Genomic DNA, 72,089 nt, shown 5'->3' with positions numbered 1-72,089 from the left:
AATAAAGTCACATTCATAATTCAATAAAAAGTAACAAGAATTTCTTGGGTCCATATTTTTCCTTGACCCCTTCACAGCCGCCACAGAGACTCGTTAATATCATCAATTACATCATGAGCTCAATTTACTGAAGCACTGATTCAAACCAGGAGCTGCTTTTTAACTACACATAATACTGGGCTTCCTCGAGGAGAGGCTTGGAAATGGTTAAACACACTGACATCCAGAAAATCACTATTATATATATATATATATATAAAACATAATAATCTATCTGTAGGGTTATAAATGGAGTACATAAAAAAGTGCAGACACTTTAGCACAGTAACCCAGCATCACCTAAACCTTCCACTGCTTTCCAAGTACAGTAGATGTTTCATCAAGTATTTCGAATTGTTTCATATCAATACGTTCATTTATCAAAAGGGGGGGAAAAGGCAAAGAAACAGTGTTTTTGTCTTCGCTGCCAGCGAAACTAGCCAAAAGGTAGAGATGGGCGATCTGACTATGAAGGAATCAAAATCAGAAAGCTGTGTTTAGCATCTTGTTCTCTTTCCTCGTTGTCAGAAGAAGCCTGCCAAAAATAAAAAAAGCATCCCACATCACACGCTAACGAGCCCTGTACCTGTAAATGAAGGCAGCGATGAGCGACTGCGGCGCAGCCCTGCTGTACTATGACTAATCAAATATAGTGTGATGCAGAGGAAGCCTCGTAGCACTGGAGAGCAGAAGAGGAAAAAGGCCTGACCGGTAAAGCGGCCGCAGAGAGGCTCCGAAAGGAAGCTGACGGGGCAATTCCTCAACAGTCACGACCCCGCTGCTTCCTGACGCTGCAAAGGCCACGAATGGCTCTGGACTACAGGTGGGAGGGGTTGGGGGGGGGGGGTACTTCCTGCTTCAACAGGAAGCAGAACTGAAAGCAGCCGTTTGGCTCATGGTACTGAAATAGCTTAGCTGGTGGCACAATATTCCAGCTGTTCATTTGATCTTCGGCCTCTAAAAATACCGCAAGAAAACACTGAGCTAAAACCGTGACAAGGCCGCCGAACGGAGCAAAGCAGGGAAAAGTTTGCTGAGGTTTTGTAGAATCCGGTCTTGCGGGATCATCAGAGCCGAAAACGAAGGCATCTGTTTGTGAACGACTGGGATTAAAAGCTTGGTAAAAGGTACCAGCCAACTGCACATCAGCCTCATCCTACAGGCTACGCATAGACACAAAGGGTGCATTTATTTCTTGCGCCAAAAAAGCCAGAACTCCTTCCTTCCAAGACATGACAGCTCAGCCTGTAATCCAGCGAAACAGCTCACATTTATTCTGCTGATGGCTGATTAGAGACTCAGGCCAAAGGGACAAAGAGAAATGTACACGGCGTGATGCTGTGACCCAAACACAGACACAGCTCAGAGATACACATTATAATCTAGACGGGCCCAAAGTGTATCACGCAGGGGGCTATTTCATATCACATGAATCCCAGTTAAAAAAAAGTAGGAACCGTCCAGTAAGACTGTCCTTCACCTCTGCTCTTAATCTCCAGACATGTTGGGTTAAGTGGTTCCAAAAGCATCTTTGCACTAAATTCCTGAATGGTAGAGCGAGCATCACACTGAACACTCTCTCTACCAGTTAACCCCTAAAATCCCAGCTTTCTTGCATACTAAGGCTTATTATTTAACTACAGGGACTTTTAATACAAACTAGTTAAGCTATTCTTAGGTTATAGAAATGTGTAATAAAGCTTTGGGCCTGCTGGTGGGCCCTGGCCATTTGAGGGGTTGAAATGATCTTAATACTAGGGTGCTTTAGGGGAAACCTGGTTGTCTTTAACACCCCCCAAATGTTTATATATATATATATATATATATATATATAACATAATGCAATGAAGGATGCCAAGCCATATGTAATATATGGGTCATTCATCCAAATATAGGCCATGGTACAATAACAAATGGTCATTTTAGTACATCCGCAAAGTGTGTCAAAACATGGTGGGGGGTAAACATCATTTGCTCACCCACTAGTTAAAGCTATCAGCCAATCCCAGTGCAGTAAGCGTGCCTTTTAAGAATACAGGTAAGTTGAAAATAACAGTCCACTCAGTCCGTGAGTGCAATAATTATTGATGAGGAAGCCCAATAGTTACCCAAACACACCTCAGCTGTGACCATGTGACCCTAATGAGTTAAAACAGGTTAAAATAGCCTCATCAAAATAGCCTGCTTGCTAACACTATGGACCTTTATGCCTCTATTTATCGTTTAGTCTATTGTCAGCGATCCACTTATGATTTCATTCTGCAGCTCACTTTTATATGATTGATTACACGTCATCACTTACTACTACACCCTGCCTTTAAGACTGATATATGTTAATGAGCTCTGCTCTGATCGGCTGGGCTTGATTCAAAAAGCAGTCTGGGCTGAAACACTGCTTATAACTTCAGTGTGAGTGGGCGGGGCTAAAGTTTTGCCTTTGTGATGTCACTGTTTTGGTCTGTGTGCCCATATATCCAGACTAGGCAGTAATGTGTATGTTTTGAAAGTGCATAACTACTCTACAATACTCTAACTCTACAAATAAAAGAGCAAGTTTTCTTTTCATAACAGATCTGCGAAAATAGCCAAGACGACCACACAGAGCCCAAAAATGTCCCAGAGGTTTTAAGTAAAATTGATTTAAAAAAATTGATCTGCCCTGAAGAAAGAGGTCAAAATGTATTTTTAAAAAGTGCCAGTCATCACGATCCTCACACTGCCATGTGAATAAGGTTAGTGTGCTGCGGGGCTCCTCGTGTGTACTTGGTGCCATTATTCACAGTTCGATGCACTGTGTCGTGCAGCACCTCACACTCCAAAAAGATGGTTCTTCAGTAAAAGCAATGGTTCGTTTAGAACCATGAACGATCAGCATCCCTAACTGAATCTTTGCATGGTGAAAAGGGTTTTCAGATTGATGGAGAGCCATTTTCCAAAAAGGTTCTCTGCAGAACAGAACCCCTTTCACCATGCAAAGAACCGTTGGAGCATGGAATGGTTCTATATCGAACACAAGAACCCTTGAAGAACCATCACTTTTAAAGAAAATAATACCATGGCACAACTGCAACGTGTGCAGCACCTCAACACAAATGCAACGTGTGCTCAGCAGAAAACCAGGACCACAGCAGTGCACATGGTGGGGGAAGGACCCCCCACAACAACAACAGCGGCGGAAAATAGGAAAGAAATTGCGACGAGGCTGAAGCTGGCTTCTTTATTCGCCAGCTTGCTGTTCGAATTTCCCCGTTCCACCTTAAATGGTGCAGCAGTTCCATTCGGGCGCCTCAGGCTCATAATGTAACTGCTGCACCATTTAAGGTGGAACGGGGAAATTCGAAGAGCAAGCTGGCGAGCAGCTGTGAATCAAGCCCAGCAGCCGTGCACCGGGCTGAGGGCAGCATGGGGCAGATAGAGAGGGGTAAACAGAGTGGGCCCTCCTGCACCCTGCTCTGATTTGCACCCCCCCCCCCCCCCCCCCTTATCCCTTTACCCCCTCTCTCCCCCCTCCCCACCTCTTTACCTCCAGGGTGCGGATCTCGTGCTGGGTGAGGTCGTTGGTGGCGGCGCATTTGGTGCGCAGCCCCTGCAGGCTGGAGATGGAGATCTCGATCATGTTCTGGAGGAGCTGGCACTGGTGCAGCGCGGCGGTGGCGGCGGCCGTGGCCGCGGCGGCGGCGGCGGCGGCGGCGGCGTCCCTGTCCGGCCGCTCCTCATCGCTCTCCACCACCATCGTCCCTCCGCGCTCAGCAGAGCCGCACTGCATCCCTCAGCATCGAGGGGAAAAAAAAGAGAAGATCGCACCCGAAACGCGCATGCACGGGGCCGTCACACTCGCGCGCGCGCACACATACGCGGTCACATACTCGCACGATACACGCGCGCGCGCACGGTACACGATTCAACACCGGACCCCTTCAAACTAATAATTAGATTAGAGAAAAACAAATAAAAAATTAAATGAGTTAATAAATCAATAAATTAATAGACAGCCGCTCCAGTGTGACCGTGCTGCTCGCGCGATCCCCTCGATCTCCTGCCTCCCTCCCATGCCAGCTCGCGCTTATGGAGGTTGGTTGGTTGGTTGGTTGGTTGGTTTATTTATTTATTTATTTATTTATAAACGCGCCTGTCAGCTGGAAGTAAAGCCGTAGGGCACAATGCACGCTGGGTAATGTAGTCCGTATACCACAGCGGCTGGAAAACAAAAAACAAACAGCTGCGGACAAAGGGAAGGAAGGGCTACAGAAAGAAGTGTTACCTCTTCTTCCACTGCTTCAACTTCAACTACACACACACACACACACACACACACATATCCATATATATATATATATATATATATATATATATATATACACACACACACGTGTGTGCGTATGTATGTATGTGCACATGCATATTTATATACATACATATATTGTGATATGTAATACATGGACAGATAACATATAGGCCTCACTACTGAGGGGATGACCTGAGATTAATGACCATGCAAGTGTCCATAGAAGCTTCTAACTGCCAGGAACCCAAGGCCCAAAGTGCCTCAACACATGAGAATAAATCAGTGCACACGTTCTCTACAGGGAAGAGACTTAAATACGACATTTTTCTGCAAATTGTAGTGCACAATGTCTATTTATTTGCAGAATTTAATATACTGAAAACAAAATTAAGCATGAAATATAGAATATGCCATAACTTTAGGTTTTATTTTGTCCCCTCTGTATGTTAACCCCCCCCCCCCCCCCACCACCTCCAGCGTCCCTGAGCTCTACAGACAAACTGATTGTTAGAAAATGAACATTTTTCGCACTCAAAGACAGAACAGGCTGCCATCTCACTTGGCCTACAATACAACGTTCTAGTTTTGTGCAACTGCGTCTGACAAGGTTTTCACATGAATATATAATCACAACAGAGTGAGAATGAGAGGGAGAGGGAGGTTTGGCGGAGTGGGGTGGTGGGCTTGGGACACGTTGACAACAAATATTTCTCATCTCTCTGAAGGTGTGATGTTCTCCCATATTAAACGATCCCATCTCGGTGCTGAGTCATTCTCCGAGATTTGCCTCTCACTCCATCTGTCCCTCAGAGAACACTCAGTCTCCGAAAGGCCTCGCAGTCTTTCTACGTGAAGAATCTCAGAGAAATATACTTTATGCACTCGAGCTTTACTGTCGTCTGGGCTGTCACTACTACTGGCTACCTTATGTCTGCCATGCAGGTCAGTGAATCACCTAGTAAGGCTGGTGGACTCTTGAAGCTCCTCGAACGAGTGGCCGAACGCCTTCCATATTATAGCGACTTGACTTTCCTCCAAACCACGTTCTCAGGGTATGTGTGGCGTCTGGTTGACTGGTTGACACACAAACTATGCTAATACACCCAAACCAATGAACCCCTTCGACTTTTTTGATCTTCAGGCTTATTATTCAGTTATTACTGTGAATTACTCAGTGACCTCTAAAACAAGTCATATATTCGGGTTGTTTAGTTAATAGAATGGCTGTTTCTAGCTATAAGTGCTATGGGCTTTTGTATAGGCCCCCCTGGTCTTCAGGAGGCTTCACAATTATGCGTTTGTTGCACTAGAACACCAAAAACTGGAAATTTGTAATGTGGAATAAGCTTTTGAGTCATTCTATGGAAACATTTTTGTGTCCTTAGTACTTTTAGATATATATTACAATTGAAACACATGTTGGGGTTACAATTTATTCATATTTTAGAATAAAACCAAAAAGTTATTTTAATAATTACACCTTCTTGAGCCTCAATTTAGCAATATTGTTTTTTTAAATCTACTATATAGAATTCAAAGTAACACAGAAGAGCTCGTCCTCACAGTCATGAGGTAAAAAACATGTTTTTTTCTGAAATTTTAACTGCAATAATCTGTACATGAATGGAAAATATGTGATTTAAATAACATAAAGAAAACAAATAAATATTATAAAATATATACTGAACGTTGTCCTCAGGAGTTGCGTCACTGGTGTTACCAGTGTTACCACGTAACAAAAAATCTATTATTTTGAAATAATAATCATACTGATGACTTCACTCGACTTCCTTTTACCCGTTTTCTGAGGATCTATGAAGAAAAGCGCACGGTGAGTCCACCGTCTCTTTCAGTTCTCAGAGATTTTCTCACTCGGCTCCTGATTTCATAAGAAGCTTTTAGTTGACGTCACTGGCGTGACCGACTTTATTCTGAGATAATTGTGAAAAAATAGAACGTAAATGGATTCAATTACACATTTTAGTAGATTTTCTATGACTGACAGCATGTGGTCTGATGCTCTGTGGCAGCCGTTTTGTAAAAGGCATTTTTCATTAAAAATGTCTCCGGTGTGACCTTCCTCATGTGTGACACCAGTGACCGTCAGTAACACCAGTGACACCTATGGAGAGATAGATAAGTGGACGTTTCTGCAGAATGACCCATATATGGATACATCTAAATTTAAATTTGGTGTAATTTGGATTGCAAAATGCAGAAAGTTCAACCAATTACTAAGACTAAACTTTGGAGGTGTGGAAAGTAGATTCCTTTCAAAAACTGGAAGTGAGTCTCTTGAAAACACTGGTGGGGATGCAAGGCGGGGGTGGTGGTGATGGTGGGGGGGATTACTGATTGGCCCCTCTCGCTTAGAGCTCCCAAATGTTAAGAAACATCCCTGGTTAAGAGTGAAGATACGAAGATATCCAATTTAAGAGGCTAAAACATGCCTCAAATGTAAACTATGGAAATATCAGAACAAAAGAAAGACTGCAGTATTTATTGGTTTTATAGAGCCAATAAGCAACTAGCTTGAACCAGTCTTACAGCATTAGGTACCAGTTTTCAAGCACAAGTACACCCAATATTTAAGACTTCAACAGAAATACCCTATAGCCTACATTTATGCCCAGTGTTTAAACATATTTGACATGCACTGATGCACTGGTAAGGAATACCTGTAGGATTTTGCTGCTATTACCTGTTGTCGCCTTCTCTTTTGCTAGCCACACTTTTGGCATTTGATGCCTACTATCCCTAACTGCAATGATACAAGCAATGATTGAGAAGGTGAAGTCTGGCAATATTGAAAACAACGTAAAGTACAGGCCTGTGCAAAACCAGGCCTCCCACCATTTATTTCATTTCCAGTCATTAAATGAAAAAAATTTCAGCATCAGGAAAACATATTTAACAGGAACTCACACGAAGCCTCAACAACAAAATATAGCATTACATTTTTTCAGTATTCAGTTTGTCCTCTCTGCCTTTGTTACAGCTTCCATCCTTTACTTGCTTACAGTTTTTAGAAAGAAATCTGCAGGGATATTTTTTCGACCCCCCAAAGTTCAGTCTTAGTAGTTGGTTTCGCTTTTTCTGCTTCTCACAATCCAAAACGTATCAGTCCATAAAAACCTTTCTCTACGTCTCAGAGGTCCTGTTTTTGTGCGTTAGTGCAAGTTCTCTTCTGTCTTGCTGATTTTCTTTTCTCAGTGACGAGCTACGCATCCTCGCTCTCAAAGACGATAAGCTGTTTATCTGACGGGGGCAGTTCTGGTGGTCTACCAGGTTTTTCAGGTGGTTGTTAGTCCCATTTTCTGCTCTGACGTACCTTACATCTAACCCCTCAGAAACACCTGAAAAATAACATAATTAATGGATGTTTTGACTTGAAAGTCAATAAATGAAGGGTGGTCTCTGACTTTTGCACAGAATTGTATTAACCAAGCAGACAATATAGAATACAGACCACATTTTGAGGGCTGGGATATCAGCGCTGTTGTATTACACATGTCATGTCCTGCATTTGTACCCCTATCAATTTACTAAGTTCCAGCCTACGCATGCACAAGTCCCCTCACCTGTAGGATGTGTAAGGTGTTCTCCACGAGCATCAGAAGAGTCCAAAGTTCCTATTTAGTGACCGTCCTCAGGGACAAGACCTGTCGTCTAGACTTGTGTGCGCCAGTGACAGGGATTCCCCCGCACTTGGGCTCACCTCGCTGTGCCTTTGAGGCCAAGACGAGGCCGTGAGCCTTAAGGCTTCAAATCCAATTAATGCAACGTGAACAACAAGGAGCTACATCGCAGTTGCTGTCTGTTGTGCCATGTTCTTCAAATCGGTTCCTCTGCAGAGCACTGTTAACACTGCACTTGCCTGCATAAACAGTAATTAGAAGCACCTATAGCTCCTACACACATTGGCCATATTATCAGAAACACCTACCATATAATATACACTCTTCAATTCAAGCATTCCTAAGTAAAGGAAATGCTTCTATTTAGATCCATGATATCTGTATTGATCTCTTAGCATGCTTAAATGGTTCTTTGCATGGAGAAATGGTTCCTCAGATTGATGGAGAGTGTGTTGTATATGGTTCTATATAGAACCTTTTTGAAAATAGGTTCTGTAGAGCACCAAAAAGTGCTCTTTTATTGTTGCCCTTTTTGGTGCTATATGGACCCATTTAAGCATGGAACAGTTCTGTATAGAACTCATGGTTCTAAATAGAACCATTCCTCAGTGAAGGGATATAGCGCCAAATAGTGTTCTTCTACTGTTATGATATCCAGCAACCCTTTTTGGTGCTATACAGAACCACAAACAACACATTCTCCATTAATCTGAAGAACCATTTCACAATGCAAAGGACCATTTTAGCACAAAACTGTTCTATACAGAACTCATGGATGTAAATAGAACCATTCCTTAGTGAATGGATATAGCAGCAAAAAGTCTTTTATTGTTTCAATACTAGGCAACTGCTTCTGGTGCTATATAGCACTATATACAACACATTCTCCATCAGTCTGAAGAACCACTTTACAATGCATTTAACCATTTAAGTATGAAATGGTTCTATAAAGAGTCCATGGTTCTAAATAGAACCATACCTTCACTAAAGAACCCTTGAAAAAACAATTTTTTTTCACTGTCTGTAGCACTTCCCAAATCATTTCTGCTCGGTGGTGGTCCTATGGTGCCCCCTTTCCACTGATGGTGCTTGACAAATTCTGCAGCAGCAGATTGACAGTAATTTACAGTCACTTAGTCACTGTAAACCTACAAAGTGTACTTACATGCCACTGCATGTAAACATCAGGTAGATGTGCCCAAATAACTGCCTGCACTGCAGCCTCCTGTGTATTTGTGGCTGCCGTACCGCAGTCTCTTAATCCTGCCGGGCCACATAGCTATTGGCCAGGCCTCGGATCGCATTTCAACCTGCAGGAATCTCTCCCCAGCGTCACAGCAGAGCAAATTGGATTGAAGGGAATATGATAGTCTGTCCCCTGATGACTGAAAGCACCTGAGCCAAGCAGCTTTGTGTGCCCTCGTCCCTGCCTACCTCCACACGACACACACACGACAGACCTCGCTCCAGGTAGACTGTGCATTTTCACAATGAGCTCTGATTATAGCCATTTCCAGACCATCACATTGTTACATACAGTACTGTGCAAAGGTCAGAAGACAGCCTTAATTTATTCACACCAGAACAGGCTTTAAAGGGGAAATCCACCAATTAAAAAAATCGGAATAATTCAGTCCTTGAGAAACAGTCGTTCATATTAGTTTGATATAAAATACCTTATTGAAGAGACACTGACACTCTGTAGACTGGTGGTGATGGGAACCAGGAGTCACAATGTCTATAACACAAATACACCCTTTTTATTTACCATCCACAACCACCAGTGAACCTACACAGGCCTTCTGAGTTTTTACATGTAATGTTGATGATGTTGATGTTGATAATACTCATGTATCTGAAAAGTTTTCTTTGGGGACTATTTTTCCTTAGAACACCCTTCACGTATCCCTGGATTAAACCGAATAAATAAAATAAAATAAATGGTTAGGCCAAAATGCATGCTAAAACATAAAATCATAAAATAATATATCAGACATCAGGCAGTTTATGTCTAACAGTTTCATGTAATACATTTTTGTGAGGGAGCTTTCAGAGGCTTTGGACTCTTCAGACGTCTGGTTCCTATCACCACCAGTCTGATTCGGCACGTTTTTCTAGAGCAGAGCGTTTCGCACCAAACCACTCTGCATAACTTTCTTTGCATCTGAACCCTTTAATTGTGTAGACTAGACAATCAGTGGACCTCCCCTTTAAGCACATTTTATAACTAACAGACCTCCAAAGGTCAGTCTTAGCAGTTGGTTGCACTTTCTACTTCTCGCAGTCTGAGTGATCCCTAACACACACCACGATGCTGAGGACTGAACTCTGAGGTCGTTTCATCTCTCAAAGCTGTAGGTACACTTTGTAGGTTTACAAGTGGCTGTAAATGACTGTAGCCAATCTGTTGCTGCAGGCACCACTGACCAGAGATAGGACCACCACTGACCAGAGATAGGACTACCACTGACCAGAAATAGGACCACCACTGACCAGAAATTGTTTGGGTAGTGCTATGGATAGTGACTGTTCACCTCATTCTCAGATGTTTTGCATAGTGAAATGGTTCTTCAGACTGATGGAGAATGTGCTGGTTCTATATAGTTCAAAAAAGAGTTGCTTGATATTGTAACAACCACCAGGTCTTCCAGGTGGTTGTTAGGAGTCCCATTTTCTGTGTAGCTTTTAATCATTTTTTGGAACTTCTGCAAGTGGATTATCTTCCAATTAACTTCCTGAAAAAACAGTACCTTGTACTTAACGACCTTTTTTACTGGAAGTTAAATCAATACAGTGTAATCTCTGACTTTTACCCAGTACTGTACATCCCAAAATGGTTGTATCAGATGACAATGATTAACAGGTTTAGTAGTTAGGGGTCTGAATCTGATTCTAGTTTGAGTACATCTTGAAGGGTCAAGAGCAAGTGCCTCCACGGTCAGCAACTATATACAATAAAACAGGAAAGGCTCCCCAATCAAAATGAGGTAATGCTGTCAATGAATGTCATGTTTGTAAGCTTCTATGAACACATTCATAAGATGTTATATTAAATAGGCGTTATAAATATGGCTGTAAATATTGAATGGTTAACATAATGCATCATAAGTAATGTTCATAATAAATAATATGAGCTCATAAGCTGTATTTGTCTGCTCTAAGTTAAGTGAGGTGTACTGTACTAAACCCTCCTCCAGTGTTAAGAGCAAGGCTTCAATCTGAAGTATTTACTGAAGGATTTACTGAAACACTAAAACATCCCCAGTAAAGTTCATTACAGGCTTCAAATGTCCGAGTTTAAACTAGAGCTGCCCTCAGTGTTTTACCCAATGTGGGAAAGTTAATGTACACCACTGTTAATGTGCACCACCGTTAGCCTGGCACTAACTTAACACTGCATATCCAATAGAACGCCAGTAGAAATTAGCCTTACTGCACTGTAGTGTAGTGTTACAAAGAGAAGGGTTGTAAAAAACTTTGTATTTGTCTTTACTTTACTTTTGGCAGACAGTAAAACGTTATCAACACTACTTACAATGCATTATAGTAACAATTCATAATGTATAATAAACATGGCTATAAAGTGTAACTCATGTGCAATTAATTTTTTGTCAATATTTATAACCATGTTTATAATGCCTCATGCCTGCCTTACAACATGTTACAAATGTGTTTATGGATGCTTACAAACATGACATTTATAGAAAGTGCTACCGAAAATGGCTTTTATTGTCATTTATACGTTCATGCTGTTGAAATATTCCACAAAATAATACGGTGTTGTGCTATAGGCTTCGGCAACCTGAGTAAAATGCAGTTAATGTTATAGTTAATGCTTTATAATTGTGCAATAAGCATTTATTTCCTTATAACACCTTGATTATAATATCGATAAATATTGGTCAATAAACACCAATATAGTAAGTCAGCATGTTAGCTGAGTCGTTTCCACAGCTCTCTTCGTTCCCTGTTACCATCCAAGGCCTACACTCTTAAAAAAATTGTTCTTCAAGGGTTCTTTAGTAAAGAAAAAAGTTCTATAGGGAACCATGAATACTCAAAGAACCCTTTGCATTATTAAAGGGTTCTTTGCGTCATGAAATGTTTCTTCAGATTGATGGACAATGTACTGTCGATGGTTCTACATAAAACAAGCTGAAGAACCCTTTTTGGGTACTATATAGAACCCTTTGTACTAAGTGTGTACTGTTCAGCCCTCAGCCCGTACAGTCCGTATATGGAAAGTGAGCTGGCTGTTTTGAATTCAGCGTTTTTGTGATGTCACAAAAACCAACACGTTTACATACAGCCACTTACACTCTTACCAAGATGGTTCTTCAAGGGTCCTCTAGTAAAGAAATTAAAATGTTCTTTACATCATGAAATGGTTCTTCAGCTTGATGGAGAATCTACTGTTTATGATTCTACATGGAACCTTCTATTGTGACAAGCTCGACATTGTAACAGTAGAAGAACACTTGGTGCTATACAGAACCCAAAAAAGGTTCAAAAAGGTTCTAGCAGAACCATATACAGCATCTCCATCAGTCTGAAGCACCATTTCATGATGCAAAGAACTCTTTAATCATGCCAATGGTTCTACAAGTGTTCATGGCTCTATATAGAACCATTTTTTACTTACTAAAGAACCCTTAAAGGACCATCTTTTTAGGAGAGTAATTTGTCTAATTGATCTTTCAGCTCTCAACACAGCAGCAGCTGTTTTATCCCTTTCTTTTGTGTCGTTTATTTGTATTTATTTGAAAGTACAGTCATCCATACTGTATGAACTCACCCCTTATAAAAAGGTAATATACTGTAAATAGGGTTGTTGGCTATAATCACTGCATGTTTCTCTTATGCTCTTGTGTAAAAGTGGATGCTTGTTCCACACAACATGAATTACAGGGCCAGGATGGTGACCCCAGGCTGAGATGCTGCCGTACGAGAGGGGTACTGAGGGGCTGTGCTAGAATCCAGCTGGCAAGGCCAGGCTAGATTAAGACCCCATCTGTAGGCCCTATATAAAAAGCACAATCAAGGCATGACAGGCTCTGCCACTCAGACACATGTGTCCTGCAGTTAGTGCTGTCAGTCAGGTCAGAGCGCTCTTCTGTCCATCATACGGTCCCTGGCACTCAGGTGATGGACTGCCATCACCCAGGTGATGGACTGCATGTGTATTTTCTGCAGGGGGGTGGGGAGCGGAGGTAGGTGGGAGAGGTAGACTCTCAGACAATTCCACTGCATTTTATTAATGTTTGAGCAGAGATCAAGAGGAAAATTAGCTTCCCTTACTTTTATGTGTTGGTCTTCAGTGCCACCTAGTGGACATGTGAGCTCACTGCAGCTATGTGAACACAGGACTATCAAACAAAGGGACATTCCGCTGAATTCTTCAAGCTTTATGCATAAACACCCATATGGAAAAAAACATGTCCCAAAAGTACTCATCAAATTTATCATAATTTTGCAATGTATAAAAATGACCAGTATCAATACCCACAGCACTTGCTTTTGCCATGTTAAAGGTTCATTTATTAATATTTAAAATGAAGCCCCTGGAATACAAACTCATTTCAAAAAGTTTCCAAACTGTAAAGGCATTACAGTATTTTGGTTAATTTCATACATTTTCTAATGTATCTAATGAATAAATGTATGGTCTGGGAACAAGATAATTAAGTTGTGGCCACGACTTAGTAAGATGTGTGAATGAGATCCTAATGTATGGCCATGACATAATAAGGTGTGGGAATGAGATCCTAATGCATGTCCATGACTTAGTAAGGAGTAGGAATGAGATCTTCTTGCATGGCCATGACTTAGCAAGGCATGATCTCGTTCCCACGCTTTCTAATTTGTGGCCACAACTTAATCATCTCATTCCTATATCTACGACTTAGTAAGGTGTGGGAATGAGATCCTAATGCATGACCATGACTTAGTAAGGCGTGGGAACGAGATAATTATGTCTGGGCTACGACTTGGTAAGACGTGGGAGTGAGATCCTAATGTGTGGCCTTGACTTAGTGGGCGTGGGGATGAGATCCTAATGCATGGTCACAACTTAGTAAGATGTGGGAACAAGATAGTTAAGTTGTGGCCACAACTTAGTAAGGCATGAGAATGAGATCTTCATGCATGGCCATGACTTAGCAAGGCATGATCTTGTTCCCATGCTTTCTAATTTGTGGCCACAACTTAATCATCTCATTCCTATGCCGTAGTTGGGTTTGAGGAATCCGTTCTCTGCTCCGTAGTGATGATTTGAAGAAGGCTGCAAGAAGAAGACCCCCCCTGAAAAAAGACCATTAGACCATTTAGGATTGAAACCGGCTGGTTTTGCTTCTAATGGGAGTTCAACAGGGAATCAATGTTTCAAGCAGCTCGCCCCCCAAAAATCCTCCCCAAAGCAGATGTCGTCTGTCAAAGGTTCCTTCCACCTTCAAGACACGTCATCAGGAGGAGGATGTTCTTGCCTTTAAACTAGAAAATATCACTCTCGAGAGCGCTGCACGAGCGCTGAGGGAGGTGAGTCGGCATGTTTAGTGCAGATTTGGCGATGGTTGAATTTTTCAGTTTGCACCTTTAAATGTGTACTTGTGCTGGTGTTATACCTGACTGGCCATGATCGATGTCTCCCTCTGCGGTTGCAAAGTGGAACTGCAGGAAAAATGACAGCATTATTGTTATTAGCATTCCAGTGAGCTGAGAGCAGAACCTCCTCCACACCAGGCCTTTATTACGGATCCTTCACTCACGCTTCTGACACGAGGGTGGAAGCACATTCTGAGGATGAGCTGGAATGCTTCGCTGGAGATGGAGATCTTTGTCCATGAGTTAAAAGCAGCAGGGGTCTTGAACTCTGGTCCTGGCCTGAGCCCAGCATGGTTTGCTGATGTCCTACTAAACCTGGCGAAACAGCTGAACTGAATGAGGTGTGTTTAAGCAGGTAAGCCACCAAACTATGAAGACCCTCCTGAACTGGAGTTCAAGACCCCAGAAATCATAACCGGGCTGTATTTTGGGGCACAGGACAAACTAGTTGCATTACAATTACAACATACCTAGAGTGGGGTAAGAACACATTGATACACCATGGTGACCTGAGGTGAGGGTGACAATTCAACTGCAAGTTTGAAATGTTAATGTCTATTATGGCCAATTATAATAATATTCAATAAAGCATGCACCTTTTATTGTCTACAGTACTGTGCAAACGGAAGGTTGGAACCTCCTCGAGTTGGTGGAGCTATACTTTGGTATTAATTTCTCCCATGAAGAAATACTTTCTCTAGTCTCCCTGTCTCTCCTGACACATCAGCACCAGACTGTTATTGGTATTGGTACATGGTTAAAACAGCTGGGCAGGAAACTGTGTTTATTTAGATAAAAGGGCCAGACGGACTTGGAGCAAACTCTGTTTTGTTGAAGGAGAACCTGCAGGCAGTGGCATCTACACGGCGATCAGTGGTTACATCTCCATGGCATTGGAAGAGGGCATGTGGTTTCTCTGGAGACAATAAGAGTGATAATCAAAATGATCGATCCTGAAGGAATGAGTGGAACCGAGGCCCCAGTGCATTATGGCAGCCCCACCCTACAGTTAGCCCACTTTATCCTCGAAATACTGCGAGTTTATTGTTGTAACTTTACGACTTTATCCTCGAAACATTACAACTTTATTCTCAAAGTCTATTATTTAATTTTTTTTTTAACAGTGGCCCTAAATCACCATCATACAATGGTCATTTGGACTGGAAATGAAATAAACACAGGGTGGCCTCTGCCTTTCGCACAGTACTTCTGTGTAAGTAGCTCTTTGGTCACGGTAGTGTATTAAGTGTATGATTAATTCTGAATTAATACCAAACTAATCGTATCGAATCTTGGTGAAATGTGAGGATTCATGATGCACTGATTCCAAAAAAAATCATAATCAAATCAGATTATTGTGACATCTAAGGTTTACACAAAGGAGATCCTTCAGAACTACGGTGACAAAAACACAGACGACGTCTCGCTTTTCAAAAGATCGTTTAATTGAATTGGTTTTCATTTAACTCAATATAATTTAAGTAAGAAAGAGCAGTATGGATCAAAGTAGATGATCTGTACGAAGAGGCAATAGTAAGTGTGACGGAATGACGATGACGACTGAATAACAATCATTAACTCTGCGAGGACCGGAGGGACCCCTTTCAGCTCACTCAGTCTTGCAATCGACATTACAGACCGCAAAAACACGTTTATACTGCTGAGTCATAAGGAGGACACTGAGAACTGTACAAGCCTCACCAAAACCAGCAGTGGTGAAGATACTGAGAAGAGAAAGGGCAGCATCGATATATATATACACATATGTTAAAAGAACTGGATGTTGAGTATGAAGCCACTGGTCATCTGAATGCTCCTGAGTTTAGACGCAGAACCACTGAGGCGAAAGCGCTCGCTGTGGTGAACGTGGAGGAGTTTGTGCTTGTAGGTCCTGAGTCTCAGCACAAAGACACTGACCAGTGCGTTAGCCCCACCTGAAATGACCTCACCCCGCTGCACCTCGGCTTGATAATGAACCTGAATCTGGCCGCACACGAGCGCTAGACTAAATGAATCACCGCCGAGCCGTCTGAATCATGACGACAGCAAAGTCTGTATGTATGCAATGAATTTGGGATCTGGGTGAACTTATTTATCACAAAGTGCAAACAGAAAAGTCCTAAGCTGATGAGTTTTTCGGCTTTCCGGCTTGCTAAGGTGAGAGCAGTCTCTCCAGCCGACGGCACACTTTTTTGTCGCGCTCGCCTCCGAGGCCCACGCAGACTCGCTGTCGGCCGATCCAGATGATGAGGGGGAGGACCGAGACTGTCCCACCATCACAGACAACAGCAGAAGTGCAGGAAAAAAAACACTAATCTGCAAAACACATGGACACACAATGGTAAAGGTGGCTGATATAGCAAAAAAATTATATCATGATACTTGAATACAATTTCACAATGCACAGGATGATTTGCTACTGTTGGGACAAATCCTGGTACCACTATTTTTCATAGCGGTCATTCACACTGTGAAAATTTCATGACAAACAGAACAAAAGAACAAAAGTGCAATAAAATCTTGTCACATGGGCTCCCGAGTGACGCAACCATCTAACCGGTCTATCATCAGGAGATCGCGAGTTCGATCCCTGGTGATGTTACAGCTATTCCTTGCTAGGAGGCCAAGAGAGCACAATTGGCCTTGTTCTCTCTGGGTAGGTAGGATGGCCCCCACTTCTCCCCCATCACTCAACGCAATGCTAGTCAGTGCAGACGTCCATTAGCAAATGTAACAGATCTGGCGTTTGGCGATTTCCTCCGAGCGCGTTCGGCTGTCCAATGACGTTGAGCGGCAATTCAAAAAGATAAGGCGGCGCTTCAGAGGTCTCAGAGGAAGCCTGTGTTAGCCTTCACCCTCCTAGCGTTGGTAGTATAGTGTGATTGGGGGAGTCCTAACTAGTGGGTGGAATTGGAGATGACTACATTGGGTAAAAAAAAATCTTTACATTTACAGCATTGGGCTGACACTCTTATCCAGAACGAATTACAATTTGATCAGTAGGCCAAAGCGGTGTTAGGAGTCTTGCCCAAGGACTCTTATTGGCATAGCATAGGGTGTTTGCCCAGGTGGGGATTGAACCCCAGTCTACAGTGTAGAAAGCAGAGGTGTTAACCACTACACTATCTCAACCACCTTCTTGTTACATTAAATTTGCACTATGTAAGTTTTGGGGATTTGGAGACCCCTTTGGTGAAAATGTGTAATTGCACCCAAAGTGAGGTTGAATGTTTTGTAATGTGGGTTTTGTTTCAGACCTCAGAATCTGATGAATTCAAGAGAAATCAAAACTCGGCCAAGGACGTGTCTTCCGAGGAGGTGAATTACAGTACCTACTACTGTCATCATATCTTCATCAATGTACATTTTTTTTTGCATTTGAGACTTAAACATAAAGCAGGATCTTCTTTTTAAGCCTGTGGGTGACACTGATGCATAAAGACATATGACATGGTGAGAAAAAAATCCAGTGAAATATGACTGATGCTTCTAACTTTTAAATTATACATTTTTTTTCAGGCTTTACAGGGCGACTCGCAGCAGCTCACTGGCCATATTTAAAAAAAGATCTTAATTCACATTAAACGTTCAAGATAAATAAGTCAAAACTGAGGACATGCCAAACTCTAGTGGTTCAGTAGGTGAACTACTATAACATTGGAACTTTTTACTCCTTGGATTCTTTTCCTGCACAACAACATGTTACACCTTTTGCATGATCATCTAGTGTTTGCAGCTTTACAACTACAGGTCAAGGAATTCTGCAAAAGACTGATGTACTCTCCGTTTTTTTTAATCTGTTAGGATTAAGAAGTCATGTCGTGTCTTCCCAGCTTAGGCCAGTCTGGTGGATATCAGTGCTCTCACCATGACACCACTTCCTTGTTCAGTTGGTCCTTTTCCTGAGCGCCTGGTCTCCTGAGCTGACCGTCATCCTCTATACAAACACATTTAACAGATTTAGGAGGCCGCTCCAGGGGGCCTGAGACAAATAACCGCTTTAATTCTCATTCAGAATGCAGGGGGTAAATACTCGCCTGCTGGGAGTCCCTCTACATCCTCCAGAAGATTGGCAGTGGAGGCTGCAGTTCCTAGTCTGAAACCAGAGTTACGGAGTAACTGCAAGTACTGTCAGCAGAATCTGCAACTTTCTGAACAGATGAACTACGTTCCTCCGTTTCCCATTTAAACCCAGTAGCAACTTCATTTGCCATTGTGTAGAAACATACAGTTCCTCTCTATTTTAAAAGTACAGGGTAAAGTGTTTTAAACCTTTACACATGATAGAACGGTTTTACACAGGATTTTGAAAATGAAACCAAAAGCATATATATTCCACTGAGTTTGCTCAAACTGCAGTTTCACAATAAAAAATATACAAAAAAACGAAGTATTCAGACCGTAGATACTTTACAACACTGATGTTACCATTTATTTAAGGTCAAAGCATTAATATAGTAATAATACTTTCTTTTAGGAGGTGTCTGTCGCAAACCCTAAGCCCTAAATTTGCACTTGTGAAAATAACACTGACATTTTTAAGTGTTGTTTTTAAAATATCCTTCTTCTTTTCAAGTTGAAATATTTAGATTTATCTCGAGTTTAATTCTTAAATCTTTTTAGATTTTTTTTTAAATGCTGTCCCACATTTTCATCTCACTACTGACCTCACAGAGTTTTAGTCTGAAGGCGGAGCCTTATTTTAGCCACACCCCTGCGTTTTAGAGCCTGTCCCCTATGGCCACATGGTGAGCAGCTGGATCCCATTGTTTTAAAGTAAATACTGTCTGAAATTGAGTAATTTTTTCTTTGTGTTTTAATGGAAAATACCATTTATTTGTGTACAACTGTTCAAAGCTGTGTTTGCTAGTCATATACTGGCGAATGTTTTTGAGTTCTGCTCAAAAGTAGATCAAACTCACGTCGACTGTACATTTTTGTACATGTTTAAATTGAATAAATTGCTTTTTTTTCTAGAAAAATGTAGACAAAAAGAAATTTATACTGCATCTCAAATTTTTGGATATTGACAGATTTGAGTAGCCAATAAAGTTGCTGGTAGGCAAATTCCAATACACACATCCTGAAAAGGGTGCCTTTTATATCACAGTTATGTACATTTAATACTTTCCCAGATGAAGATTTTTTGGAAAAACTCAGTGGTCAACTTCTATTCTATGTTAGTAATTAAAGAAATAAGCCACGAGAGGCTGTGTGCTACTGTGATTTGATCACAGGGAAGGGTGTTGTTAGGCACAACGTGAAGTGGACTCACATCCTTACTTGACAAATATTGCACTGTTTGCCTGTAGAAGCTAGAACTTCAACACTTACATGGCACACTATTTAGGCAGTATGGACCCTTTTGGGATTCAGTCTGGGTTTGATTCCACTGCTGACTGAAACACGGACATTTGAATCGTGTAAGACATTCAGGTGATCTTTTTCAGACTTTTATATTGCCGTTTTACAGTTAATTGTACCGTAATACTTTAATCCAAGCCTGTGACATTAATGATGGGGTGATTTAGCCTGTTAGCTATCTGACCAGCCACTCGTAGGTCCCTGTGAGCAGCATGAGAGACAAAGATTATTCCATTAACAGCAAAGGATTTTTCGTGACGAGACACAATAACACAGGGTTCACTTGGTGAGAGGTGGTCATAGGCCTGCGTATATTGTGTATATTATGTATGGAACTTTGTGTATATTGTGTATGGAACTACCCATTTTAATATAAAGGACTTTGTACAATATTAATGTTAATGTTACACGTTTTGCTTTTAAATGTTGTGAATGGGTTTTTTCTTTACTCTTCAATGCAAGCAAAGGATGATATGCATTAGAAAATGTCATGAATTTAGTTTTTTATTTAAAATACTGTCAAATGTTTTCTTACTAATATGCAGTATCGTTAAAACCTGACTGATTTTGTGTTTTTTTCTGATCTAAAGATTTAAAGTCTTAAATGCTTGAAATATGAATCGTGAAAATTTTTGACTAGGCACTAAGTACCAGGTTCCTCAGGCCTGTTGGAAAAGCGTCTCACGCGAAGCTTTTAACTCTGAAAGTGAGAAGATCGAGCTCCACTCTTGCTTCATATCTGAAAACGTCCTGAGATGTTTCATCCCTTTACTGTGAGAAGACAACTCAATGCTGAGGTGTTTCAGGAGGATACGAATGATGCTTGAGCAGAGCCCTCTTTTTGGACTTTTTCCGTCGGGTTTTTTCAGAGAAAGATCTGGCAATTTCGAAAAGCTTCTTTCTTGTAGCTGCAAAATATAAAAAAAAACAGGTCATAAAACTGCTACGTCATATTTTCATCTCCGAAACATAAAGAATGACCTACAGAATATAACAGGACATACTAAACAAGCCTTTACTGAACGAATTTTAATGTACAGCACATTAATGTATTCAGTTCATTTAAAGGTTATACATTGAACATTTTAAACATTAATAAAGCAGCAAACAACCATTTTCTATGTGAATATAAAGTGGAGTAACAGTGTGATGAGCGAATGAAGTCATGGCCCCTCTGTGTGTGTGTGTGTGTGTGTGTGAGCTGTAATCTGAGCCTCTCCGCTCTTTGTTTTCATAGCCCGTCTGGCTGCACATGCGTGAAATCCCACCCTGTGAAAAAACGATGGCCCTCCCTACGTTTTGTCTTTGTGCATGCACCATTTAAGGTGGAACGGGGAAATTCAAACAAAAAGCTGAGGCACTGAATGTAGTCTTAACTGGTGCACATTTTAAGGCGGAACTGGAAAATTCGAACAAGAAGCTGAGGCACTGAATGTTGTCATAACTTCTGCACCTTTAAAGGTGGAGCAGGAACATTTAAATGAGAAGCTGAGGTACCAAATGTCGTCTTAACTGCTACCCCTTTTAAGGTGGAACAGGAAAATAAGAAAAAGAAGCTGTGGCACTGAACATAGTATTAACTTCTGCACCTTTAAAGGCAAACAGGAAAATTCAAACAAGAAGTTTGGCGAAAAAGAAGCTGAGTTAAGCTTCAGTGAGAGGTGAAATTCTTGTGATCAGTACTGTTATGTCCTGTTCGCTAATGTTGTGATAGTAACTGGTCAGCTTCACAGCAGCAACTCTAGCAACAGTTTGCTAACCCACATCCTAATGTTAGTTACATGCTGTGCCGTTGTTCACTCTAATGTTATATCGTGGTATTTGTACAATGTTTGCGAAGGTTTTACGGCCACGAAGACCTAAAATAGTGTTGTTCACCTCAGCAATGCACTTGCATGAATTTGGGAGGCGGCGCTTCTGAAGGAGGGCTGCAGGGAGGGCTGGATTTGTTTAAATATCAACAATCATTTTCCAGAATTGTATATTGCACCTTTAAATTTCTGAGATATTTCTACATTTCATTATATGAAGAAATAAAAAAACATCTAAAATCAGCTTCAAAGGGTCTACTCCGCTGATGCTCCCGGAGTTTTTAAGCACATTCTGAAAGCAGGCCATGTCCTGATGAGCGCTGATGTCACGCTGAATGACCTAACTGCACTGTATATTAGAGCCATCCTTCACCTCCTGTTACCAAATTTAGAAATTACGTGGCTCCAACTGTAGCCAGGCGACCGTTTCATGGCCTGAAGAGAAAGAACGGGAGTAAAATGCCACACGGGACAGAAAAGGCCTGCAGTTGCGCACAGGCTCACACTTGAATCTGCCACGGCGATTATATTCTGCACAATGTCTTTCTGATTTGCAATTCAATACAGCAAAACAAACTGGGCGACAGCGAGCAGACAAAGGGAGAGCCAGGTGTCCGTCTGTTACAGTGATCATTATCTGGTTATAGGAGCAGTGGGCACCAGCAATGGGGATACAGTAGAGTGTTTGTTTTTGTACACTTGCAGCACAAAAAGGTTCTAAATTTGTATGAAACATAGGAAAAAAGGCCCAATAGTTCCAAGTTTCCTCTTTAAGGAATATAAAAAAAATATTTGAATAATATATTTAAAATAAAATCAAATAAAAATGCAATTTGTTTTTATGCATCATCATTTATTTATTGACCTTAAAAAGGAATGTAATCCAAAAGTAACAGAAAGTAATCAGATTACATTACTTTAGTGTAGTAATCCTTCGGATTAGATGACGGGTTTACAGATTATATTTTTTTTACAGGTGATCAATAATCTGTGAATCTCCCAAGCTTGCTATTACTATATAAAGGTACGTACGTGTAAATATAACACATACAGGACACATGTTTACAATAAACAGATACTTATACATATGGGACACATTATTAATATTATATATCAATATAAGCACTCCCACCACCCCACCCTCAAAAGCAGTTCACTTGTTCTCCTGCAGCTTTGACCTACTTTCTACTCTATTTTTAGTGTCTGTGTTTTTTCCTTTGGAACATTAACACTTTCAATGAAAATCTTTCATTAAAATCACATATTAAATTCAATAATGCTGAGGAGCCCAACACCTTTTGATGAACACATTTGTACTACTTTAGTGGGTTTATATGTCAAATCAAATCATGTAATAATGAGTAACCCGACATCTTTTGCGCAACGTAACTCCAGGCAGACCACAAGCCGATCTGGACTCTTCACACTAGGTTTCAGTGGGGTTTATATACCATATTAAATAATATGATAATGAGTAACCCGACATCTTTTAAAAAACTACTTCTCCGTTTTAGCATGTTACTGCACACATCAGCTCCTTCTGGTGTAGATGATGCTTATAGTGCCCCCTGCTGGAAAACCTTCAGAGTGCATGCAACTTCTAAAGCCATGCCCACAAGCTTTACCTTTATTTAAAAATGAGGTGTTTTCCATCGTTATAGTGCAGCCACTCTGGAATTCAGCTGTAGATGTCTTTGAAAAACCATGCAGCATTATATTTTAATAACTGTAATAATCTAAACCACTTGCGTACTTAAACTGTACAGAAAATACTGCAGATTTTTCTCAGATACTATATTACATTACACTGTATTTATTGGTCCCGAGGGACAAATTGTTTTGTAGACAGCAGTCAACACAACCATCCATCCATCCATCCATTTTCTAAGCCGCTTCTCCGTCAGGGTAGTCAACACAACCAATTTTAATAAATGACATAAGGTATGTATAGGAAACACACTATATTAAAATATTAATATACTAATGAATGTATAGGTGACCCAATACTTTTGTCCAGATAGTGTACATATACAATAGGTCTCATCATATAAAGGTTACAAATGGATACAAAAACACTGAGAGTCTTTAAATCCTCGGCCAATGGACCTACAGCTTGTTCAAAAGCCCAGTGGCTAATGGAACAAATGACCTCAGATATCTGTCAGAATTGGACCTCCTGAGGAAATTTACTTCCGTCCTGATGGCAGGAGACAAAACTCTGCATGAAGAGGGTGATGATATTAGATCATGCTCTGGAAACATGCAGCAGAGACATTTGGGAATTTACTCTACTGTAGCCCAGTGGGTTCTTAAGGCCCCATAACAGCCCAATGTTTTACAAAGGAATGTAAATAAAACATTATGTATACACAGTTTTTAACATTACAACTGCTGCCTTTTTCCGATCCTGTTTCCTGGCTATGGATGGGGATCAGAGGATCTTTTTCTACTTCTGAAAGGCTCCAGAAAAAAAAAAACTCCGGCAGCACTGTTGTGTCTGATCCACTCAAACCAGCACAACACACCAAAAACATGTCAGTGTCACTGCAGTGCCGAGAATGATCCACCACCCAAATAACACCTGCTCTGTGGTGGTCCTGTGGAGTCCTGACCATTGAAGAAGAGGGGGCTAACAAAGTATATAAATAAATAAATAAATAAATAAAAACTACTTACATTTGCCCATGTGCTTGAGTTTGTCACGGAACAAGGCATCATCTGAGACAGAGGTACAGGCCTCCTCAGACCCTGAGGCACAATGATCTCCTGCAGAAACACACACACACACACAAACACACACACACACACACACACACACACACACACAGAATAATTCACATAATAAAACACACTCTGAACAGATCCCATATTATGCCGTGTATGAATGGAGCATGAAGCTATTAGCAGATGCAGCCCACCGCTTCTGATCTAAGACCCACACCCTCTTCATCCATTCTTTAAAACTTGCAATTAAAGTCATAGTTCAGTGAAAAATCTCATTCTAATCCACTAATTCACAAATTTACACCATTTTTGAACACAAATGTAGTTCATCGGTCAAGAAATGTCTGATGTGTGCTTCTTAATTTTGCATTACAGTTACATTACGAGGCTAATGTAGCTACTAATGAAAGCTTATATAATTAACGGTTGTACTGTTTATCTATAAAATGTCTCTTTTATAGGTAACAATATGTCATATAATGTTTTATTTTATTTGAGATTTGGGATGTAAGCTTCCATTATTTGCTACATTATCCTCGTAGCTCCAGCACAAAACTGAAAAATATTAAATATAACTTGGCTAATCAACTACGTTTGGTTCTGAAGTGTCCATGTCCTTCGTTTTTCTTGTATTTTACTTTTCCGAGGTCCACTTATGACATCATGTGTGGTTTTATGTGACAAAAATAATTTGTTTTTATATGACCACTTTTCATTTTCTCTTTAGCGCTTAGAAGTAAACAGGCTGTTATTGTTACTGTGCCTTTAGCAAGTGATCTCTGTTCTAATTGGCTACTCTGTATTGTGCCTCATTCAACAAGTAGTCCAGAATGAAACACTCCTTATAACATCAGTGTGAATGGGTGGAGCTAACCTGCTGTACGTTGAATAGGGAGATATATATATAGTTATGTTAAAGCTTAAATTTCGGGGATAAACACGGCAGAAACCCGTCCTCCTAGCAAACTTAACGGCCTATAAATTCACATCTTCATCTTCCATTACCATGACGAGGTGTTTGCAACCCCTCACAACCCCATCTCCTTCCTGTTCCTCAGGCCTACGTCAGTCCTACTACAGCTCTGAAGGGGGTCTGGCCTTTTAGCTACAGGCAGAAACTGCCCGAAACTCCAGCCCAAGTTCTCAGAGTTCTACCCCCTACCTCACTCACTCTTCCCTCATACTACCTCCACCATGTTGAAGGCATGGCTCAGACTAACAAAATGTAAACGTGTTATGTTTTGTGACATCACAAAAACAACAGCTCCAAACTGGGATATTTAGGCAGCCTAGTTACCATATGTGGACCTCATGGACTGTATGTATTGTTTACATTCTACAGCACAATCTACTACAAAAACCTATTTTTAATGATATGGCCCTTCAAGGGGAACACTGTGTAAAAGTTTTTTCAGCAGAACTATCGCTTTAACAGACACACTCACACTAGTCTGAGATCACTGGGGCTAAGCGCGTGCAGTGGAGCCGTTTGAATGATATCTACCTTCTGCGTATCTCTCCATGCAAGCGGATGAATGATAGCCCTGGGATTTCAGGGACTCATACCTCTGACGATCTACAACATAAAAGCCAGCATGAAAAGGTCAATGAGGGTTCAGGTGAAGGTGTGGCTGCCCAAAGCCTGGCTCCGCCCTCTCTGTTCACGAGAGTGAGCATAATGCATTATGCACTGGCAGAGAAAACACTTCATACAGCACTATGAAAGATTTGCTCCACCACATCATGCAAGCACAGACAGAACCGAGAAATTATAAAGGAAAATGACACAAATGTCAAATCAAGGTTTGCACAAATGAAATTGGAAACTGAAATTGAAAATTATGAACATGAAAGTGAAAAATTGGTGAACAGTGCACTAGAATTATACATGTGATGGTGAACAGTGCACTAGAATTGTACATCTAATGGTGAACAGTGCACTAGAGTTATATGTGATAGTGAACAATGCACTATGATCATACATCTGATGGTGAACAGTGCATTAGAATTATACACTGATGGTGAACAGTGCAATGTAATTATACACTAATGGTGAACAGTGCATCAGAATTCTACATCTGATGGTAAACAGTGCACTAGAATTACACACTAATGGTGAACAGTACCTCAGAATTATCCACTGATAGTGACCAGTGATGGTGAACATTGCACTCTAAATTATACATTTGAGGGTGAAGATATATATTTATATTTAGTTATATTTGTGTATTTATGTTATGTGCATTTATAAATGTTTAGAAAAAATCAATATTTAAGTGTGTTTTCTGCAGAGGATGCATTACCTTAGTTTCACTTAGAAAATACTAAACTAAACATGTAATTGACCAGGGGTGTTGAAACCTTTGCATACAATTAATACATGATTTATACAGTCACTGGTTGAATGTAGTCACTGTTGCTCTCACTGGACATCAGTAAAGGAGAGTGCAAACCGCTTTCACTCTATGAAAGTAATTTTACTAAATTATTAAAGATAATAAAAACATTCTGACCAAGTCTATTCTGTCCTCTCATATAGCTACAACAAAATGTACTGCATTCTAAATAGAGAAGATCTGTCTTTAGGGTCAAATTAATCACAATTAATTATACGAAATAGTGATTAACAGTAGTTAATAGTAATTCATTTTAAAATTCATAATTGAACAGCCCTCAATGTGACATTATCAATGTAAAATATAATTAAAAATAATATATGCATATTGTACATTATGTTTTACTCTGTTATTTACCTTTTCATGTTACAGTGCTTTATGTCTAGAAATTAGGTCATAAAATGCAATGTTCAAAAAAGCTGTTGGATATCATAATGATGATATGAGAGGAGATAAATTCTTATTAAAACAGACTCCCTATTTAACCAACTGCTCAATTAAGCAAATATCAACAAAATACAAAATACATTCCCTGTTTTTTGTGAAGCATCGAAAGCTGTTTGACTGGGTGCCTCCATGAATTCACAGCCTGCTTAATGTGAGTTCCATGACAAATGAATAAATCTATATTTAATTCCTTAAAACGCTTCTTATGATGATGCATATTTGTTGTAACAGTAGCTAATAGCTAATAGCTAACTTCTACATATATACCACTACAGTCTATTTATTTTACACACGACACTGAGAGTGAAAATACATTTGAAGCATTTTTACAAGTTAATCGATCAGGATAGAGTAGTTTTTAGCTATGTAATGATATGTTTAGGGTCTGATTTAAGCCCAGCTTGGGAGGAGCCAAGTATGTGAACTTTGGCACTGCATGTGTGAGGTAATTTGATCTTTTCTGACAATCACGGAGCTCTTCTCAGGAGCTCAGGAGCACGTCATTTTGCAACTGTGTGTTCTGTTCAGCACCTCTCTCCAGGGCGATGAGGAAGTCCCGGTTGCGCTGCAGCTCCCTCATGAACTCCTCATTCTGTAGAAACAGAGCAATACGCTCGTCCTCCAGGTACTGCTTCAGTTTCCTGTCCTGCTCCGACGCCCAACCGGACCCACTGGGGGCCGCCCCACTGCCCGACGCCGCTGAGTACTGCGTCAGGGAGGATAGCGAGGATGAAGAGGAAGAAGGCTGTGACAGGCTGCTCTGAGAACGCTGTGGGGTGCAAAAAGAACATCAATGGTAAATTTGCCTTCAGGTTCAGTGCATTTTCTATGTAGACTGGACTGGAAGTACTACAGTAGTATTTCAGTAAAAATCCACTTTTGTTATCTATAAAATTGAATAAATGAATAACCACGCCCACTCACCCAGCCTTCATACTCTCACTGAATAACCACGCCCACTCACCCAGCCTTCATACTCTCACTGAATAACCACATCCACTCACCCAGCCTTCATACTCTCACTGAATAACCACACCCACTCACCCAGCCTTCATACTCCCACTGAATAACCACGCCCACTCACCCAGCCTTCATACTCTCACTGAATAACCACGCCCACTCACCCAGCCTTCATACTCTCACTGAATAACCACGCCCACTCACCCAGCCTTCATACTCTCACTGAATAACCACGCCCACTCACCCAGCCTTTATACTCTCACTGAATAACCACGCCCACTCACTCAGCCTTCATACTCTCACTGAATAACCACGCCCACTCACCCAGCCTTTATACTCTCACTGAATAACCACGCCCACTCACCCAGCCTTCATACTCTCACTGAATAACCACGCCCACTCACCCAGCCTTCATAATCTCACTGAATAACCACACCCACTCACCCAGCCTTCATACTCTCACTGAATAACCACGCCCACTCACCCAGACTTCATACTCTCACTGAATAACCACGCCCACTCACCCAGCCTTCATACTCTCACTGAATAACCACACCCACTCACCCAGCCTTCATACTCTCACTGAATAACCACGCCCACTCACCCAGCCTTCATACTCCCACTGAATAACCACGCCCACTCACCCAGCCTTCATACTCCCACTGAATAACCACACCCACTCACCCAGCCTTCATACTCTCACTGAATAACCACACCCACTCACCCAGCCTTCATACTCTCACTGAATAACCACGCCCACTCACCCAGACTTCATACTCCCACTGAATAACCACACCCACTCACCCAGCCTTCATACTCTCACTGAATAACCACGCCCACTCACCCAGCCTTCATACTCTCACTGAATAACCACGCCCACTCACCCAGCCTTCATACTCTCACTGAATAACCACACCCACTCACCCAGCCTTCATACTCTCACTGAATAACCACACCCACTCACCCAGCCTTCATACTCTCACTGAATAACCACACCCACTCACCCAGCCTTCATACTCTCACTGAATAACCACGCCCACTCACCCAGCCTTCATACTCTCACTGAATAACCACGCCCACTCACCCAGCCTTCATACTCTCACTGAATAACCACACCCACTCACCCAGCCTTCATACTCTCACTGAATAACCACACCCACTCACCCAGCCTTCATACTCTCACTGAATAACCACGCCCACTCACCCAGCCTTCATACTCTCACTGAATAACCACACCTACTCACCCAGCCTTCATACTCCCACTGAATAACCACGCCCACTCACCCAGCCTTCATACTCTCACTGAATAACCACGCCCACTCACCCAGCCTTCATACTCTCACTGAGTAACCACGCCCACTCACCCAGCCTTCATACTCTCACTGAATAACCACGCCCACTCACCCAGCCTTCATACTCTCACTGAATAACCACTCCCACTCACCCAGCCTTCATACTCTCACTGAATAACCACACCCACTCACCCAGCCTTCATACTCTCACTGAATAACCACGCCCACTCACCCAGGCTTCATCCTCTCACTGAATAACCACGCCCACTCACCCAGCCTTCATACTCTCACTGAATAACCACATCCACTCACCCAGCCTTCATACTCTCACTGAATAACCACACCCACTCACCCAGCCTTCATACTCTCACTGAATAACCACGCCCACTCACCCAGCCTTCATACTCTCACTGAATAACCACATCCACTCACCCAGCCTTCATACTCTCACTGAATAACCACACCCACTCACCCAGCCTTCATACTCTCACTGAATAACCACACCCACTCACCCAGCCTTCATACTCTCACTGAATAACCACGCCCACTCACCCAGCCTTCATACTCTCACTGAATAACCACACCCACTCACCCAGCCTTCATACTCTCACTGAATAACCACGCCCACTCACCCAGCCTTCATACTCTCACTGAATAACCACACCCACTCACCCAGCCTTCATACTCTCACTGAGTAACCACGCCCACTCACCCAGCCTTCATACTCTCACTGAATAACCACACCCACTCACCCAGCCTTCATACTCTCACTGAATAACCACGCCCACTCACCCAGCCTTCATACTCTCACTGAATAACCACACCCACTCACCCAGCCTTCATACTCTCACTGAATAACCACGCCCACTCACCCAGCCTTCATACTCTCACTGAATAACCACGCCCACTCACCCAGCCTTTATACTCTCACTGAATAACCACACCCACTCACCCAGCCTTCATACTCTCACTGAATAACCACACCCACTCACCCAGCCTTCATACTCTCACTGAATAACCACGCCCACTCACCCAGCCTTCATACTCTCACTGAATAACCACACCTACTCACCCAGCCTTCATACTCTCACTGAATAACCACATCCACTCACCCAGCCTTCATACTCTCACTGAATAACCACGCCCACTCACCCAGCCTTCATACTCTCACTGAGTAACCACACCCACTCACCCAGCCTTCATACTCTCACTGAATAACCACACCCACTCACCCAGCCTTCATACTCTCACTGAATAACCACACCCACTCACCCAGCCTTCATACTCCCACTGAATAACCACACCCACTCACCCAGCCTTCATACTCACTGAATAACCACACCCACTCACCCAGCCTTCATACTCTCACTGAATAACCACGCCCACTCACCGAGCCTTCATACTCTCACTGAATAACCACACCCACTCACCCAGCCTTCATACTCTCACTGAATAACCACGCCCACTCACCCAGACTTCATACTCTCACTGAATAACCACACCCACTCACCCGGCCTTCATACTCTCACTGAATAACCACACCCACTCACCCAGCCTTCATACTCTCACTGAATAATCACACCCACTCACCCAGCCTTCATACTCTCACTGAATAACCACGCCCACTCACCCAGTGGCTTACAAATCTTATATTACATTGGAAAAAAGAGTTGTCTCCTTCAACAAGAGGCAAGCGTGTGATATATATAGATATAAGATATAGATTTCTTATATATAGATATAAGAAAATCTACATGCATAAGGACAGAAAAGCCAAACTAAAGTTTCCAAAACTAAAGCTGAAAAATGGTTAAAAGAAACAGAGGAAATGAGACCCCTAACAACCACCTGAAACACCTAGTAGAAGCCAAAACTGTCCCCATCAGATAAACAGCACTAAAAGCTTTCATCTTTGAGAGAGAGGACATTCAGATCTGAAACAATCAACACTTGTTTCTATCCGTTCTTCCACTGTAAGAAGAAAACTCAGAGCTCAGAGAAGTCCAGAAGCCATTACTGAGAAAATAAACAGACATGAAAAAGAAGAACATTTGCAAATCAAACCCCCCAGAGTTTAGATCTCAATTTTACTGAATGTGGATTACTTTGATTATGAGAAGCAAGAAACACAACCAACTTCTAAGACTGAACTTTGGAGGCGTGGCTGCACAGCTGAAAGACTGAAAAGCTGTAATAAAGGCAAAGAGTGGACTAAACATTAACAAGATAATATATTCAGTTGTTGAGGCTTCTGATTTATTTTCTTAGAAATATGTTTCCTGCTACTTTCCCTGAAAAAAAAACTTGTATTTGATGACTTTGACTTTTGCACAATACTTGTCAAAGGTTCTCGGCTGACTGACTACATTCAGGGTAAGCAAGGAATTCTGTGCAATTGCTTTTTTATTGCTAAACTCCTCCTTTAAACAGCTATCTGAAATAACTTGTATTATGTGTTATACACTGTAGGAGGTTCTAATATGCAGCAAAATCTCATTACACTAGAACAATTATTATTGAAACAGTGAGGTTAATACTTTCAGCTCTACACGTCGGAAATTGAAACAGGCTCTGTTGCATGGCCCTGTGTGCGGGTGGGATTTGAATTGATGGATCTCGGAGAGGCATGGCCTAAGTTAATGATCCATTATCGGCCAGGAAGAGCGCCATAAATCTACCTGCAGACTGTCCAGCTGCTGGGGCAGAATCCGTAAGAAGTCATCGGGGAGGTTGCCTAGTAACGGCGGGTTCCAGTTCCTGTAGCCACCGACCTGCCGATGCCCAGGTGGGGGATGGGCATCAAACCTGGCATTAGCGTGACACAAAATCAAGGTCACTGTGTGGGCGCAGAGATCCATCACTGTACATTAAACTTTCATTAAAAAATGACATTCTTCCACTCTTCCTTTGTCTGTGAGCTGTGGTGATGTGTTTTTTTTTTCACTCTGATATTGTGTGTTGAGAATTAATGGCATCCTTACAGCAGGAACAGCTTCGCTCTGGCAAACTACACTCTACCCACATGAACCATAGTAACATCACTGACTTTAGGAACACATTGGTCTAAAAAGAATTCAAAGCCTTTTCAGAGCCCCACTTTTCCAAAAATAATATAGTTTGATCTAGCATGGACACACTGTTAAAGTTTTACACTGTATACTATATGGACAAAAGTATGTGGACACCCATCCTAATTACTGAGTTCAGTTGTTTTAGCCACACCTACTGCTGACAGGTGTATAAAATCAAGAATGCAGCCATGCAGTCTCCATAGACAAACAATGGCAGTGGAATAGGTCATACTGAAGAGCTCAGAGACTTTAAACACAGCAATGTCATAACATGCTACAAGTCAGTTTGTGAAATTTTTACAGTACTCGATCTACCCTGGTCAACTGTAAGTGCTATTATGGCAAAATGGAACCATCTAGGAGCACAACAGCTCAGCCACAAAGTGGTAAGACCAGAGCAGGGCTGTTGTGTTAGTGATTAAGCACATATTGCATGAGAATCGCCTACCCCGAGAGCTCAAAACTGTTTATGGAAGCAACATCAGCACAAGAACCATGCTTCGGGAGCTTTTAAGGAATGGGTTTCCACAGCTGAGCAGTGGCACTCGCCTGCACACTGACAGTCTGATGGATGAATCTGAGTTTGGTGGACGCCATGAGAAAGCTGCCTACTGCAGAGAGCAGTAAGCAGTAAAGTTTGGTGGAGGAGGGATAATGGGCTGGGGCTGTTTTTTTAGGGTTTGGGCCCCTTAGTTCCAGCGAAAGGTGATGTTAATGCTATAGCATACAAACACATTTTAGAAAAAAATTATCCATAATTATCCAAATTATTTCCTGTTCCAACATGACTGTCCTACTATGGGGTCCATAAAGACATGGTTTGGCAAGTTTGGTGTGGAGGTCTGCACAGAGCCCTTTGGGGGAGGGGGGGGTGCCCATGGTTTTGGAATAGGATGTCCCACAAGCTCAAGGAGGTGTGATGGTCAGGTGCCCACATACATTGAACCATACAGTGGACCTTTCCCCTGATGACTTAAACATTAAGGAGCAGATTCGAGCATCACAGACTCTGTTAACTCATTTTCAGTCCTACAAGTCACTTGTGTGGAGTGCTTGGTGACCCCACTCCTCCCGTCTCTTGCCTGGGTGGTGGAATGGACGGCAGGTCTGCTGGGTGTTTTCTGTCATAGATGTGCATGTCGTAAGAGGGTGGCGAGTACACAGGAGGAGGTTCCTCATCTGAGCTGTCCGGCTCTAACGTTCTCTCCAGGATCTGCGGAGGGAACCAACAAACAAACAAGTATACACAGACAGACAAATCCCGATTATGTGTTAAATATATATGGCAACAACAGCGTGGCATGCGCCCGCCCCCCGGGCCCTGACGAGGACGGCCCTCGCAAGGGCTGCGAGAACACTCAGCGGCAACGCACCTCGGTGAGGATGCCAGGGAGAGAGCCACGAGTGTGGAGGAGAAGATGGAGCGCAAAGCCCAAGCTCCCTGGATGGATGTGAGTCACGAGAGTGACGGCGGGAGTAGGAGGACGAGGAAGCTGGTGCCAAGCATGAGATGCACCAGAGCAAGGAGCGAGTCCCGAGCTCCGCCGCCTGGGCCCTGCCCCCTGTTACGCAGCGAGGCCGCTACACTCAACCCAGGTGGCGCCCTGGTAATGGGGAGGTGGAGCGGCGAGCTCTCCTTTTTAAAGGTGCTCAGAGCTGAGAGGGAACAGAGCGAGAGAGGGACGAGCAGCAGCAGCAGCAGAAGAAGACTGAAGAGCTGAAAAGCTTGCGTAAGAGGCTGAAAAGTCTAGCTAGCGTCAGCCACTGAAAAGTGGCTGGTTTTGTTTGTTTATTTTGGAGAATAAAGATATGGCTGCTGCAAACGTGAATCCTGCCTCCAGTGTCCTCCTTGAGCCCGGGGTAGCACATGCAGTGCTACAAACAGCTACTGGTATCTGTTTTATGTGTTATTCCCGTAAGAAAACAGTATATAAACATAAACACGTTGAATAATTACTTTTTCTGCAACTTTTATTGCACAGTCGCATTTATTTGCTCATATTATATAAAATGTAAAGCATCAAATATACTATAACTTTTGCACAGGTGTCACGATTGGCCCCTCCCAGTCCTGTCCATGTGTTCGTGTTTTGGTTTACCATGTGGGTTTTTGTTTTGGTTTTGTAACTCCGCCCCTGATTGTGTTCACCTGTCCCTCATTGGTGTCGTTTGCCTTATCCAGCTGTTTGTCATGTCGGATTTTTTTTGTAGCATTTCTTGGAAACAGGAAAGTGTCACTGTGGCACTGTACTTCTTGCAGTCCCACACAAGACCCCCGTCAGTGGGTGACAACTGTCTTCCACAGTCTGTGACTGCTCTATCCCCTCTTCTTTTAAAGCTCAACTTAAAACCTTCCTTTTTACTGCTCACTATTCTTCATCACAGTCTTAGGTCTTTGCTCACTAGCAGCTCAACAGAGAGTCACCAGTGTCCCAGCTGATCTGATAACGGAACATCAGGGGACATTTATTTGATTCTATTATTTAAAAATGCCCAAGCAGATCTCCACTCCACCACAAGGGGGCCTGTTGAAAGAGGTTCATATGTCATGAAGCATACTGCAGTCTCAATATGTGGTAATAAAGAGCAGCAAAGCGTTGGTTGCAGCTGTGCAGCCTCTGTCCTGGATAAAAACAGTCCGGGTGACACTAGCCTGCCTGCGTTTAGCTGCGGGGCAGCAGCTTCTGTTGTGTGAGAGAACTGCTTGACCTACTTGCTGAGTGAGGTCCTGGAGAGTGTAGCACACCCCAAAGCTTTAAAGCCAATGCCAGTGACGAGTGCTGGGCTCCTTTCAAACAGAGGGGTTCGGGCCCAGCACTAATGCAAGCACATGAGCAACGTCCTGCCCCCTCACTATCCACTCAGAAGGAATATCAAGCCACAGTTCAAACACTTTCAAACCCCCATGAGCTGCCTGGTCTGATGGGCTCGACTGCGTTGGGCTGCACAATCAGTAGCTAATGAGACGTGTGGAAGATTGTGCGGCCGAGGAAGGCTCCACATTAAATATGCATTATCTCTGCTTCTTGACATGTAGACTTCCATTGCTCCGGAGAGATCAAACAGTATCTGCGGATGAAGCTCGTAAAGCACTTAGACTCATGGGGTCCACTGTGTATTGTGATTTGAGAGAGGGCAGCTTAGCACTGCAAAGCTTCAGTGAAACTTTATATAAGGGAGTATATGAACCGTTCAAGCAAATGAGTTCAAACTGCAGTCCTACAGTAAAAATATAGATATATACACCGATTGTTACGATCTATTTAAATCCAACGATATTAAAACGATAAACAGGCACAAACAGACAGACACATAAATCCAGATTATGTGTTCAATAAATGGCAAAAGCTGCTACTGGCATCGGTTTTATGTGTTATTCTCATAAAAAAACAGTATATAGTCATAAACACTAAAATATGGCCTTTTCTGTAACTTTTATTGCACAATCGCATTTATTTGCTCATATTATACAAAACATAAAGCATAAAATGTACCATAACTTTTGCACAGGTCACATTTTATGATGTTTTTTTCCGATCTGAAAGTAAACACGTGTGTCTGTCACGGCTTTTAAAGGGCTCATGTCACAAAAACTGATTTTTTTTGTAGCTTTTTGTGGAAACAGGAAAGGGTCACTGTGGCACTGGACTTCTTGCAGTCCCACACAAAACCCCCCTCAGTGGATTTAGCACTGCAAAGCTTCAGTGAAACTTTATAAAAGGGTGTATATCATCCGTTCAACCAAATGAGTTCAAACTGCAGTCCTACAGCAAAAATATAGATATATACACTGATTATTACGACCTATTTAAATCCAACGATATTAAAACGATAAACAGGTACAAACTCCTCGTTTATAGGGTGCTTTCTACTGAGAGGTGTCTGTCCCAAACCCTAACCCCTAAATTTACACTTGTAAAAATGAGTCCTTTATGATCTTTGAAAATATTTCTTTAAAATTAAAGTTGAAATATTTAGAATTGTCATTTGCAGTTTAATTGTCAAATAAAAATCCTTTAATTAAAACTTTGTCACTAACAAGAGTTTTAGTCAGTAGGCGGAGCCTTATTTTAGCCACACTCCCCACATTTCAGAGCATGAAGTGAGACTGCACCCTGTCCCTCATGGCCACGTGGTGAGCAGTTAGATCCCATTGTTTTGAAGCAAATCTTCGACCTTGGAATCCCCCCAGAGAGCTAGTGGAAGTGGCTGGGGAAAGGAGGTCTGAGCCTCATTGCTTCGGATGCTGCCCCCGCGACCCGAACCCCGGAGAAGAGGAAGATGATGGATGGATGGATGGATGGATGGATGGATGTTTTAATGAAAAATATTATGATTTTATGTGTGTCCAACTGTTCAAAGCCACGTTTTTACTGAAACTACTACAAAAATACTTCAAATTCTACAAAGTTTCGGTAGTGTTATGATTGTTTTGGTATTGAAATGATATTATATTTTATAATACAATATAAAATAAAATAAATATAATCAAGACATTGAGTCACACAATTCAAAAGGATTTTAATCTAAAGTCCAAGTCTGTTAAAAGTTCAGAATGAGCTTCGGTACATATATAGAGAGAAGAAAGAATGTCAGAAAATATTTAGCCGTATCAGTAAAGGCTAAAGTTCTCAAACGTGATTCTGTAACATCCTGTCTTACCCTGCTTTGTCTTTCCTTGTTTCTGTCTGTATCTGCCTTTGTTTATCTTCCCTTGCGACCAGCCCTGTGCTTTTGCTGTTGTTTTGGTCTGTGACTCCTCCCCGGGCCTGCCTTCTTGTCATTGGTCTCGCCTGTCTGTTGTCTGTAGCCCCATCTTCTCATTAGTCTCAGATGTTTCTGGTCTGTTCTATGTGTATTTATACCCCTGGCTGTGTGCTTTGTGTTTGCTTGGCGTTTGGTTTTCCAGAATGTCAAGCGACCGTAGTTCATGTCTGTTAACTGCTTCTGTTCATTTTAGCAAGTTATTTTATTGGCTAGTTCACTAGCTTTTCTCATGGACAGCAGCACTGAGAGCAGCACGCAGGCCAAGGCTCATACCCTATCTTCTAAATCATATTTCCAACATAACAAAAACAAAAGAACTTTTATGAAGGGCACAACCAAGTACTAAAAGAACAGAATGAGGTCGGTTCTACACAATTTGCAGTCCTGTTTCCTTCATTTTTGGCTCTGTTGGTCATGCACGATCCTCGCATCTGCTTTTAAAGCGGTCATGTAACATTACACCGGAAGAAAAAGCACTGTCAGGCCAACAAATTGATACCAAATATTTTCTATTCTTGACAGTATTGATTTAATCGATCCTGCTATTTTTTCTATTCTCAACAGCCAAACTCCCTCATGTCCTACAGGAGGCAGGGCCTTGTTTTACACTGGTCATTTCCCTGCCTGAACACTTCTAACAGCAGGCTTATGATTCATTTATCAATCTTAAGTCTTATTATCCATTACCTGCTATGAATGAATCAGTGAGCACTTTCAAACTACTTTGTCAAGTAAGTACAAAGTATCAGAGAAAGAACAAAGTATCAGAGAAACCGATGGACTACAGTCTGTAACTGTAGAACTACAAAGTGCAGCTATACAGTAAGTGGAGCTGATAAAATGGACAATGAGCATAGAAACAACGAGGTGTCCATAATGTTATGTCTGATTGGTGTCTGATCATGTAAGATAAGTAGCACATGTACAATGGGACTGTGGTATCATTGCATTGGACAGGCTTTGGCACTGCATTTATGCACTTGCTTGAGAAAGCTTATGTTTATGTTTTCCCTTAGAGTTTAAGGGGCTGACCTCTGGGGGGATGCTGTCATCAGAATCCGAGCTGTCGTCTGTGCCCTGTCCATCCAGGCTCATCTGCAGCAGCTGATCGATGGTGGAGTCCACGGCACCGTTGTTGGCCCGCAGGACGCACTCGATCACCTCGTGGTCCATGCTGGGGAACATGGTCTTGAAGTCGTCCATGGCTTGGTTAAACTCCAGTCGGCGCACTTGTCGCGGCGGTTTGCTGTTGTTGAGCTCGGACGCGGCGCCAGAGCTGCCTCCACCTCGTGATCTGTTGCCATGGCTGCCGTTGCTGCTGGCACTGCGGCGGAACAGGCTGGTCATCATCCAAAGGGCCGCCAGCCGCCTGACCGCACTCCTTCTCCCCACCGGCAACGAAATGGTGCCTTCTGGACTTGTTCCAAGACCCGCTCACTCTCCAGGCTAAGCCCGGCCCCTCTGGCTCTGCACCCGCCCCCTGACCACGCCCTCCTCGTTATCCTTTCATGGTGTCTGCAGAGCTAGACACAGCAGAATCAACCGAGTTTGGCGTCCACTGCTGCTGTCTGACAACCAGCAGCATGTAACACTCTAATGGGTGACCTTCTCAAAGCCGCCCACTCAGACTCCAGGCGAAAGTCTACCACTGATCCACAGTCTCCTGTTCAGGCATCTCCTCAGGATCTGCAAAATAGGGAGAAACATGATTATATTTCAAACTGATTAATACAGTAAGATTCAAACATATGGACACATCTATGCACAGGCATTTCTTTAGTGTCTAAAAGTAAAGAAGACATCAATACTAAAACAAATGGGGGCGGGAAAAATAATCCATTATAAAATAATCTGTTCTCTGTAGAGGATGTGTTACCTATTTTCTCTTAGAAAGTCAACAGAACATGTCTATTACTATGGTTGCTCAAACTTACATTCATGCGCACCCAAAGTAGATACACTGGGGCAACCCAGCTTTGAGGAGGAAAGAAATGGTAGGACAGCTCAGGAGATGCTAACAGGCTAACAGCAACATTAAACGTCAAGGAGAAATATTTAGTGAAAAATTAAAGCTGGCAATGAAAAACAATAAAGTTGACTAAAGGAAAAACTGACATGTGGCAGGCGTTTTCAATTGTGACTAATGCAGATGGAAACCAGCTATATAGGACTGCGGGCGGGAGCGGGACAGAACATTTTAGACAGGCAAAGGGGATGAAATCTTGCAGGAGAAGAACTAAAAAAATCAATCTCATGCAGACCTATAGTCTCAAAGTTTTAATATGTACTTTTGTGTGCATCATTTAAAGGGAAGAAAAAGCCATGATTGCAATGCCTGCAGTCACAACTATTTTGACAGTAAGTTAATACAGTTTTCACAAACTGTTGTATAAAGCCTTTTTGAGGTGGATTAGTTTTACCAGACAATCAACTGGCCAAATTTGTAATTGCTCCAAACTACGTTGACTTCACTGTTAAGGTTAAAATTAAACAGATCCAAGCAAATACCAAACATATCCGGTTAATACCAGATAGAACAGCATTAGGTTGGTAAAGTGGGCATATTTCACTTAAATATGTTGCCCAACAGGACAGAAATGACACCTCAAGATATGTCATTTAACCTCACTTAAGCTCAGTTTTTGCAGTTATTATCATTTTTAGGAATTATTACTTAGCAGGTTTGTAAAAACGATGGACACATCCACAGATTCATTTTGGATTAAAATCACATGTCTCGTGGGTAATCACTCACAATACAGCACCTCCCCATGCAAAACAAATTCGGCTCCAAAAGGGCTTTGGTCAGTATTATATTATTATCTCATTTCATTAAAACATTAAATCAGCTAATGTTAAAAAGTCTATAAGTCTATAGCTCACCCTGAAATTGCTAATTTCCTTCGGGATCCATAAAGTATCTATCTATCTATCTATCTATCTATTAAAAATGGAGATGCATCAAGAATCATTTTATGATCACATACTGACACCCTTAATCAAAAGCAAACCCAATTATGAGATGTCTAGATATTCCTACCCATAGAAATAACATGTAAGGAACAACGCAGTGAGCAGAAATTTTGTTAGAATATTAAAAACTATTCTTTTATAAAGCAGGCTCCTCGTTGTAAAGTACATTTACTAAAACGACTAAACAAGCACAAATATCTAAGGCAGGGCTCGTGTCCTGCTGTCAGCAAGAGGTGAAATAAAGTACGAAATGGACACGTTCGGTCAAACACGTGACAAACACTCACACACACTCTTAAAGTGGCGTGATGCGTTCAGTGGGGGGGCCGTCTCTGTCGGTTCTGATTACATCTCAATATTGCCACTTCCAGCACTCCCACAAGCCTGACACTCTGGGCATCCCTGTTCCCACGGCAACATGACTCTCCCCAAGCAAGAGAGTGGCGTGGGCCAGCACGGAGGCAGGAGGTGACCGCTGCCAACTGCACATTTACCGGCACCTGCCTGCACACTTTAAAGAGGAAATTTCACTAGTGACGCACCGAAATGAAGATCGGAGACTCAAACTGAAATGGACACATTCGAAGACCAAAAGAAAAGGGCTATTTTATATATAATTTGATGTTTATTTATACTTTTGAACTAATGCTGATGATGCTTCAAAGGCCATGTTGGGAAAAAGAACAGAGAATTACAGGACTATTTTCATTTTAAACAGCTTGATACACAACACTGAATATTACATGTTTTGAAAATATAATACTTTATGGTTTCCCAAATGTTTTGGGTCTATTATCAGATATTTGCTTTAAAAACAATTACAGATGTTTGGACTTCACCAATGTTTCAGATATTTTTGATACTGAATTTTATATTTATTTGTTCACTGCAGAACAAATTTTTTTTTACTGCATTTGAAGTTCTTCACATATAAATGTTGCATTCCTTTAATGCCAATCTAAGCGGATTCCTGAATTCTGAAGTCCTGAATTCTACCTTTTATCATTGTTTATGTTTTGGCATCTGCAGATACATACAAGATAAGTATCGTCTCACATTACCCTTATAGAGTAAATACAGTATACAGTAAAGCAACGTTTATGGATCGAAGCTAAATTTCACTTTTGTTTCAGTTTCTTTTGCAACTGATGTGCACCCCAGTGGCATAACCGTATGAGGTTGATGTGTTATTGCCAATATTTTCAGTTATATCAATAAAACAACGTGGTAATATCAATCAATATTATCAGCCCACAGATAAATCAGTCCAACTCTACTGTTACCTACACACACAGACCAGGGGTCGGCAGCCCAAATGTTAAGAAGAACAATTCTGCCCTTTCAAAAAAATCAATCTGCCTTGGGAGCCACAACATTTTATGACCATTTATTTGGGTAATGTTTTACCGTCTTGGCTGTGAATATGCCTCAGTATGTGCTAAAGTCCCAGCGTAGACCAAAAATAAAATAATATAAACAGAAACACAGACTTATTTGGCTCTGCTTTAAGATTTAGCTCAGCCATAGACACTTTTCTCACATCTCCGGCAGGAAACCTTCCTGTAAAAGTAGAATAGTTTCTTTTAAAATGTCTCTTAAAGTTGGACTTTTACAAAGCTGAAGTCAGCTTCTTATGAGGCACCATTTAAGGTTGTAAAGGTGGATGACTTCAAATATCTTGGGTCAACCATCCAGAGCAATGGACAGTGTAGAAAAGAGGTGAAGAAGAGGGTGCAGGCAGGATGGAGTGGGTGGAGACCAGAGGTGTAAAATTCAGGTCCAGAAAGTAAAAGTCCTTCCCAGGATTTTGTTCTAACGGCCTGGCTTCTCTAGTTAGATCAAACCTCCAGCAGAGCTGGCCAGGCAGTTGGAACAAAATCCTGGGAAGGATTTTTACTTTCTGGACCTGAACTTTACAACTCTTGTGGAGACGGGTGTCAGGGCTGATGTGTGACAGAAGGATAGCAGCAAGAGTGAAAGGGAAGGTTCACAGGACAAAAGTGCGTCCTGCTATGATGTTTGGTTTGGAGACTGTGGCCCTGTCTAAAAGACAGGAGGCTGAGCTGGAGGTGGCGGAGATGAAGATGCTGAGATTTTCGTTGGGAGTGACAAGGATGGACAATGAGAAATGAGCAGATCAGAGGGACAGTGAAGGTGGAGCAGTTTGGAGATAAAGCCAGAGAGGCCAGGTTGAGATGGTTTGGACATGTGTTGAGGAGGAATAGTGGATATATTGGGCAAAGAATGTTGAAGATGTAGCTGCCGGGTAGAAGGAGAAGAGGTAGACCTCAGAGAAGGTTTATGGATGTAGTGAAGGTGGACATGGAGATGGTTGGTGTGAAAGTAGAGGAGGCAATGGATAGGGCAAGATGGAGGCAGATGATCCGCTGTGGCGACCCCTAAAGGGAGCAGCCGAAAGCAGAAGAAGATTTAAGGTGGAATTGGAGAATTCAACAAGAAACTGACTTCAGCTTTGCAGCTTTTTAGTTGCAGGTTAAATTGCTGGTTGCAGATTAAATATATCAGGAAACCTGAGTGCAAATAAGTCCATTCTTCTCCAAACTTTTCAATATTTGTCTTACGTAGTACTCTTTGCCTGTTCGTTGGCTACTAGCTAGACGTGATTGCTATCTGCGTTGCTATAGTGACCAGTGGTCTGTGCACCAATCTTCAGGGTTAAAGGGTGAATTGGCAGTTGTAGGCTACATTAACTCCAGCGTTTAAGACCATTTATTGTTAAAACCGCGTTAAAACGATGAGGAGAGCGTTATTTTACTGCAAAGAAAGATTGTTTTATTTTTACCTAATGGTCTAATTCTGTTGTGGAGCAGATACAGGCCAGTAAAAGAGGCACATGTTTCCAAGCCCTGACATAGACAACATATAGCATTTATAACTAAGCATTTATAACTTTTATAACTAAAAGAATAAGGAAAGTATCATTTTCAACCAAATAATCTCTTCACGTCAGCCACTGGGACATATGCCAACAACGGCCACACTGTAGCAGTTCCACGTGAAGATGAGCCCCGACAGCCTCAAGCAGAGTTAGCTTTGCTCCAGCCAGCTCCATTAGGACTGATACAGCCTCAGAAAAGGAAGCAGATACAGTGTACGAATGGCTAATGGCCTGAGACCAATAACAGCTGGTGTAACAGAACCCTCAGGCTGAGAACAAAAAGGCAGCTTGTCCCTATTTGGCACAGCTGTGTTGGGGGCCAATGCAAGCTGTAAGCAAACTGATGATGTAGCACAGGAGGACATCTTCTTTGCTTTTAATATGAGACCCTCAACTACAGTCGACAGACCACAAACAAGTGTTAAGTGTAAGGTAATATGGATAAATATGTGATCTGTAGAATTTGATCAATTACATTTTAGAAATTTAACAAATATTTAGTAAGTGTTGTAATATGGATCTGCTTCATACTATGACATGAAGCAGTGCAACAAATCACTGTGTTAATCACAGCAGCTTAGAAACGAACAATTCATTACAACCACAAACGAAACTGAAAGTGTAACAACAATAAATAAAAGATACTAATCTTGCGCCAAAAAATAAATGTCAAAAAATAAACTTTACAGATAAATGAATTAACAATACGGTCATTAGGAGCCAGAGTACAACGCCTTCTACTCCAACACAACCTTTAATATAAATTATAATAAATAAAGCGAAACGCCTAAATAAAGCACAGGTCGTTTAAATGGATGTTTAAATATCGTACCCACTCATTGCTCATGCTTGCAAGTCACATGCAAAAGTATATCAACAAATGAAGATGCATAAATATAGATACAGATATAGATCTCACTGTAGCTCACCTGTATACCACCCACTGCTACCTGTACTTAACAGGTAGCAGTAGGTGGTATACGGTTCTTCCAGTATACTGAGTGAAACTGTTCCACAGGCACCACAAATAAGTGCAGACACTGTAATGTAAAAGCAGTACAAAATATTCTAGGGTTAGCCCGTTTAGCTGAGCGGCTGAGTAAGGAATATGTCAGCAGACTAGAGGTTTGCATTGCCATGGGAGTACTGCAGGACCCATCAACATAGAGGAGTGGGCAGTAAACCAACCCAGTGTGGAGTGGGCCAAGATAGGTGCGTAGAGAAGCCAAAATAAAATAATAAGGATCATTTTAAAAATGGCATATACAAATAATATCAAACAACAAAATAAAAAAACTGAATCGTGAATTGCTTCCTTGTACGCCACGGAAGCGGCACCAGGGGACTCTGGTTCTAGAGGGCCAGATTCCAGTGTGGTTCAGGGATTTACCTTCTCAAGCATGCCTGATCAGTTAATTACCATGTTGAGTTGGTGAGCTGAAGGTAAGTCTGGCCTATGGCAGTCATTTTGTCTATTATGATCAACGCAGCTGGAAACCAGTTTAGGTTGAATTAACATGTCAACACTGGGTCTTGCCAGGATAGGATTCTCTGCATGCCAAACTATCCAGAAATCTACCTCTGGCTTTTGACTATCTGATTAAACCCAGTATTCCAGATCCGCTCGTAGAGAATTCATGAGAGGAGCAGTTTCCATTGGATGTTGCGGGACCTCTTGCGAGAAGTGCTGTTTCCGTTGTCTGTATCAGAGATCTAACTGTGTAATTTCATGACCAGCTGATGGAATGAAACTGAAGAAAGACTTTTCTAGCATACTCCCAATGTCGTGAGGCATACCCCTGGGACCACACTTTGGGCCCTAGAGCAACAGCAACCATCAGAAATCCAATAAGAAAACTGGACACAGCAGTTGCCTCTGTGGCGACCTTGCAAAGACAAAAAGCAAACTCCTTGTTCTACAGCATGCGAGATAAAAAATAGCCGGAACAATCTAAATTTAGCAATGTAATGTCCAGTGTAGGAAGCTCACTCTATTCTGGTGCAGGAAGTGAGAACTCGCTCATTTCCCCAGTATACACAGAGACGCTGCTCCACAACTCCATTAATCGACTCAGTTCTTGAACTCAAGCCCAAAGCGACGAGGATTCAGAGCGGCTTGCTGACTCCAGGATGGTTCTGGTTGCAGTCCAATAGTAACACTGCTGAAAAAAAAAAAAACATATCTACCTTATTTTTGGCCCTCTAACAAGCTCTTCTTCCTTCCAACCGAAAACAACAATGCTCAACAGGTGCCCTCATTAAAATGAAATGGCTCCCGAACCAGACTTTTCTCTTCTCAGGCAAGAAACGAATGTGACAAGAAGCAACTCTACTGCCAAAGTGCCCGTCGAAAACTGCTCTCCTGTGAGGAGAAGTGCTAGTTTCATTGAATTAAGAAAGGATGAGACTCCCACATAAACGAGATCTCCTCCAAAAAGCAAGCAGCTTTAACATCTGGCAGCTGTCCCTGGTTGCATGTGGGGAAAGACTTCTTTCCTTAAACTTTACCTGAGGTGAGATTCCGGTCTTCTCCCACTATCACGTCAAGCTCTCTAACAGGCCATCAAATCGCATTTACACTGAATGCATTACAACGAGAAACAGATGTCGAGCATTTAGCCGAACAAAAATGCCCTCTAAACCATCATGTTGTTATCTTTCAGTGAGCCAGGGGCTTCCGCTACGCACATTATGCCCCTATTTGCCTCCAGGCTACAGGAAAAAAGGCCTTGACTAGGCTGTAGTGGGAAACTGTTTTCAAACTGAGTTGGATCCCCTGCAGTTTAAAACTTCACAGACAATAAACAGGCAGCCGTTTCACAACAGTCTGTCTAGAAGCACATACTTTTATAGCTCCATCGTTTGGTACCAGAACAGAAGATAAGTGTACTTAAGAGTGCAAGTCAGGAAATTCATCCAGTTAAAGGTACCTGGTGGAAAACATGAGTGACTGTACTTCTTTAATATACACGCTTAAAAAAGGTTGTTTAGTAAGATTTTTCTCTATTGAGTTCAATATAAAACCCTTTCATGAGTTACCAAACTCATGGTTCTGACTAAAAACCATCTGTGTACTTAAGTATTAATTTGGGAGATTTGTTATTTAGTATTATTGAAACTGAATACTTGTACTGCAGTTCGAGGGGATGCGGTGGCGGGTGACAGGCCTTGGAGGAAGCCTGTGTTAGTCTTCACCCTCCTAGCGCTGGTGGTATTGTGTGATTGGGGGAGTCCTAACTAGCAGGTGGAACTGGATAGGAGTAAATTAGGGACAAATTATGGGAAACAAAACAAAAAAAAAGAATCCACGAATCCAGGAACATCACTAATGTTCGCAGGCTTACTTTCACTCAAATATACTGCTGCCTTCATTCTTTCACATTAACGGAATACGATTTTCAGACGTTACGTAACGTTCTGCACTACAGATGTGTGTGAAAAATGTCACGTATTATTGTTTGAAGGGAAAATAAGTACACATCCTCCAAATCTGCACGTTAATGCAGCACTAATGTTTATTTCGTGAATTATTCTTTGCTAAATTGGGAAAAAAAAAAAAAAAAAGTTTTTTTATTTTTTCTCAAAGGAAAAAAAAGAAACCGTACACTAAAATTTGCAGAAAAAGGACATATTTTTGTTCAGAAAATCAACAAAACGTCATTTAACTGCGGTTCAAAATTCTGCAGACCACTGTTTTCTCTTTTCGTTCGCATAAAATCAATTGCAACTGGTCAATTAGTCACGTGAACCATACATACCTTCACTGAGATGCATTTATGTAGCATTTATGAGATTATGAGAGGTTATACGTGTATGTTGCAATGGAAATGAATGAGTAATTGATATTTTTACCGTTAACTTTGTGCATATGCGTTTTTCAGATGTACGTTATGCACGATATATACTCATAACACTCAGCAAAGCTTGGGCAACCCACCTGAGTTAACCACTTCTATCTCTTTCTGAGTTGATGAATATTCTAGGACCACCCAAACATGGTACTGCTCTGATAGAAAAATCAGCTGGTCGCCAGCAAAAGCAGTGTATGTTGTATTTTGGATGCTGGTGTACTGGTCATCCAGCAGGAGCCTACTGAGTGAAAAGCTAAACCAGCACCAGATCAGCACTAGACCATCACAAACCAGCACAGACTAGCTGGTCCCTTCAGCTGGGTGGTCATGTGGGTTGTCTGGTAGCACCCAAGGAAAAGATCTCAGTTACCAAACAATCATTCCAATAAATGCTGCCATCAAATCATATTATAATTCTCCACACAGTAGCAATTACAGAGCCACCCCCTCCCCTCCCCGACCACCACCACACATGCAGCAACAAGCATTAACTGATGCCAAGGGAGCTTGTAGGATTTTGTTTGGCTGCTTCTCCACACACAAACAAGCTTCCTGGCTCCTGTCCTCTCCACACGGGGACAATATTAAATCTGTCTCTGCCGGTCTTACAACTCTGGCTTTGTGTTACTGTTACAGCGAGAGGACTCCCTTCAGTGGAGAGAATGCATTTGGGTGCTACACCAACAAAGGTTCATTTTCGACCCTTGTAGCCACTGAATGAATCAGTAATGCTGCTTTAGGAGCTCATCTGCTGCAGCTTATGGCCACATTAAAGTCCCAACTGTCCCCTCAGCGGCTGCAGACAATCCAGATTATTGTTCCGCACTGTCCATAAGGAGATAGAAGGACAAAACAACAGCCACGTGCCACGTGGGCTGATGCTGGTACAGTCAAGCTCTATTAACATCAAGGTGACCACATTTTACCTGTGTGGTCACGGACCCCAAAGTTAGAGGAAGCAAACTTGTGCTGTTTTTTGAACATTTTCTTCTGTGTGCCTTCCTTCTCTGGCTAGCTGGGACAGCGGCCGCCCCAAGGGCTTCGCAGTGCCACAAAGATAAATGATTCAAGCAAGCATCTGGCAGTGACCTGACTGGGAAAAGAGCCGGGCACCAGGCCGGCTGCGCAGAGCGAGACACTGCGAGCGAGAGGCTGCCACACCGATCTCGCTGAAGCCCCAGCCCGCACGCTGCCTGTCAGGTTTCATCCAGCGCCGAGCCTCACGGAGCGGCACTCCGAATCTAAATGAGGGAACAAGAAAATTAATGGCCACACGTGGGCTGGAAATGAATAACGACTCTTCCGGGAGGATTATTAACAGTATTTCGCTGAGGTTTCACTGGACAGATGAGCTTCGACCTGGACGGATGCCTTAAACTGTAATGACCCATGTGGGCTCTCCAGGCTGAACCTTAGCTGACTAATTAACAACTAATTAGTCATAACGTTCTTGACCAACTAAGCTAAAACATGGACAAGTATTTTAACATCTATTTGCCTTAACCGAACACATTACATTACAATTTTGATTGTTTTTTGCTTTAATTTTAAATATTCTCAAATACCTGTGATTATCCCCCACCATCCCTCACGGAAAGTTATATGAAATGATGTAGTTCAGTTTTTGGCCTAAAACATGTTTTTCCAGTGGTGGAGAGGTACAATACATTTCCAAAAATTTTCACTCAGCCATCCAAATCATTGAATTCAGGTGTTCCAATCACTTCCATGGCCACAGGTGTATAAAGCCGAGCCCCTAGGCCTGCAGACTGCTTCTACAGACATTAGTGAAAGAATGGGTCGCTCTCAGGAGCTCAGTGAATTCCAGCGTGGTACCATGATAGGATGTCACCTGTGCAACAAGTCCAGTCCTGAAATTTCCTCACTACTAAATATTCCACAGTCAACCGTCAGTGGGATTATAACAAAGTGGAAGCGATTGGGAACGTCAGCAACTCAGCCATGAAGTGGTCGGTTTCGGGATAATTTAGAGCGGAGACCATGAGCCAGACCTACTCGTCCTACATCAGTGTCTGACCTCACAAATGTGCTTCTGGAAGAACGGTCAAAAATAAACACTCCTAACCCTTGTGGAAAGCCTTCCCAGAAGAGTTGAAGCTGTTATAGCTGCAAAGGGTGGACATCATATTAAACCCTATGGATTAAGAATGAGATGCCACTCAAATTCATATGCGTGTGAAGGCAGACGTGCGAATACTTTTGGTATATGTGTGTGTGTGTGTGTGTGTGAAGGCAAATGTCACAATTGGCCCCTCCCACTCCTCCATTTTCTCTGAGTTCTTCCTGGTCCTGCCCCCTTGTTTTCAGAGCCTGCCCTTAACTACTTCCACCTGTGTCTGGTTAGCCACCTGTGTCTTGTTGTCCCTCGTCGTTACCTGTATTTAAGCCCTGTGTGTTCCACTGTGAGTTTGCTGGTCTTTGTACTGTATTCTCGTGCTGTTTGAATTGTATTGTTTGACTTGTTTAGTAGTGTTTGAAGTGTTTGGTCTTTGTTTATTTTGGCCTCCGTTGTGTGTTTATCCCTGTGTGCTTTTACGTTATGTCTGTCCCTACTTTTCTCCGTGTTGGCTCCCTGACCCTGGACCGTCTTGACCTGTGTAAGGATTTGCCCATAATAAATCTCACTTGTCTTCGCACAAGCATCCGCCTCTTCATCGCTCCCCAACATTACAGCAAAATAGTTTCTTCTTACTATTTTATTTTAGTTTTACCACTTTTACCATATATAAACATAGAACACATGCAAGATCACTGGTGGTTTGGTAAACAAAACAGCTATATTTATATCAAACATCACAACACCTGGTTGCTAATATTACCACTATAAAGAAATCTGAGCCAGAAGGTTTATTTTAAAGCACAATGAAGGACCTACATCTCAGCAATTAAACTGTGCAGAAATAAAAAAAAATGAAGGCATTTAAGGTACAAATACAATACTGTGCAAAAGTTAAAGGACATACAAAGTAATAACTTATACTGAAATGCCGTTTAATTAAACAAACCATTTTTGGGACATTAGATTAAATATAAGACACTATATTTGCATAAAGTTTTCAAGTTTCCAAAACTGGTGTTCAAACGATTATCATCATTATCACAGAATAACTGACTGACCACCCTAAAGTCCAAACCTCAGACCTCATCATCACTGAGTGTGTTCAGGATTTCTTGGATCATGAGAAGCAGAAACTGCAACCAACTTCTAAGACTGAGCTCGGAAAATGTGGAAAAAATGCCTGCAGATTGCTTGAAACTGAAAGTGAGTCTCTCGAACAGAATGTAACCTGCAAAAAGGGCAAAGAGTGGACACTAAAAACGGACAAATCTGACATCATATTTAGCTGCTGAGGCCTCCGTCTGATTTCCTCACACTGAAAAATGAATATCTTGTACGTAAGGGCTACTTTGATTGGAAATTTATGAAGGGTGGTCTCTGACTTTTGCCCAGCACCACACATTAGCCTTACAGCAGTTACCAAATACTTTGTAGCAGTAACTGGATAAATCTGAGGGTTATTAATGAAAAAAGAAGCTGCCAGTTTAAAGGCGTCAATGGCATGAAACGTGTGCTCTCATGTATAACAACTTGCCTGACTTGCTGTGACACCGTTCATCTGCCAATCGTCCACATATCGAAAGCCAGCCGTACGCAGTCACATGCGCGGGGTGATAACCTTTCGAACACTTTGTTGCCAGAGCTTCATTAAATCAATCACCTAAAAGCCATGCAGCTCCCAGCAGGGCCATCATCCCTCACTGTCATTTCCAGAGCGCCATATTAATCTCCACCTAAATTTAGCTGCGGAATCCACGCTACTCTCTGTCTGCGAGCCCATTACAGACCATGCTTACCGCCGCGGGAGCCGGGGGAGGATGGCTGTGCCCTTGCGAATAATAGATCGCACGCTTACTGACGTCACCCATAGTTAATGCCAGCTGATAGGGCCCAGAGGGTGATACGCAGGGGGGCTATTCCATCCAGCTGAGTGGAGATCAAAGCTAGACGCCTACAAAATAGCACAACTCTGGCTGTGCTGGGGATTAAAAAACTAAGAAGAGTGGCTGGAGTTGACGGAATATTCATCCTCCAGCTAAATGAAAAGCAGTTATGGCAAGAACGTGCTTGCCGTCACTGCGCATGTTGCTCGTTCTTTCATCAGCGAGGAAGCTTCCGATTACGGCGCCGCCTCCCCGTGCTCGTCCGAGCAAATGTAATCAGAGTCTGACCAACCCACGTCGCCATGGTAACCCCTCACTGTCTTGTCAGCTGAGATGCCGGCCTCATCCGCAGCGCTGACTCTCAGACTAATTGATTCATTAAGGATTACAGGCCTTGAGGAAGCCCTTGGAGCAAGGATGCGGCATAAAACTAGAGGATTTAGGGCAAACTGACTTAAAACCGCTATTGAGTAGTGAGACGCTAAGCCTAACACGCAAACTAGCGCCGAATCCAATTAATAACTCAACCCAGTGTTCCTTAATCTTATAATATGTTCACAGATCCAATCGACTGGAGCAGGAAGACGGAGACAATGTAACGAAATGTATTACGCCGGCCTAATTAATAGGGGAACGATCAGGGATTTAACGCTGAATGAAGGGTCTGTACATTCCGCAAAGCAATAACGACCAGCCAAAAGCAGCTATTAGCTGGCAGAGGTATTCATCTCGCTTGGCATGGGATGGAAGCGGCAAGCTGGCTTGAAGCAATCGGCAGGGCTGTTATTAACAAACTACCGTAAACAAAATACTTTCAGTCAGTGTAACTGGGCAAAATGTGAAAGATACGGCTGCCAAAAGCAGACGCCTTTCAAACTGGCAGTGCGCTTTCACATAAAAGTGGGGCCAAGAGAGCGCCGGGATCCAATGGAACAGACTGTGGTGTCTGATAGTCGAAGTAATAGCTGTGTCGCCACATGACCGGAGCGCATCTTAGGTCAAGGTAAAGTCTAGAGCTGTGATGATCACTAAATTTTAGTTGATTAACAATCATATAAATAAATGTATGTATATATATATATATATATATAGCCATCCATCCAACCTTCTAAGCCGCTTCTCCGTCAGGGTCGCGGGGGGCTGCTGGAGCCTATCCCAGCAGTCTTCAGGCGGAAGGCAGGATACACCCTGGACAGGTCGCCAGTCCATCGCAGGGCAGACAGACAGACACAGACAGTCACGCACACATTCACACCCAGGGGTAATTTAGCATGTCCAATTGGCCTGACTGCATGTCTTTTGGACTGTGGGAGGAAACCGGAGAACCTGGAGGAAACCCACGCAGACACGGGGAGAACATGCAAACTCCACACAGAGAGGACCCTGGCAGCCCGGCCGGGGAATCGAACCCAGGCCCTCCACCACTGAACACCTCTGAGATGAATTGGATTGTCGATTGTGAGCCAGGCCATGCTCGTCCATCATCAGTGTCTGACCTCACAAAAGCTTTTTTGGACTGAATGGGCACGAATTCCCTCAGACACTCTCCAAAATCTCATGGAAAGTACTGATTGTCCCGTCGGATTTATACTGTGCACACACATAGAAATGAATATAGCTACACAGAACTGTGTGCAAGGTTAAGCAAAGCGACATGGGAGTGAAAAATAAAACAAATGTAAATGTTCCTTCAAAGTTACAACAGTGGTTTTAAGGTCCACTCGTGTACCTAAAATACGGTTTTCCAGGTGAAACGTTCAGATTTGCACCTTTTCATAATCTAATGTTTTAGAACAGAACAATAAAGCCTGGAGAGCCAGCACAACTTAGACAATATAATTAATACATTAATGGATAATGGTTCAGTTACGTCCCCTGACTAAAGGTACTGAGACGTACCCTTGAGGGTCCCAACCCCGTGACAATTTTGCATCTTTTTTTCTGAGACTGCCTTGATGAATGAAAAATGTTCCTGCATTGTACATTTATTTCGTACCTCCATAAAGAGCTAAAGTCGAAGAACTCGACAAACAAAGCAAGCAAAAAGATCCTTTTCCTTCCCTGAGGCGCTAGACAGCCAGCTTTAACCAACATTTGTCTGTTTAAACTCAGATATTGAACTGAACGCAGATACAAAGAGCTTTTCTGCCGCGCTGTGAGGGACACTGGAAACAAAATTAAACTCTTTTGTAGCGACTACGTCTTTCACTGAAGTGAAAAGAGGTGAGGATCTGATTCCATCGGCCACAATAAGGCCTTTGTGAGGGGTGAAATTGAAAAAATAGGGGAAAAACAGGCATGGCTGAGCACCGAACCAACAGTTGTTAGCACACTGGCCTCACATAACGCCCTTGTTTCTGACCTGCTTCAGCTGAGAGGAACTGAAGAAGGAGGAGAGAAAGGAACAGAGGAGACAGAAGCAATGAAGAGGCATTATGGGAGCATCCAGGGTGTTCATTCTCTTCCCCGCCCTAGCAGAAGCTTCTTCTCTGCACGCCAGCAGTGTGCAATTAATGCTTGTGGTAAAAGCTAATAATGAGCTATATGACATGGATAATGGGGCTAATCTGGGTCACAAGACTGCTTTCTACCACAAAGACTAGGAGAATACGCCCATACGGGAAAATGCATACACACAGAACCCGGGAGAACCATGTTTTAAAGCGCGTAGAGAATTCTGAGTGGAAAATTCCTGTTTCACTTCATCTCATTCAGCTCCGGACACCACAAGCGAGCAAATTAATCACGTCCCTTCACGTAGCTTCTGACTCGTGGTCCAGAGGATCTTAGGGAGGAGATTACACTCTGTGATCTATACGCGCCTGAACGTCTATATTTGAAAAATAGAACAGTGACCTAAATATTTACGCCTGCCTTTGGCTAATTTTGTTCTGCGCAGCACTGTAAAGTTCTGCCACCCTCAGAAACATGGTCATGAAAATACAAGTCTTATTTGTAGGAAAGCTCGTAAAAAACTGGGGTACGCCGTAAGCTACGAGTGCAGCACTTTTCCAGAACGTGTCGCTGCAACCCGTGGCCAGGGGTCACGACTGTTCTCTTTGGACAGGGAGGCTGGCTTAATTCTCTGCCTGCCATTTCAGAGCTTCGTTAGCCAGTTACTGCCATCTCTTAGGTCATGTACACAGAACTGGGAAACTGTGTTATGATGCTGCCCAAGCAGCAGCTCCAAAAGACTGGGTACATGTGTAGTGGAGGATGGACGTGAATCTATCGATTGTTATTCTATTCACTAATTGGACAATAATGCCTTCCATTTCCTCTTACTTCGCAAATTTTCCCTTTATGGTGCAAAAAAACAACAAAAGCCATATCGCCCCCTATGCTTCCTGCAGTGTACTGCATTCTGTCAGAATGGCTACATGTGTTATATAAACATTATAGAGCTTTATGGACAGCTTATGGTTTAAACAAACTAATAATTGTTTCCAATATTGATCAATAACTAACTGACTGCCAGTCTGACTAGCAATTAGGTTAATAATGTAAAAAGTTATTTATCAATAGTAATAACACAATAACAATAATAATACTAATACTAATCCTACTAATACTAAAAATACAGCTCAGTGCAGGAGGAAGGCACATAAAGACGGGATAATAAAAGAAACAAAAGTAAAAATAAAAGACAATAAACATTAAAAAAGAAAAATAATGTAATTTTTACATGAAATGTAATAAAAACTAAATATAATGATGAAGTAAAAAGAAAGTAAATAAGTGTTAAAATGGCAATAACTAAGTGAAAAAACAAAGACAAGCAGCACCAGAGGGAAAAATATAAAAACAAAAATAAAATAAGAAATATTAAATAATACAAAACATAATAATAACAACAACAACAACAATAACAATAACAATAATGAACAATTTGCTGGATATAACATACTGCTGTCCTGTGGAAATATTATGGCACAATATATATGAACTTGAGTGACATCCTGTTCTTAAACCATAGAGTTTAATACAATGATGACCCACACTTTGCAGCTATAACATCTTTAACTCTTCTGGGAAGGCTTTCCACAAGGTGTAGGAGTGTGTTTATAGGAATTTTTGACCGTTCTTCCAGAAGCGTATTTCTGAGCTCAGACACTGATGTTTGACGAGAAGGCCTCGCTCACAGTCTCCGCTCTAATTCATCCCAAAGGTGTTCTATGGGGTTGAGGTCAGGACTCTGTGCAGGCCAGTCAAACTGGCTCATTCATGTCTTTATGCACCTGCTTTGTGCACTGGTGCGCAGTCATGTTGGAACAGGAAGGGGACGTCCCCAAACTGTTCCCACAAAGTTGGGAGCCAGAAATTGTCCAAAATCTCTCGGTGCTGAAGCATTAAGAGTTCTTTTCACTGAAACTAAGGGGCCGAGCCCAACTCCTGAAAAACAACCCCACACCATAATCCCCCCTTCACCAAACTTTACTCTTGGTACAATGCAGTCAGACAAGTACCGTCTCCTGGCAGCCGGCAAACCCAGACTACTCCATCGGATTGCCAGATGGAGAAGGGAGATTCGTTACTCCAGAGAACACGTCTCCACTGCTCTAGAGGCCAGTGGCGGCGCTTTACACCACTGCATTCGACGCTTTCTTTGCGCTTGGTGATGTAAGGCGTGAATGCAGCTGCTCGGCCACGGAAACCCATTCCATGAAGCTCTCTACGCTGTTCTTTAGCTGATTTGAAGATCACACAAAGTTTGGAGGTCTATAGCGATTTACTCTGCAGAAAGTTGGCGACCTCTGCGCACTATGTGCCTCATCATCCGCTGACCCCGCTCTGTCATTTTACGTGGCCGACCACTTCGTGGCTGAGTTGATGTCGTTCCCAATTGCTTCCACTTTGTTATAATACCACTGACAGTCGACTGTGGAATATTTAGTAGTGAGGAAATTTCACAACTGGACTTGTTAGTACACTGCTTTTCAAAACTGCTAACTGAATATGCTTCTAGCTGTACAATTTCCACAATTTGGGAGCATAATAATAAGATTAATAATAATAAAATAATAATGAGTGCAGCATTTGTAAAATTAGCACCAGTAAATACCATGGTAACTATTCAGCTTCCAGGTAGCCCTGTATGCTAATGCGCGGAGAAATGTGACTAAGGCACTAACACGGTTTATGGCGCTTGGTGTGCCATGTGTGAGGTTAGTGATAAGAGAGCAGCCGCATATTTCATGTAAATATAGAAATAAAAAATGGGATTATCCAGGGAACATGACAGCGTTTACAGGAGACATCCAACATGGAGGGAAATGGGGGAATTTACTGTTTACTGATACCCAGAAAGTTGGTTTGGTGATCATCACAGGATGTGCCGCGGGTCTGACCCACCCACGTGTTTACTCTGTGGGCTATCAGTGTGTGCACAGATCAATGGGATATAGGAGTAAACCCAGATGGCTCGGTGTTGCAGCCAAGACAGATGGAGGAGATCGGCTACCGCACCTTCCCAGAATCCTCCTGGATGACAAGCAAATCGGGTCATAGTCATCGGCTGATATCGCATCTCAAAGGGAGGCGCAACGGCGCCGCAGCATCACCAGGGCATCTGCAATTCTAGCCTCCATCGTTACAGAAACCTCTGGAGTAGCTTCCTTCATGTCTTGGCAGTCTCCTTTCAGAAGCTTGGATTTGACATTAAAGCCTAACCACATTCGCTCCAGACAAATAATTGCCTGCGGTTTGTTTACCGCCTATAGACCCCCCTCTGGGACACCTGTGACTAGGCGTGAGTGGACTGCAAATTAGTAGTAGCCTACTGAATATGGTACAAGCTGAGAAGGAGTCAAGTTTCCAGCTCCGATGGATGCACTACAGCTGTACTTGCTCACTGAAGACTTACAAATTCTAGTTACATCTTTCATTTATTTCATTTCCAGTCAAAACAGTCATTGAATAAAAGGTATTAATTTTTCAGTTGGTATTTCTGAGAAGATTACATAAAAGATAATACACTTGCATAAGGCGGGAGAAAAAAAAAACAGGAGTTTCCCATTTTGGAATTTGGAAATGATTGAAAGGTAAAAAGAAATGGGATTCCTAACAACCACCTGCCACACCTGGTAGACCACCAACAACGTCCCTATCAGATAAACAACACTTAAAGGGTTCATCTTCAAGAGAGGAGAAAATCAAGCTGATTCAGATCTGAAAACATCCACAGTCCATCCTTCCACTGTGAGCAGACAACTCAGCGCTATGAGCCTGAAAGGATGTGTAGCTGTCCAGAAGCAGTTAAAAAGAAACAGACAAAAAATAAGACCATCTGCAAATCAAACAAAGAAGCTGCTGGTGTTGTCAAAACAATAGACTGGCCACTCCAGAGTCCAGTGTTTTGGGATTAACTAAATCTTGAGCAGCAGAAAGTGCAACCAACTTCTAAGACTGGAGGTGTGGAAAAAATCCCTGCAGATTTCTTTGAAAATAACAGAAGCACATCTCCTAAAAAGAATGGAAGCTGTAATAAAGGTGAAGAGTGGACACACTAAACTTGTTCTTAGTGGCCATTTTGCCAGAAAACTAAATAAATGGAATGTGGTCTCAGGCGCAGTAATGTATGCTAGAAATGCAAATGATAAGCAATATTGATCAAACCATTATGAGCCCTAAGGCATGAGGGAGGGGACGTGCTCTCCTGAGAGAGCTCTCATCCTCTCAGGGCAGAGCAAATGCAGCTCTCTCCAGACATCAGGGGGTAAACAGCCATCAGCAACAGCTCATAAGAACTTCGAGGTCCAGGAAATGGAGAAAGCAAACGCTGCTCACTCACAACAGCAATAACCTCAGGTCAAGACCCAGATATCCCCTGGATCATCCGTTCCTGACAAACTGAGCAGCGCTAAGTAGGCCTGGGTGCTGTTCAAAAGTTTTCAATACCAATTGCAATACTGATACATTGACCTTAATTTTGAGTCCTGAGCAATACATTTTTTGATACCCCATTTTAAAAACAAAGCAAAAGTGGGTGTGGCTTAAGCCAGAAACGAATGCAGCTATATATACTGACCACAACAGACCTCTGAAGTTGCGCCATCATTTTATAGTCAGCGTCATGCCTGTTTGAGGTGCTCTGTGTCTAACCTGGTTTACTTTGTGGGAAAAATGAACACTCTTACAATTTGATCTCTTTACACAGGCAGGCAAAGGCAGTGTTTCATTAGGAGTCTTGCCCAAGGACTCTTATTGGTATAGTCTAGGGTGCTTGCCCAGGCAGGGATTGAACCCCATTCCCCAAGTAGCATACAAATAGCAATATTCATATCTTGATTGCTAAAATATATCACAATTCAGAGGAATTTGGAAGGAAAATACACATAATACAAAGTATATCAGGTTTGAGACACTGTTGCCCAGGTCTAAGCAGATTTTCTCTATATGAAAAAAGAATGGCATTTTCAAAAATCACATCGTGCCCTGAGGTGAACAAAAATGTTCCAAACCTAATATATTTTGTCCATATTACATTTTGCCCCAAGTGTCACTGCCCACTCTGAATTATGAGGTCAGTAACAAGCCGAAACCTGAACAAGGCTACATGCTGCATGCAAACTAACACATAAAAGTAAGTCTACTTTTAAACTTCAACAGTTATATACCACCACAAGTTGCTTGGACAGTAGTCACATACAATTTCAGTAGACAGCAGTTTTATATAATGGTGTGGATGTTAAATGGTAGACTGACTTTCATGCAACGCCAGTTTAATGCTTAGGTTGTTTGTAGCATAGATGGAGCAATATTCATATCTTCATTGCTAAATTACATCACACTTCAGCAGAATTTAACCTGGTACACTTTTCCAGCTTACACTTTCCCCCAGGCGTCACTGGATTCTCCGAATTATGAGGTGAGTAACAAGCCGAACCATGAACGAGGCTACATGCTACACGCTAACTACCACATGAAAGTACGTCTACTATTAAACTTCAACAGTGTTAAATACCAACACCAGCTACTCAAACTGTAGCTCGAAAAAGCCAAACCCTCTAAACAGCCACATTTGACCAAGCTTGCTGGTTTGTGTGAGGTATTTTATTGAGGCTGCCAATTTTACTAAGCTAACGCCAATTAGCTTGTTAGCTTGCATGCAGCAATTGTCGTATTTGTCTCCTTAATGATCTCATAATTCAGAGGATCTGGAGGAAAACTGAATGTACAGCCAAACATATTAGATTTAGAACACTTTAGTTCACCACAGAAACCAACATTGTTCATTTCTCTCATAAAGAAAACCTGTTTAGAGCTGGAGTTGCTAATATGGGCGTTTCACCGAAAACAGAATGACGACACAAGGTCTACAGGCTGACAGTGAGCGCTTCAAATATATCGTGATATATTTTTGCGATATGGCAAAAATATATCACGATACTTCAAGAGGTTTTTCACGATTAAACAATATCACAATATTTTTTTTTTTGGCATCTCGTTAATTGGAACGGCCAAAATAGCGCCACATTTAAAAACACTGCCAAAAACTAGGAATGCAATGATTTATATTAGAGGTGGGCAATATGGCAAAAATATAATGTCACGATACTTTAAGAGGTTTTTCATCACAGATCACACAATATTTATTTTTATTGTCTTCTGATAAACTGGAAATGCAAAAATAGCGTCACATTTAAAAATGCTACCAAAAACTACGAATGCAATGATTTATATTAGAGGCGGGCAATATGGCAAAAATATTTCGATACTTCAAGACATTTTCACGATGCATGGTACGCCACAATATATATATTTTTAAACATTTGATAAGTTGGAACACAGGAATAAGAGCCAGTAGTGCTACATCAAAAAAAAAAAAAAACAATAAAAACTGTAAATACAGTGATTTTTATTTAACATTTGTCACACTGTGTTGCACTAAATCCAACTATAGTGAACTAACTATGCTCTCTCTGCAGCTGGGACGTATTTTTTAGCACTGGTGATCCACGTTGCACTCAGGGCAGCATATTGTGATTTAATTCATCACAGTAATAATAAATGGGTCATTCTACAGAAACGTCCACCTTTCTATCTCTCCATAGGTGTCACTGGTGTTACTGACGGTCACTGGTGTCACACATGAGGAAGGTCACACCGGAGACATTTTTCAATGATAAAATGCCTTTTACAAAACGGCTGCCGCAGAGCATCAGACCACATGCTGTCAGTCATGGAAAATCCGCTGAAATATGTACTTCAACCCATTTGTGTCCTCTTGTTCCACAATTACCTCAGAGCAAAGTCGGTCACACCAGTGACGTCAGCTAAAAGCTTCGTATGAAATCAGGAGCCGAGTGAGAAAATCTCTGAGAACCGAAAGACACGGCGGACTCACCGTGCGCTTTTCTTCATAGATCCTCAGAAAACGGGTCAGAGGAAGTCGAGTGGCGTCATCCGTGTGACTGTTATTTCAAAATAAGAGACGTCTTCGCCCTGCGGTAACACCAGTGACACGACTCCTTTCACCAAAAACAACTTTCATCATACATGGTATAATATTGATTTGTTTATATCATCGAACTTATATATTCCACAGTCATGTATAGATGACTGTAGCTACAGTTCTGAAGGTGTAACTGTTAAAATAACATTGTTTTATTTAAATAAATTGCAACCCACTGCAACATGTTTTTTTTTAGTGCAATATATCTATAAACGCTAGGGACACCAAAAAATGGACGTTTCTGTAGAATAACCCACATACTGTTACATTGTCCAGCTCTAGGTGGACTCAGGTGGGCTAGTACAGCCCACCACGTAATGTGGAACAGCGAGTTATACAGTGGCATGCGGCATAAATGGAATGAGGCCTCTGTTTTATTCAATTTCACACTCAAAATGCCTTTTATCAGCCTATTTGGAGCATTTCTCTTTGCTGGATGATGAAGGAAACACGACTAAGCATCAGACTGGAATGAAACCAAGTTTCTTTAAGTGTCTCCATCCACCCAGAACACCAGCCTGACTGCAGGAACGCGGACAGTAAAGCAACAGCCCGTGTTGCTGAAATGTGTCACCAGCTTCCAGCTCAAATCTGCCCTAAAGGCAAAACCACTTAACACGCGCCATAACGAGCATCCGAACATATACAAGTTGCATGCGGCGCGCGCCATATTTGCAACACCGTTAAGTTGCATGCACAGCGACATGCAACACGTAATGCAGGACGCACGAGCTGCATCCGTCGCATGCATAAGTTGCCTGTTTGTTTTCTGCCTCGTGCAAGGGAACATCCTCCGGCACGCGGCCTCGTTAACCCCCACCTCCCCACCACCGGCAAGGGGACCGGGGAGGGGGAGGGGGGCGTTTTTGCCGCTGCCCCGAACGCTGTCCGCTGTCTCCATCGCATCAAATCAAGGCACTACATTAGGCACCTGTGCACGAGAGCCAGCACGGCTGGACGTGACCGACATGCAGGAACGTTACCAGGTGAAGCGCGAGGGACTCCCGGGAATCCGCGCCTGCAGATCCTCTCGCGCCGCAGTGAAGGAGACCGGGCAGAGCTTCTTCTACCGCTCCCTCTCTCCGCTCTCTCTCCCTCTCTCTCCCTCTCTCTAAGATTCGCGTCCGGCTCTGGAAACAGCAAGTTTTTCGGACGCTCACGCGCTCAGATTTTCTGTAGAGAGGTGAGTGGACGGTAGAGCGGGGGGCGCCGCCCAGCGGACCACCAGCAGCACTGCGACTTAGACATTACTACTTAGGATTTCTGTTATCCTTTAATGTTGCTGACATAAAACATATAAAGCCGTTTAGTAAGTCATAATGATGAGAAAGTTTTCCTTAATTGTGACTTACCATCTCATAATTATGACTTACCATCTCATAATTATGACTTAAGATCTAATAATTATAATGCCGTATCTCATATGAATGAAATTCAATATCATAATCATGACTAAATATCTCATAATTATGCCTTAGCAGCTCATAATGATCACTGTCATAATTATGACTTGGTATCTCATAATAATGACTTACTATGTCATAATTTGGATTTTCAATCTCATAATTATGACTTACCATCTCATGACTATGACTTAAGATCTAATAATTATAATGTATCTCATATGAATGAAATTCAATATTATAATCATGACTAAACATCTCATAATTATGACTTAGTATCTCATAAAAATGACTTACTATGTCATAATTTGGATTTTCAATCTCATAATTATGACTTAAGATCTAATAATTATAATGTAGTATCTCATATGAATGAAATTCAATATCATAATCATGATCATCACACTATGTCATAATTATTACTTTCAATCTCATCATTTTCACTGACTGTCATAATGATGTCTTGACATCTTTCAGTTATGTCGTAGCATCTCGTCATTATGACTTAACATCTCGTAATCATGACTTAGTATCTCATAATAATGGAATTCAGTCTCATAATTATTCTTTAGATCTCATAATTTTCATATAGTACCATCTTGTGATTATGACTGACTATCCCAAACATTATGTCATAATTACTACTTACAATCTAGTAATTTTTACTTACTGTCATAATGACTTAACATTTTAGAGTTAAGTCTTAGCATATCATAATTATGACTTGCCATCTCATAATTATGACTTAAGATCTAATAATTATAATGTAGTATCTCATATGAATGAAATTCAATATCATAATCATGACTAAATATCTCATAATTATGACTTAGTATCTCATAAAAATGACTTACTATGTCATAATTTGGATTTTCAATCTCATAATTATGACTTAAGATCTAATAATTATAATGTAGTATCTCATATGAATGAAATTCAATATCATAATCATGATTAAATATCTCATAATTATGACTTAGTATCTCATAAAAATGACTTACTATGTCATAATTTGGATTTTCAATCTCATAATTATGACTTACCATCTCATAATTATGACTTAAGATCTAATAATTATAATGTAGTATCTCATATGAATGAAATTCAATATCATAATCATGACTAAATATTTCATAATTATGACTTAGTATCTCATAAAAATGACTTACTATGTCATAATTTGGATTTTCAATCTCATAATTATGACTTACCATCTCATAATTATGACTTAAGATCTAATAATTATAATGTAGTATCTCATATGAATGAAATTCAATATCATAATCATGACTAAATATTTCATAATTATGACTTAGTATCTCATAAAAATGACTTACTATGTCATAATTTGGATTTTCAATCTCATAATTATGACTTGCCATCTCATAATTATGACTTAAGATCTAATCATTATAATGCAGTATCTCATATGAATAAATTCAATATCATAATCATGACTAAATATCTCATAATTATGACTTAGTATCTCATACAAATGACTTACTATGTCATAATTTGGATTTTCAATCTCATAATTATGACTTACCATCTCATAATTATGACTTAAGATCTAATAATTATAATGTAGTATCTCATATGAATGAAATTCAATATCATAATCATGATTAAATATCTCATAATTATGACTTAGTATCTCATAAAAATGACTTACTATGTCATAATTTGGATTTTCAATCTCATAATTATGACTTACCATCTCATAATTATGACTTAAGATCTAATAATTATAATGTAGTATCTCATATGAATGAAATTCAATATCATAATCATGACTAAATATCTCATAATTATGACTTAGTATCTCATAAAAATGACTTACTATGTCATAATTTGGATTTTCAATCTCATAATTATGACTTACCATCTCATAATTATGACTTAAGATCTAATAATTATAATGTAGTATCTCATATGAATGAAATTCAATATCATAATCATCACTAAATATCTCATAATTATGACTTAGTATCTCATAAAAATGACTTACTATGTCATAATCTGGATTTTCAATCTCATAATTATGACTTACCATCTCATAATTATGACTTAAGATCTAATAATTATAATGTAGTATCTCATATGAATGAAATTCAATATCATAATCATGACTAAATATCATAATTATGACTTAGTATCTCATAAAAATGACTTACTATGTCATAATTTGGATTTTCAATCTCATAATTATGACTTGCCATCTCATAATTATGACTTAAGATCTAATAATTATAATGCAGTATCTCATATGAATAAATTCAATATCATAATCATGACTAAATATCTCATAATTATGACTTAGTATCTCATAAAAATGACTTACTATGTCATAATTTGGATTTTCAATCTCATAATTATGACTTACCATCTCATAATTATGACTTAAGATCTAATAATTATAATGTAGTATCTCATATGAATGAAATTCAATATCATAATCATGACTAAATATCTCATAATTATGACTTAGTATCTCATAAAAATGACTTACTATGTCATAATTTGGATTTTCAATCTCATAATTATGACTTACCATCTCATAATTATGACTTAAGATCTAATAATTATAATGTAGTATCTCATATGAATGAAATTCAATATCATAATCATGACTAAATATCTCATAATTATGACTTAGTATCTCATAAAAATGACTTACTATGTCATAATCTGGATTTTCAATCTCATAATTATGACTTACCATCTCATAATTATGACTTAAGATCTAATAATTATAATGTAGTATCTCATATGAATGAAATTCAATATCATAATCATGACTAAATATCATAATTATGACTTAGTATCTCATAAAAATGACTTACTATGTCATAATTTGGATTTTCAATCTCATAATTATGACTTGCCATCTCATAATTATGACTTAAGATCTAATCATTATAATGCAGTATCTCATATGAATAAATTCAATATCATAATCATGACTAAATATCTCATAATTATGACTTAGTATCTCATAAAAATGACTTACTATGTCATAATTTGGATTTTCAATCTCATAATTATGACTTACCATCTCATAATTATAACTTAAGATCTAATAATTATAATGTAGTATCTCATATGAATGAAATTCAATATCATAATCATGACTAAATATCTCATAATTATGACTTAGCAGCTCTTAATAATGACTGTCATAATTATGACTTAGTATCTCATAATTGTGACTTAGCAGCTCAGAATTATGAGGAAACTTTCCCCTTACTATGAGATAGTAAGTAATTATTATGAGATAGATACTAAATCATTCTGAGATGATTATGGAAAACATTTTCATTATCATTACTCACTAAATAGGCTATATATTTTTCTCCAGTGAAGGAAACAGGCGTCCCCAGTAGTCCTACTCAACAGGCAATATTTTACTAAAAACATTTACTATAAAATGCAACATTTTATTAATCAACCTGAGACGTATGTTCAAATGAACACATCAAATGTGGGTACATTTAGGCAACTTGACAACAGGAATTTAAAAAACCGCTTGATTTGTTTTTTTATAGTAGCAAATGTCCTTCAGTCCAAAGTTATAACTTGAATTCCTGTTAGAAAAACAACAGGAGCTGGTTTCCCACATCCAGATTAAGCTTAAGTCTGAACTAAAAAAAAGCTTTTCAGCGGTGACTCACCGACATTAGCATTTAGTCACCGACTAGACTTAAGGGGAATTCATCATTTGATCGCTGAGACTAAACAAAGTCCTTCAGAGTGGTTTGATGTGAAATGGTTCGTTGAAGAGAAATGTACTCGCTCGTGTCTCTTTACAGTGGTGCTGATAGGAAGCGGGGCTCCTGATGTCTACAACACAAATATAGCCATTTTAATTACTATCCAAAAGCAGCAGTGAACCTACACATGCCTTCTGAGTTTTCTATGTAATGTTGGTGATGGTAATATAGTTGTAATTCTGAGGGAAAAAGTTTTCTTTGTTGGGAACTATTGTACTTTACACCCTGCATGCACCTCTTCATGAAAACCTCAAAACCTTTCATATATATATATATATATATATATATATATATATATATGATAAAATAAATAAATAAAATATAATATAATAAAACAAAGTCTCTGATAACAGGCGATGTATTTGTGACCCTTTCGTGTAGTAGCTTTCTCTGAGGGAGCTTTTAAACTCTTCAGAGGTCTGGTTCCTATCACCACCACTGTGGACAATTGTGGCTTGTTAAGCTTCATGCCAAACCTTTATTTACACCGTTGTTTTTAATGATTTAATTACGCTGATTTTTTTTTCCTCTTTAATCTGTGTCCAGGAAACACTCTCAAAAGGTTTTCTCTAAAAACCTGGACAGGCTACAAGCTGATGTCTGGCTCCAGATTTTATCCCTGAAATAATGTAAATCAAAACTGAGGCCTGCCTAGTAGGAGAAGAGGTCATTCCTATTGGACAGCTGTTTCTTGGCTAAAGTGAAATAGCCCTAAAGTCACTGCATGGCCTCGGTCATTTAAGGAGGGTGGAGTTAGATTAGAATCTATTCTCAGTAGTGTTATGTGAAAGTGCTAGGCCTAACATCACTCTAAGCTGAGATCCAAACCTTCAGTTACTCACTTACACAGGGAAAAATCCACCAGGACATGACAAGTGTAGCTTTAAATGATAAGAATATTGATATTTATCAATCAGTTTGTCCAATTTTGGATTGTTCTTTTTGGTCCTAGCTCTATGTAGTGCTCAAATGAGCATGTGAAAGAATGCTTAAATAAGTGTATGATATGCAGAACTTAAATAGGCATGTGAAGTGTTGTGCATGAGTGCATAACCAGAGGTTGGTAGTTCCCCTCCTCAAACACACCTATGTAACCTGGCAATTAACAGGTGAGTGTAATCAGGTGTGTTTGAGCAGGTAAATCTCCAAAAATGTGTTGGTAAAGTGCTTCAGTATATGTTGTAAAGTGTACTCAGATAAATGTGTGGTGTGGAGTACTCGAAATAAATTTGTAGTAGCCTATGTAGTGCTAAGTCCTCTTACAGATTTAACGATAATTATCAATAATGGCATTGAAATCATTAAATAAAATTAATGTTTTTTTCCTTTTCTTTTTGAATTTGTGAGCATTCTGCATTCCGATTTAAGTTCACTCCAGCCCTGGTTTTACTTCATATATGCATGCAGCAGTGACTTGTCCAGTGAGCTGGCAGCGTCAATCAGAAACAGTATTTTAGTTCTTAGTTATAGTTCAATGTTCAGCTGATTTGAAGTCTTTTCATGGATGAAAATGCAGGATGTGATTTTAAACGCACTGTATACTTCACATCAGGTTCAATGTGCTTTTGATTCAAACACTCAAAGACTGAGTAGTAAAAAACATAGACACGCACTGGTTAACAGCCCATTCTGCTAAAAAGTTATATTTTATATATTATATTGTATATATAACTACGATTGTGTTACATTCTGATGGAGTTTTCTCGAATCAGAGCGCATGAATAGGAAATGCTCATGAATAGGAAAAGAAAAGTGAAGAAATTTAGTTTAGACTCGTTCTACGATTTTTTTATTGCACTGTAAAAAAAAATAACCCCCTACCTATACAGCTTCAAATAATGAGCCTTTCATTATAGAAAAACCTCCTGAATGACAGAACTTCATACCTAATTTTAGTTTAATGTTTGGTTGTCGTGGGGTCTTTTTACAGCGAGGTCGATTTTAATGGATGATAAAGTGTGATTTTTAACACTGAAAACTTCACATCAGTTCCAATGCACTTTTTCTGAAATGCTCAGGAGGAAATCAGAGAAAGTAAATGAAGTGTTCGAAGGAACGAGGCAAAAAACTTGAAATGGTTGGCTAGTCTGTGGCTTGTAAAGCAACTCTGCCAGCTAACTAGCACAACAGCTAATCCAGCTGATGTTTTAGTACATAAGGAATGTAATCTGTGGTTTGCTCAAAACTTTCAAATGATTAGTTTGCAACTTCAGCTTAATTAGTTATTCTGCTAGCTAGTGTCCTTGCCATCCAAACTGCATGCTAGCTGTTTCAAATTGCCTCTTTGTTTTCAGTACAGCACTTGCTGAGAGAGGAGAGAGGAGGACAACGGGGGAGAGATAGTGGATCAGGAAGTGCAGAGAACTGGTAAGGTGGAAGTGAGGGCAGCTTTAAAAAGGATGAAGAATGGAAAGGCAGTTGGTCCAGATGACATACCTGTGGAGGTATGGAGATGTTTAGGAGAGAAGGCAGTGGACTTTTTAACCAGGTTGTTCAACAAAACCCTGGAGAGTGAGAGGACGTCTGATGAGTGGAGAAGCAGTGTACTGGTCCCCATTTTTAAGAACAAGGGTGATGTGCAGAGCTGCAGTAACTACAGAGGTATAAAGTTGATGAGCCACACCATGAAGGTATGGGAAAGAGTTGTTGAAGCAAGGCTAAGGCGAGAGGTTCAGATCAGTGAGCAGCAGTTTGGTTTCATGCCCAGAAAGAGTACCACAGATGCAATTTTTGCGTTGAGAGTGTTGGTAGAGAAGTACAGAGAAGGTCAGAAGGAGCGACATTGTGTCTTTGTGGATCTAGGGAAGGCATATGATACGGTGCCAAGAGAGGAACTGTGGTCAGTAGAGACAAGACGGAATACATGTGTGTGAATGAGAGGGAGGCAGGTGGAAAGGTGAAGATGCAAGGAGTAGAGGTCGTAAAGGTGGATGACTTCAAATATCTTGGGTCAACCATCCAGAGCAATGGACAGTGTAGAAAAGAGGTGAAGAAGAGGGTGCAGGCAGGATGGAGTGGGTGGAGACGGGTGTCAGGGCTGATGTGTGACAGAAGGATAGCAGCAAGAGTGAAAGGGAAGGTTTACAAGACAGTAGTGCGTCCTGCTATGGTGTATGGTTTGGAGACTGTGGCTCTGTCTAAAAGACAGGTGGCTGAGCTGGAGGTGGCGGAGATGAAGATGCTGAGATTTTCGTTGGGAGTGACAAGGATGGACAAGAAGGACAAGAAGAAGAAGACTTGCTGTGTGAAGCACTTCGTCCTGTCCATCACCTAATTTTTTTTTTCTCTCAAAAGGCTTCTTATTTAAATTCCTACCAAACTTTCACCTCTGTGAGCTGCATGAGAATTAGAATGCAGTATTAACTGCATGACTGTAGCAAAACCGACAGGGCAAGTCTTACAGGTAATGGTTTGATTCATCTGCTGCAGTAAGACTGGCAGTCCTAAAAAACACTTTTGTTAGTGTTTTTTCCTCAGGCAGATTCTTTAGATTCATGTCTAAGTTAACTCAACATGTGTCATTTGAGTCGCTGACTCAAATCCCATATTTAACTGTTTGCATCTGTAGTTTCCGGCCCCCCAAAAATTCAAAACCTTCCAAAATGCTTTAAAAAAAACACCCAAAATTAAATGTACATTTTTTCTTAAATGTGCATTCATGACATTTCTAATTCAAACACAAACACACTCTGCACAAGCAACCAAACAATTCAGTTAATTGTTCCCTTATGGCCTGAAACATTACCACTGCTTTCTTAAATGTGCATTTATGGCATTTATCCAGAGCGACTTACAATATGATCAGGAAGGTAAAAGTGGTGTTAGAAGTCTTGCCCAAGGACTCTTATTGGTATAGCATAGGGTGTTTACCCAGGTGGGGGATTGAACCCCAGTCTACAGCATAGAAGGCAGAGGTGTTAACCACTACACTATACCAAGCTGAGTGTACGTTGCTGCGCTAATCAACAAATGACTGAAGTTGGCAGTGAACTAGGGTCTGCTCGCATAGAGAAATGTTTTGGACGCTGCGACAGTCAGACACAAAGTTGTTGGTCACTTTAAACATCGAACAGTTAATTCCCACCAATAATTCACGGCACAATTTTAGCCTGTTTATAACCCATTTTCCCCAATACATGTGGAGACATGTAGGCTAGCAAAACGGAGGCAAAAAAGTCAACATTTTATGCCAAAGTCTGTATATGCCGACTTTATTCTGTTTGACTGAATAGAGGTAGGTTGATTTTTAAAATTGTTTTTGTAAAACAGGCTGTAGAAACACTGTATTGTTCTACCGTGTACATCACCACCTCAGTGCACAGTGTGGTACTAGTTTGCAATGTTGCTCAGTCTCTCAGCAGGTTTGCTCAGTACTCGGTGCACAGCATGTTATTTTGAATGAAATAACTTTATTGCTAATTGTCCATAGACAGAGGTGTGCTACAGTGACAATTGTTGAAAGAGACTGATGAGGATCAAAACTATAAAACACACTGCAAACATAAAGATGTACAGAAGCCTTTTTCCAGCGTGGCACAAAACCTGCTCTTCTCCACTGCAGCGCTACTTAATCCAACGTGTGACTAATTTTAGCATAGCTAGCTAATTCACTTCATTTAAAATCCACTAGATTTGAATCATTTAATTGCTGATGTACATTGCACTCATTTACACTAACAATTACTTAATTCTAAGTAGGTCACTCAATATTGTATCAGAATTAGCAAGTAAGAAATAACATTTACTCATACTCTGTCTTAAAAAATGTTATTAATGCCTTCCTAAAAATAACAATAGTTTAAAATAATAAGAATATCGCTATTTTGAGATATAATTGTCAAAACTGAATATCGTCCCAGCCCTATGTAGTGCTCAAATACTGTGAGTGTGCAGTGTGTGGTGCTCAGACAAGTACAATAATGCTAGTGTAGGGCTCCAATAAGTGTACAATATTTAATGCTCTGATAAGTGTGCAGTATGTACTTGTTTTTGGATGCAGCTGTGAACAGTTTTTAATGACATGCGCGGTGACGCCCCGACCAGCATCCCAGTATCGCACGTCCTAATTAACCTAAACGACCAGCAGCGCTCTGAATCATAATGCAGCTGCCCGTGATGTTTTATTACAGCAGGCAGATGGTGAACAGCAGTGCTGTCTACCGAGACCCCATGCAGTTGTTCCTTCAAGCATGGCTCGCCGTCTTTACCCCCCCCTTCCTCACCCCCCCGTCCCGTCCCGAGGAGAGGGACGAAAAACAAAAGAGCTTGAACCAAACCACCTGCTCCGGACAGAGAGAGAGAGATTAGGCCTGCAGCTCGGCCGGGCTGAGATTACAGCAGCCTGATTGTGTTTTGCGATCCGCGGGGCGCGTCACGCCTGATCAAATTATGAGAGGGACTCTGTGGACCAATGGAGATGGAAATGGGCTTCGGTGATGAAACTACTGGACTTGGAATTTCCATAGGAGAGCACACATTAGAGACGCCTCATACAGGTTGGGGGGGGGGGGGGGGGGGGGGTGGTAGGAGGATCTGCACCAGATGGAGACCCATGAATAAAAGATTAAAGAAAAGAGTCTATTTTCGTGTGTTGCTTTAAGCCTTACCTTGGTTATTAGTGTGTTGTAGTGCGTTACTCTCCTCTGCTACAGCTATGGCGCTTCGAGCAGGGGGGCTATTGATTTTCTGCTGTTATGTCAATGTCCGTGACCTTTCAGGGCTGTAATTTCCCGCTGCTGGATGAATTAGCAGCGATGTGCTGTGATTCAGGTCAAATGTCAGCTTTCTCAGACTCTCAAGCTGAGATTTCTGGCACCAACCTGTAGTTAAGGACACATTAATGGAAAAGATCTGAGTAAATTCAAACCAAGTGACTCAACACACCGTTTTTGCTGGACCACTCAGCAGCTAAACTAAAAAACAGTCAAGGCTTTTAACTGGCTGACTCACTGACTGATATTCTAATCAAGCATTCATGTTTTTTGAGCAACTCTTAAGTGACTCACGTACGACTTTAAAGGCATTGTGAATAGGAAATTATATCACTTTCTTTCTGTACCATTAAGTGTATCCGAATGAAAAGTACACTGTAATATAGGTGGGGGGGATCGTGGGAGTTGGAGGTGGAACATAATATTGGTTAATATTTTCCCCCGCCTGCTGGTGCATGGTGATGTAATCAAAAATGAGATGTTTCAGAGGTGGAGCAAAAGTTTTCAAGAACATAAATAACAATGACATTTTATTGCAGATATACAATAATTGTAACTGTAAATTATGTTTCAGCCTGTTTGTAGCTGAAAAAAATTAATACATTTTCATTAATTAACAGGTCTGTAAATGACTATAATAATTGAGAAAGGTGGTTTAACATAAAGAATGA

General features: G+C 41.2%; 2 protein-coding genes across 7 annotated transcripts in view; both read right to left on the bottom strand.

Moving 5' to 3' along the window:
* The window catches only part of ksr1a (kinase suppressor of ras 1a), a 66,893-nt gene extending 58,900 nt beyond the window's left edge, over positions 1 to 7,993 (bottom strand). For 3 of the 4 annotated variants that reach the window (XM_017711888.2, XM_017711889.2, XM_017711890.2), the window contains exon 1: positions 3,563 to 4,084. In XM_017711888.2, coding sequence (XP_017567377.1) covers positions 3,563 to 3,805 — 243 coding nt within the window. In that variant the 5' untranslated portion in view covers positions 3,806 to 4,084. Of the gene's footprint in view, positions 1 to 3,562; positions 4,085 to 7,905 lie in introns of those variants that run through there. The other variant, XM_017711891.2, reaches the window with a different exon arrangement.
* Positions 7,994 to 15,985: 7,992 nt separating this feature from the next.
* On the bottom strand, positions 15,986 to 61,728 carry cuedc1a (CUE domain containing 1a). 3 transcript variants are annotated; one of them, XM_037547639.1, is made up of 12 exons: positions 61,518 to 61,728; positions 45,257 to 45,428; positions 38,427 to 39,080; positions 33,710 to 33,840; positions 32,235 to 32,361; positions 27,836 to 28,073; positions 25,966 to 26,037; positions 24,414 to 24,503; positions 20,741 to 20,834; positions 18,600 to 18,658; positions 18,430 to 18,499; positions 15,986 to 16,878 (listed from the first exon to the last, which is right to left on the bottom strand). In XM_037547639.1, coding segments are annotated over exons 3-12 (1,200 nt in total). In that variant the 5' UTR covers positions 38,745 to 39,080; positions 45,257 to 45,428; positions 61,518 to 61,728; the 3' UTR covers positions 15,986 to 16,877. The 3 variants fall into 3 exon arrangements, with proteins under 3 accessions (XP_037403536.1, XP_017567375.1, XP_037403537.1); XM_017711886.2 differs by lacking the exon at positions 45,257 to 45,428; XM_037547640.1 differs by lacking the exons at positions 25,966 to 26,037; positions 45,257 to 45,428.
* Positions 61,729 to 72,089: the final 10,361 nt, after the last annotated feature.

This window comes from Pygocentrus nattereri, chromosome 18 (genome assembly GCF_015220715.1).
Source record: "Pygocentrus nattereri isolate fPygNat1 chromosome 18, fPygNat1.pri, whole genome shotgun sequence".
Taxonomy (NCBI): Eukaryota; Metazoa; Chordata; class Actinopteri; order Characiformes; family Serrasalmidae; genus Pygocentrus; species Pygocentrus nattereri.
Note: the sequence above shows the minus strand (reverse complement) of the source record. Positions and strands in the feature narration are given on the sequence as shown.

What these genes read in the sequence shown, in the direction of transcription:
- cuedc1a (XM_037547639.1), bottom strand. Translation starts at nt 38,744, where the DNA reads ATGATGACCAGCCTGTTCCGCCGCAGTGCCAGCAGCAACGGCAGCCAT. An exon ending in CATGGAGAGATACGCAGAAG is followed by an intron (nt 24,504 to 25,965) that starts GTAGATATCATT and finishes GTGTTTCTGCAG; the next exon opens with GAGATCATTGTGCCTCAGGG. An exon ending in ACTCAAGCACATGGGCAAAT is followed by an intron (nt 20,835 to 24,413) that starts GTAAGTAGTTTT and finishes TATATTTTGCAG; the next exon opens with CTACAAGAAAGAAGCTTTTC.